At 44.0% G+C, this 72,089-nt stretch overlaps 2 protein-coding genes across 4 annotated transcripts in view; one reads left to right on the top strand and one right to left on the bottom strand.

Moving 5' to 3' along the window:
* The window catches only part of tnnt1 (troponin T type 1 (skeletal, slow)), a 28,393-nt gene extending 12,490 nt beyond the window's left edge, over nt 1-15,903 (top strand). For 2 of the 3 annotated variants that reach the window (XM_083649434.1, XM_083649433.1), the window contains exons 5-11: nt 2,183-2,299; nt 5,450-5,527; nt 9,707-9,820; nt 13,889-13,998; nt 14,495-14,585; nt 15,486-15,526; nt 15,701-15,903. In XM_083649434.1, the coding sequence (XP_083505560.1) occupies nt 2,201-2,299; nt 5,450-5,527; nt 9,707-9,820; nt 13,889-13,998; nt 14,495-14,585; nt 15,486-15,526; nt 15,701-15,746 (579 nt within the window). In that variant the 5' untranslated portion in view covers nt 2,183-2,200 and the 3' untranslated portion in view covers nt 15,747-15,903. Of the gene's footprint in view, nt 1-635; nt 659-2,182; nt 2,300-5,449; nt 5,528-9,706; nt 9,821-13,888; nt 13,999-14,494; nt 14,586-15,485; nt 15,527-15,700 lie in introns of those variants that run through there. The other variant, XM_083649432.1, reaches the window with a different exon arrangement.
* A 30,952-nt stretch (nt 15,904-46,855) lies between these two features.
* On the bottom strand, nt 46,856-70,851 carry LOC310788225 (uncharacterized protein). The gene is made up of 8 exons (XM_083649767.1): nt 70,836-70,851; nt 69,444-69,461; nt 68,503-68,600; nt 63,075-63,140; nt 61,954-62,001; nt 60,530-60,571; nt 57,756-57,799; nt 46,856-48,786 (listed from the first exon to the last, which is right to left on the bottom strand). Exons 3-8 carry the CDS (start codon nt 68,590-68,592, stop codon nt 48,720-48,722), a joined length of 357 nt encoding a protein of 118 aa, XP_083505893.1. The 5' UTR covers nt 68,593-68,600; nt 69,444-69,461; nt 70,836-70,851; the 3' UTR covers nt 46,856-48,719.
* Between the last annotated feature and the right edge of the window lie 1,238 nt (nt 70,852-72,089).

Genomic DNA, 72,089 nt, shown 5'->3' with positions numbered 1-72,089 from the left:
GTGGACTTTGATGTAAGTAGATTCCTGAGGGGGACAGGGTGGACTTTGATGTAAGTAGATTCCTGAGGGGGACAGGGTGGACTTTGATGTAAGTAGATTCCTGAGGGGGACAGGGTGGACTTTGATGTAAGTAGATTCCTGAGGGGGACAGGGTGGACTTTGATGTAAGTAGATTCCCGGGGGGGACAGGGTGGACTTTGATGTAAGTAGATTCCTGAGGGGGACAGGGTGGACTTTGATGTAAGTAGATTCCTGAGGGGGACAGGGTGGACTTTGATGTAAGTAGATTCCCGGGGGGGACAGGGTGGACTTTGATGTAAGTAGATTCCTGAGGGGGACAGGGTGGACTTTGATGTAAGTAGATTCCTGAGGGGGACAGGGTGGACTTTGATGTAAGTAGATTCCTGAGGGGGACAGGGTGGACTTTGATGTAAGTAGATTCCTGAGGGGGACAGGGTGGACTTTGATGTAAGTAGATTCCTGAGGGGGACAGGGTGGACTTTGATGTAAGTAGATTCCTGAGGGGGACAGAGTGGACTTTGATCTAAGTAGATTCCTGAGGGGGACAGGGTGGACTTTGATGTAAGTAGAGTCCTGAGGGGGACAGGGTGGACTTTGATGTAAGTAGATTCCTGAGGGGGACAGGGTGGACTTTGATGTAAGTAGAGTCCTGAGGGGGACAGAGTGGACTTTGATGTAAGTAGTGTGAGTGAAAATTATTGATTGATTGATTGATTGATTGATTGATTGATTGATTGATTGATTGATTGATTGTTGATCATTAGTGTCTGTGTTCAGTGTTGGTCAGTGGACTTCCCCATCTGAGAGATGCTGTAGTTCCAAAACATAATTAAAAAACATCATTAAGATGAATCATCTCTGCTTGCTGAGCTTCAAAGGCCTTCAGGCATGTGAGGGAGAGAACGTCCAGGTCTGCCTGACCAGAGTGACAGTTGAATCCTCCTGGTGAGGTGATGGAACTTTACAGCAGACTCCGGAGGGTGGGGGCCAGCCACTGCTCCTTATAAGATATAGATATGAGTTAGCTTTTGGGGCACTTCTTCTGAAACTTCCAATCGAGTGTGACTCTCTGTATACAGACAGTGTGACTCTCTGTATACAGACAGTGTGACTCTCTGTATACAGACAGTGTGACTCTCTGTATACAGACAGTGTGACTCTCTGTATACAGACAGTGTGACTCTCTGTATACAGACAGTGTGACTCTCTGTATACAGACAGTGTGACTCTCTGTATACAGACAGACCATTACTTGGAAATAAGTCCTCCTTTGTTCATTTCAACGAGTGACTGATTAATTGTTTCAAACAACAAGCATGTTTTGCCATTACGGTAGATTCCTGAGGGGACAGATTTTGATGTAAGTTAAAGAAATAAGATCAAGTCAAGAGAGGCTTTGAGGCTGCATCACAAATGGACAAAAACATTTTTTACGTATCTAATTATATACATATATATTATTTTTTATATATAGTACATAGCCATGTATTATATCTATATATGTATATATTTAAAATCTGCTGCTCCTGAAATGAACTGCTGCCACACTCCTCGCACTTTAATGGCGCCAGCTGTGAGCGAAACAAAATTAACTTTAAGTGGCTCCTTGTTGAGCGAACACATGCACCTTAAACTGTTTTCCTTGCTCTTACATCAGGTATTATGTTGTTTTTATGATGTCTCTAATTTATATGTTCTTATATTGTTCTCCTTTCTTAGTACTCAGTTGTTTTTATGACATTTTATGATTTATGATATCCTAGTTGATCTACCCACCAGGACCTTGAGTTCATATTTGGTTCCCTTCCATGTTTCATGTTTTGGAATGACAATAAATATCGTTGAACCTTGAACTTGAACCAAATCACCCGGAAACCACGGCTGACGCATCATGAGTTCCACTGGAGAATTGACAATCAGATAAAAGAGATACCTGAAAACACTGTTTGATGTATGCGTGTGTGTGTGTGTGTGTGTGTGTGTGTGTGTGTGTGTGTGTGTGTGTGCGCGTGTGTGTGTGTGTGTGTGTGTGTGTGTGCGTGTGTGTGCGTGTGTTTGCGTGTGTGTGTGTGTGTGTGTGTGTGTGTATCCTTCTCTTCCTTCAACTCCATCTCACCCTTTCTCCCATTTCGTATCTTCGTTCCCTCCCTCCCGCTACCAGGACATCCACAGGAAACGTATGGAGAAGGACTTCCTGGAGCTCCAGACTCTGATCGACGTCCACTTCGAGCAGAGGAAGAAGGAGGAGGAGGAGCTTATCGGCCTCAAGGACCGAATCGTAGGTCCACTTCCTGGTTTGATACTAACTTAATTAATGACGAATTTGAATCCCTTGATTGGCTGGAGAAGTCTGGGTGTGGAAAGTGAATGAGAACATTGCATGTATTTTTATGCCTCCGCCGGGCCAGAGGCATTACGTATTGTCGTTATCTCAGGAACGCCTTGATGGAATTGCTTCACATTTGGCTCAAACGTCCACTTGGACTCAAGGATGAAGTGATTCGATTTTTGGTGCTCAAAGGTCAACGTTCAAGGTCACTGGGACCTCTCGACCATCCATTTCATGCTCGTTAATGCGATATCTCAGGAACGCCTTCACGGAATTTCTTCAAATTTAGCTCAAACATCAAGTTGGACTCAAGGGTGAACTGATTACATTTTGGTGGACAAAGGTCAAAGTTCAAGGTCATTGTGGCTGCATGTCTGTTCCATCAAGGAAGGGGCAGGGCTAGGTAAAATGGGCCATACAGTAGCTAGAGATTGGAAGGTCGCAGTGAGTCGGGAGTGGGTGAATCAGTCACTGAAGATGCTGCTGAAGGTCCCCACAGTCTCATGTGAGAGGAGATGCTGCTGAAGGTCCCCACAGTCTCATGTGAGAGGAGATGCTGAAGGTCCCCACAGTCTCATGTGAGAGGATATGCTGCTGAAGGTCCCCACAGTCTCATGTGAGAGGAGATGCTGCTGAAGGTCCCCACAGTCTCATGTGAGAGGAGATGCTGCTGAAGGTCCCCACAGTCTCATGTGAGAGGAGATGATGCTGAAGGTCCCCACAGTCTCATGTGAGAGGAGATGCTGCTGAAGGTCCTCACAGTCTCATGTGAGAGGAGATGATGCTGAAGGTCCCCACAGTCTCATGTGAGAGGAGATGATGCTGAAGGTCCCCACAGTCTCATGTGAGAGGAGATGCTGCTGAAGGTCCCCACAGTCTCATGTGAAGATGCTGCTGAAGGTCCCCACAGTCTCATGTGAGAGGAGATGCGGCTGAAGGTCCCCACAGTCTCATGTGAGGGGAGATGCTGCTGAAGGTCCCCACAGTCTCATGTGAGAGGAGATGCTGCTGAAGGTCCCCACAGTCTCATGTGAAGATGCTGCTGAAGGTCCCCACAGTCTCATGTGAGAGGAGATGCGGCTGAAGGTCCCCACAGTCTCATGTGAGGGGAGATGCTGCTGAAGGTCCCCACAGTCTCATGTGAGAGGAGATGCTGCTGAAGGTCCCCACAGTCTCATGTGAGAGGAGATGGTCCTCACAGTCTCATGTGAGAGGAGATGCGGCTGAAGGTCCTCACAGTCTCATGTGAAGATGCTGCTGAAGGTCCCCACAGTCTCATGTGAGAGGAGTTGCCCATGATTGACGTCAGTCTGTTTCTGTCCCTCTCAGTGCGGCCTCCTCCCCAGCAGACCACTGCATAGAATACTAGGACTGCATGTATACCATAGTTCTACTCCGTCACACCATCGAAACACAATAAATGCCAAAAATGTGTACAGCCAAAGTCAATATTGGTCATATTCTCATTTTCCATTCCTTATTTTGGGTACCTTCCTTCTTTCCTTCTTTCACTCCCTCTTTTCCTCTTCCCTTCATTTTATCGCCCTCTGGCTTCTCTCCATCTCATCCACACTCTCCTCTCTCTCTCCCCCTCTCTCTCCCTCTCCTCTGTCTCTCTCTCTCCCCCTCTCTCTCCCTCTCCTCTGTCTCTCTCTCTCCCCCTCTCCTCTGCCTCTCTCTCTCCCCCTCTCTCTCCCTCTCCTCTGTCTCTCTCTCTCCCCCTCTCTCTCCCTCTCCTCTGTCTCTCTCTCTCCCCCTCTCTCTCCCTCTCCTCTGTCTCTCTCTCTCCCCCTCTCTCTCCCTCTCCTCTGTCTCTCTCTCTCCCCCTCTCTCTTCCTCTCCTCTGTCTCTCTCTCTCTCCCTCTCCTCTGTCTCTCTCCCCCTCTCTCTCCCTCTCCTCTGTCTCTCTCTCTCCCCCTCTCTCTCCCTCTCCTCTGTCTCTCTCTCTCCCCCTCTCTCTCCCTCTCCTCTGTCTCTCTCTCTCCCCCTCTCTCTCCCTCTCCTCTGTCTCTCTCTCTCCCCCTCTCTCTCCCTCTCCTCTGTCTCTCTCTCTCCCCCTCTCTCTCCCTCTCCTCTGCCTCTCTCTCTCCCCCTCTCTCTCCCTCTCCTCTGTCTCTCTCTCTCCCCCTCTCTCTCCCTCTCCTCTGTCTCTCTCTCTCCCCCTCTCTCTCCCTCTCCTCTGTCTCTCTCTCTCCCCCTCTCTCTCCCTCTCCTCTGTCTCTCTCTCTCCCCCTCTCTCTCCCTCTCCTCTGTCTCTCTCTCTCCCCCTCTCTCTTCCTCTCCTCTGTCTCTCTCTCTCTCCCTCTCCTCTGTCTCTCTCCCCCTCTCTCTCCCTCTCCTCTGTCTCTCTCTCTCCCCCTCTCTCTCCCTCTCCTCTGTCTCTCTCTCTCCCCCTCTCTCTCCCTCTCCTCTGTCTCTCTCCCCCTCTCTCTCCCTCTCCTCTGTCTCTCTCTCTCCCCCTCTCTCTCCCTCTCCTCTGTCTCTCTCTCTCCCCCTCTCTCTCCCTCTCCTCTGTCTCTCTCCCCCTCTCTCTCCCTCTCCTCTGTCTCTCTCTCTCCCTCTCCTCTGCCTCTCTCTCTCCCCCTCTCTCTCCCTCTCCTCTGTCTCTCTCTCTCCCCCTCTCTCCCTCTCTCGCTGTCTCTCTTTCTCTGGGGCGACTGTAGCTCATGTCCGTTAGAGCGGGTCATCCACTAATCACTTTGGATAAAAGAGGTCGGTGCCGGTGGTTTGATCCCCGTCCCCTCCTGTCTGCATGTCGAAGTGTCCTTGGGATACTGAACCGCAAATTGCTCCTGATGGTGTGCCAGCACCCTGCGTGGTAGCCTGCCGCCATCGGTGTGTGAATGGGTTTGTGAATGGGTGAATGTACCTACTCATTGTAAAGCGCTTTGGATAAAAGCGCTATATACATGTAGGCCATTTACCTTTCCCATTCTCTCTCTCCCCTGCTCTCCCTCACTCTGTCCCTGTCCCCCCTTCTCCCCCTCCCTCTCTCCCTCCCTCTCCCTCCCTCTCTCTCCCTCCCTCCCTCTCTCTCCCTCCCTCTCTCTCTCTCCCTCTCTCTCCCTCCCTCTCTCTCTCTCTCTCTCCCTCGTTCAGGAGCATCGCCGCTCAGAGAGAGCTGAGATCCAGAGGGTCCGGACTGAGAAGGAGAAGGACAGACAGAACAGGATTGCGGTACGCAGACACACACACACACACACACACACACACACACACACACACACACACACACACACAGACACACACACACACACACACACACACACACACACACATATATACACAGTATATATTTCTTTTTTAGGATTTTGCAGGATAGAGTGCCTTATTATCGTATACAAATTTACCACATTCAAAATGTTCATATTTGATTAAATAAAATTCAGTTTTTCTATTTCTCATATTATCTCAAAACACCACAGGTCTATTTATTCATGGAGAAACAATCCAGGCACAAAACATCAGATCTCGCGCTCCACTGAAACATTCCACATACAAAGCTTCCCACGCCTTTCTCTGTAGAGTGAATATTAATATCATGCAGATACAGATATAAACATGATTATCTGATATCTCCTCCCTCCATGTCTTTCACTGTAGAATGAATATTAATATCATGCAGATACAGATATAAATATGATTAGCTGATATCTCCTCCCTCCATGTCTTTCACTGTAGAGTGAATATTAATATCATGCAGATACAGATATAAACATGATTATCTGATATCTCCTCCCTCCATGTCTTTCACTGTAGAATGAATATTAATATCATGCAGATACAGATATAAACATGATTATCTGATATCTCCTCCCTCCATGTCTTTCACTGTAGAGTGAATATTAATATGATGCAGATACAGATATAAACATGATTATCTGATATCTCCTCCCTCCATGTCTTTCTCTGTAGACAGTGAATATTAATATTATGCAGATACAGATATAAACATGATTATCTGATATCTCCTCCCTCCATGTCTTTCTCTGTACAGAGTGAATATTAATATGATGCAGATACAGATATAAACATGATTATCTGATATCTCCTCCCTCCATGTCTTTCTCTGTAGACAGTGAATATTAATATTATGCAGATACAGATATAAACATGATTATCTGATATCTCCTCCCTCCATGTCTTTCTCTGTAGACAGTGAATATTAATATTATGCAGATACAGATATAAACATGATTAGCTGATATCTCCTCCCTCCATGTCTTTCACTGTAGAGTTAATATTAATATTATGCAGATACAGATATAAACATGATTATCTGATATCTCCTCCCTCCATGTCTTTCTCTGTAGACAGTGAATATTAATATTATGCAGATACAGATATAAACATGATTATCTGATATCTCCTCCCTCCATGTCTTTCTCTGTACAGAGTGAATATTAATATCATGCAGATACAGATATAAACATGATTATCTGATATCTCCTCCCTCCATGTCTTTCTCTGTAGAGTGAATATTAATATTATGCAGATACAGATATAAATATGATTATCTGATATCTCCTCCCTCCATGTCTTTCTCTGTAGAGTGAATATTAATATCATGCAGATACAGATATAAACATGATTATCTGATATCTCCTCCCTCCATGTCTTTCTCTGTAGAGTGAATATTAATATTATGCAGATACAGATATAAATATGATTATCTGATATCTCCTCCCTCCATGTCTTTCACTGTAGACAGTGAATATTAATATTATGCAGATACAGATATAAACATGATTAGCTGATATCTCCTCCCTCCATGTCTTTCACTGTAGAGTGAATATTAATATCATGCAGATACAGATATAAACATGATTAGCTGATATCTCCTCCCTCCATGCCTTTCTCTGTACAGAGTGAATATTAATATCATGCAGATACAGATATAAACATGATTAGCTGATATCTCCTCCCTCCATGTCTTTCTCTGTAGAGTGAATATTAATATTATGCAGATACAGATATAAATATGATTATCTGATATCTCCTCCCTCCATGTCTTTCACTGTAGAGTGAATATTAATATCATGCAGATACAGATATAAACATGATTATCTGATATCTCCTCCCTCCATGTCTTTCTCTGTAGAGTGAATATTAATATTATGCAGATACAGATATAAACATGATTATCTGATATCTCCTCCCTCCATGTCTTTCACTGTAGAGTGAATATTAATATCATGCAGATACAGATATAAACATGATTAGCTGATATCTCCTCCCTCCATGTCTTTCACTGTAGAGTGAATATTAATATGCAGATACAGATATAAACATGATTATCTGATATCTCCTCCCTCCATGTCTTTCTCTGTAGAGTGAATATTAATATCATGCAGATACAGATATAAACATGATTATCTGATATCTCCTCCCTCCATGTCTTTCACTGTAGAGTTAATATTAATATCATGCAGATACAGATATAAACATGATTATCTGATATCTCCTCCCTCCATGTCTTTCTCTGTAGAGTGAATATTAATATTATGCAGATACAGATATAAACATGATTAGCTGATATCTCCTCCCTCCATGCCTTTCTCTGTAGAGTGAATATTAATATTATGCAGATACAGATATAAATATGATTATCTGATATCTCCTCCCTCCATGTCTTTCACTGTAGAGTTAATATTAATATCATGCAGATACAGATATAAACATGATTATCTGATATCTCCTCCCTCCATGTCTTTCTCTGTAGAGTGAATATTAATATCATGCAGATACAGATATAAACATGATTAGCTGATATCTCCTCCCTCCATGTCTTTCACTGTAGAGTGAATATTAATATCATGCAGATACAGATATAAACATGATTATCTGATATCTCCTCCCTCCATGTCTTTCTCTGTAGAGTGAATATTAATATCATGCAGATACAGATATAAACATGATTAGCTGATATCTCCTCCCTCCATGTCTTTCACTGTAGACAGTGAATATTAATATTATGCAGATACAGATATAAACATGATTATCTGATATCTCCTCCCTCCATGTCTTTCACTGTAGAGTGAATATTAATATCATGCAGATACAGATATAAACATGATTAGCTGATATCTCCTCCCTCCATGTCTTTCACTGTAGAGTGAATATTAATATCATGCAGATACAGATATAAACATGATTAGCTGATATCTCCTCCCTCCATGTCTTTCACTGTAGAGTGAATATTAATATCATGCAGATACAGATATAAACATGATTAGCTGATATCTCCTCCCTCCATGTCTTTCACTGTAGAGTGAATATTAATATCATGCAGATACAGATATAAACATGATTATCTGATATCTCCTCCCTCCATGTCTTTCTCTGTACAGAGTGAATATTAATATTATGCAGATACAGATATAAACATGATTAGCTGATATCTCCTCCCTCCATGTCTTTCTCTGTAGAGTGAATATTAATATCATGCAGATACAGATATAAACATGATTAGCTGATATCTCCTCCCTCCATGTCTTTCACTGTAGAGTGAATATTAATATCATGCAGATACAGATATAAACATGATTATCTGATATCTCCTCCCTCCATGTCTTTCACTGTAGAGTGAATATTAATATTATGCAGATACAGATATAAACATGATTAGCTGATATCTCCTCCCTCCATGTCTTTCTCTGTAGAGTGAATATTAATATCATGCAGATACAGATATAAACATGATTATCTGATATCTCCTCCCTCCATGTCTTTCACTGTAGAGTGAATATTAATATTATGCAGATACAGATATAAATATGATTATCTGATATCTCCTCCCTCCATGTCTTTCTCTGTAGAGTGAATATTAATATCATGCAGATACAGATATAAACATGATTATCTGATATCTCCTCCCTCCATGTCTTTCTCTGTAGAGTGAATATTAATATGCAGATACAGATATAAACATGATTATCTGATATCTCCTCCCTCCATGTCTTTCTCTGTAGAGTGAATATTAATATGCAGATACAGATATAAACATGATTATCTGATATCTCCTCCCTCCATGTCTTTCACTGTAGAGTGAATATTAATATTATGCAGATACAGATATAAACATGATTATCTGATATCTCCTCCCTCCATGTCTTTCACTGTAGAGTGAATATTAATATTATGCAGATACAGATATAAACATGATTATCTGATATCTCCTCCCTCCATGTCTTTCACTGTAGAGAATGAATATTAATATCATGCAGATATAGATATAAATATGATTATCTGATATCTCCTCCCTCCATGTCTTTCTCTGTAGAGTGAATATTAATATCATGCAGATACAGATATAAATATGATTAGCTGATACCCCCCCCCCCCTCCTTCCCTCAGGAGGAGCGGCAGAGGAAGGAGGAAGACGAGGCCAAGAGGAAGGCTGATGCTGACGCCAATAAGAGGAAGGTGCTGTCTGGGGTGGGAGCCAACTTTGGAGGCTTCCTGGCCAAGGTCAGTGCGTTGTTGTTGTTGTTGTTGTTGTTGTTGTGGTTGTTGTGGTTGTTGTTGTTGTTGTTGTTGTTCAAGATTCAAGATTATTTTAATTTGTCCCGAGGGAAATTTGTCTTGGACATACAGGCTGCCACATAGGTACACAGTGCCATAACAAAAACAACAACAAAAAAACAATAGTGCATAGCACACCAGTGCCGACATGTGCAAATACACAACCAAAGTGCAAACATCAATAATTTACAGTACAATCAACAATACATTACCTATGACCTGAGTTTAGGAGACTGACTGATATGGGGATGAAAGAGTATTTGTATCTGTTGAGGTGTCTTTTTTTGTTCTTGATTGGGACTCTGTAACGCCTGCCAGATGGAAGCAGTTCGTATTCTGAATACAAGACATGAGAGGGGTCAGCAATGATCTTCCTAGCTTGTCTGATTACAGTTTCCTCAAAGAGTATTTGAAGGGTGGGGTGCTCCCTCACCCCCATCACTTTCATTGCAGTATGAGTCAGTCTATTTATTTGTGATTTCAGCTTAACTGGTAAGTTGCCAAACCAAGCAGACATACCGTAACGAAAAATGCTCTCTATGGTCCCTATTCTCCCACAGGCCTTCGGCGCTAAAACGGGCCTTAAACGCAAAAAAACGTGCCTTGCGCCTGTTTCGGGAAAATAGCAATAGGCTTTAGGCTGCCAAATGCGCTTTAGGCCGAATGGGCGTGGCGGAGTCCCTGAATGCGCCGAAGTGGGCGTGGCGGCGCTAAATACCGGCGTACTACTATCTTCCAGCCATCTTCCGACCTGGCCGACTTTTAGCGCTTTGCGCTTTTGAAAAGCTGGCCTAAAGCAGGATTCTGTGCACCGGGGACAGGAAAGTGAATGGAGAATACAATATATAGAAAAAAATACTTTAGAATACAATAGAATATAAGATTGCAACCCTTCTCAGGCTTTTTGGGTGAAGCTGTAATGCAGTTTCATAAATTTAGTTTAGGCTATCATAATAATCCCCATTTATGTGTAATATAGCTCTACGTTTTATTACCCCCCCCCCCCGAAATTAGCTAGGCTACTAATATTACTAATATTCCTAATTAATATGTATTATTATTTCATTCAGATAATTGACATTATAGGCATGTATATCGTTTAATGTGAGAGAAAGGGAGAGAGAAAGAAAGAGAGAGAGAAACTGGATCAACTGTTGTGTAGCGCTTCTTCAAACCCCACTCTTCATTACAGCTATTCATTACAGAATTGTCTGTTGTATTTATTTTTTCTGTGTGCAAAGCATAGAAAGTTATAATTATTTCCAAATGTTTCCCCCGTCTGTGGCAGCGGAGCTGTCCGAGGTGCTGAACAAGCGCAGCGCATAGACGGCCACCTGGGGCGGCTCACTCAGGCGGTCCAGGACTGGGCGCGGGGCGTCGGCGGGGTAATTCTCCTCCCCAAACAGTGCGCGATGGTACATTTGAACCTGAATGGATAGATGAATAAACAACTTAAGTAAAGAGTTGTTTTGTAGCTATTCAAAATGAATGGTGGACAGATATATCACCTGATTCGCCAGCACCATCTTCTCCTCAGCTGTGAATTTAGTGGATCGGTTTTGGTCTGCCATATTGATCACACTGCGCCAGCTGCTGCCAATCTGGCTTTTAAAGCCCCTCTGATTGATTACTGAAGATTTTATTGAGAATGAACATATTTGTCAGAGCCTGTGGGCAGGGGGTGGGGGGGACGCATATATAGGCCAAATAAAATACTATTACTCAATAATAAAATCCTGTAAATTAAATAGAATTAAGTTATCAGATCCAGTAAAAGTGATAGGTGTCATTCAGAGGATGTTGCATCGTGCAGTGGGGGAGGAGAGATAAAACGATATCATTCTGGCCATCTAATCTCATGACATCCAGCCATAGGCAATATTTTTTTCTATCAGATGCATTTAGAAATTATTTTCACTTTGGTCTTGCTATAGTGTAGCGTATTTACATGCTTGCAGTATTTTAACTGCAGTTATTGGTTTGAGAAGCATAATAATATGGAATAATAGCCTATATATGGAGATAGACAGACCGGATGAAGGGAGGGGGGGGCGGCGGAGCCCTTGGCTTTGTCTGGTTTTACCGGATTTGTCCAGGAATTGGAGCTTAAAAGGCAAGCGTGTGTCTCTTCCCTGCAATTCTCCAATGAGCGGACAATGCATAATTTTACGCTTAAAAGGCGTGGTTATAATTGTTGAGGCTGAGTTTAGCGCCGATACCAAGATATCAAGTGCGCCTTTCCACGCCCACTGCTTTGCGCTGCGGCTGGCGTTCGGCCTAGAAACTGCGCGGCTGCAACGATAGAGCCCTATAACAGCATGATAAAATAATAACGAAATCCTCTGTCCGACCCCAAACACCCTGAGTCGTCGCAGGAAGTACAGTCGCTGCTGGATCCTAGAGCACACAGAGTTTACATGGACATTCCAAGATAGGATGTTGTTGTTGTTGTTGTTGTTGTTGTTGTTGTTGTTGTTGTTGTTGTTGTTGTTGTTGTTGTTGTTGTTGTGGTGGTGGTGGTGAGGACATTGATGGTGCGTGCGTGCGATGTTCCTCAGGCTCCTCAGGCTCTCTAAGTTAGTGGGAAAGTCATTAATATGGCAGTCTGTGATGATACATCATTTGTGTGTTTGTTTTCTCTCCTCTCCTCTCCCACACACACACACACACACACACACACACACACACACACACACACACACACACACACACAGCTGTGAGTACCGGAGTCCCTTATTGCTTCATTCCACCATCTGTAGAGCATAAAATCAAATTCCCACCCACACCCACCCCCACACACACCCACACCCACCCACCCCCACCCACCCCCACACACACATGTGTGTTAAATATTCATGGGGTGGCAAAGGAGTGGCATGAAGATTTCAAGGGGTGGCAGAAATATATATTGCTGATTTAATCGCAAACAATCGCATATATCATTATTTGCTTGGAAAAGCCCCAAACTAAAGAAATGTTAACTCAAACACATTGTATTACTTGTCGTGGTAACTCAGGGACTCCCATTCAAGGACGTTGGAAGTAGTTTTCATGAGGGGGTGCTGATGCCAGAGGAGGCACCGGCGCTCTAGCACAGAGAGGAAGAGAGTGAGACAATACTGTATGGATACAATCACACTATGCACTTGAACTAGACAGACATGATAATTTAATGATCTTTTAACCAAAGGACAAAGCCACAACAATGATATAATTGTGCACTGTGCGTCTAGCTTCCCAGATGCGTAGGTCAAGTTTGTTTTACACAGGATTACACACAGTTATACAGGTCTGAAAGAAGTGTATGGACACACATACACACATCTGCCAACATTAGGCTGTGAAAAAGAGGACTCCTTTGAGAATGGCTGGTACAAATCGATTCCTTAGGTCTTCTAGTTTCATATGATACCAGAAACTTCACTCTGGCTTTAAAACTGAGCCTGCTGCAGCCTCTGAAAGTAAATGTTCCAAATTGTGATATTTCCAAAAGATTGCTATATTTCTGAAAATCGGACCAATCCAGCTACTCTATGTCAAAACTATTTTCAGTAAAAAAAAAAAAAGGGTGGCAGCTGGGGTAGATCCGCCTGTGCGTGTAACACACACACACACACACACACACACACACACACACACACACACTTCCCTCCTGCATATTTGCCTGTCCATTTTTTCTCATAATACCGGTATTCAGAAATCACATGGAGAGAAGAAAATATATTTAGATATTGTGCAAAATTGTGTGTGTATTGAATTTCTGATATGTTCATCAAGTGTGTGTGTGTGTGTGTGTGTGTGTGTGTGTGTGTGTGTGTGTGTGTTTCTGTCTGTCTGTTTGCGTGTGCGCGCGTGTGTGTGTGTGTGTGTGTGTGTGTGTGTGTGTGTGTGTGTGTGTGCGTGTGTGTGTGTGTGTTTCTGTCTGTCTGTTTGTGTGCGTGCGTGCGTGCGTGTGTGTGTGTGTGTGTGTGTGTGTGTGTGTGTGTGTGCGCGTGCGTGCGTGCCCCATTCCAGGTTGAGTCGAGGAAGGGCAAGCGTCTGACAGGCAGAGAGATCAAGAGGAAGACTCTGGGCGAGAGACGACAGCCAATCAACATTGAAAGCATGAGTCAGGACGCTCTCAAGTGAGCCTGGTCCAATCATATTACCCTGATGGCTAACCAATGAGCTTACAGCAATTAACCTGCGCATTGACAGCCTCAATCAACCCCTCAAGGAAATTTGCGATTTTGTGTCATTTCCCCGCGGATAATTAATGCAAATTCAGCCAATGTCTGTGATATTTGTGGGAGCAATTTCTCTAAATTCCCGACATTTCTCTACAAAAACTGCAAACAGGTTCCTCAACTTGAAATTTCTGCCAGTCCGCACAATTTGACTGCAAATAACATTTCAACTTGTATTGCAATTTCTGAGGAAAGTTGCCATTAGGTAGTAAACAAAAATCACATACAACTTCACAAATTACATTGCATTATTTTTAAGCTGCTGCAAAATCAAGCATTTTTGACTGCAACACTCAGAAAAAACTCGAACTGTGAAATCGTGGAGGGACTGCTCAATAGACAGTAACATTCAAATCAATAAAAGCCCTAAATGCGTCCTCATTTTGTTGCCTAGGCAACGGGCCCAGGAGATGTGGAACTGCATCTACCAGCTGGAGTCTGAGAAGTTTGACTACATGGAGTACATGAAGCACCAGAAATATGAGGTATTAACACACATGTCACATGTCACATGTCACATGTTGCCTTACATAGAGACAGTCTGCATGTCTGGGAACGCCCACAAAATGTTAAGCGGCTGGCGCGCGAGTGGGGTAAAAACCACCCATATATCTCATGGGCTGACTCACCAAAAGACGGTGCTGCGGCTCTAAACTACAGGTTTGGGGGTTCTAGAGCAGAACACAAGACGTCTGCTCAGATGTGCGTTTACTGCGGTGGTTAAATCCCCGATCGTGTCTGCCTGGGCTGGGCTATCAAGCTAAATTCTCACTTTGCTGAATGGATAGAACGGGGGTTTTTACCCCAACCTGACCACGCCCCCAGCCAGGCTGAGCCAGCTGAACCAGCGTCTATGACGAGACGTGGCCTCAACCTATGGTCACTGAAGCAGCATAAGAATGGGATGACTTTAACTCACGGGGAACAGCCACATTCAAAGACATTTCTGTTGACAGTATGAATGATAAAACAACCAAAACCAAAGTACAGTCGACATTACTAACGTTTCTAAGTAGACTTGATTGTATTACTGTGAAAATCTGGCGCGTGGGGGAAGGGGGGATCTCGAGCAACCGCCCCTTTGTATGCGTGTGCGAGCTGCAGGGCCAAAATAAAAACGGTTATTTTTGTTTTTGCTCCAAGTGAAATGTGTTGTGGTCACTGACGATTCAGTAGGTCACGGCTTGGCTTGGGTTCAGTAGGTTGATTCAGTAGGTTGCTGGTTGGCTTGGCTTGGTTCCAGCCTTAAAACTCGTTCTATAAGGCTTTTTCCAAATGTCTATGGAGGAAATGAATGGGGAGCTCTCTTCCGGGGCAGGAGACGTCACAGAAAGTCACGTGACTGTTGGGCTCGATGCTAAGCTCTCTCTGTCTGCTTCCTGCAGATCATTGTGTTGCTGAACAGAATCTCACACGCTCAGAAATTGTGAGTAGTTACAGTTTGATGCACAGTTTAATATGCTTCATGTCTACGGTTTATTGTTTTCTGTATAATCACCATTAAAAAAAAATATTTTCCTCTCTCCCTCCCTCCCTCCCTCCCTTCCTTCCTTCCTTCCTAACTCCTTGTTTCCTCCCCTCTCCCCTGAACCTCTCACAGCAAAAAAGGCCATGGCAAAGGGAAGGTGGGCGGTCGCTGGAAGTAAAGGTGTACAAGGAGAGAAAGAAGAAGAGAACAAATAAAAATAAAAATAAAACAGAGTCACATCTGTGGGCATTTCTCTGCATGTCTGAGGGAACAATATCAGATGTTTTGTGATAATATGTATCGATAATAAAAGTCAAGTGACATTTTCAGTTTGATTTCTTGGTACGCTTTGTTTCTTTGGGTTGGGATTTGGCAGTTGAGGATACAGATCGTGCAAAACAAGATGGAGTCTTTTGATCAACATTGCTTTAATCATGTGGACCGTGACCGTGACCGTGAAGGAATTAGACTCTGGTTTGCTTTGCTCTCATAGTACTCGCATACAAAAAAGAAAGTGGTATGCACAAGTTAAAAACAGACCGGGCAAAAGGGCACATTTAGACATTAGCCAAATTTAGACTAACTACTATATAATAATAATATAATGTACAGTAAATGTGTAAGTAAGCCTACTTATTTTTCAGACGGCTTTTTGTCTACTCACTTTTTTCTTTTCTTTTTTTCTTGCCCCTTCCCCCCGATTTTTTATCCCATTTTTATCCCCGTTCGTGCTAATTTATATTTATCCTGGTTGCTGCTCCACCCTCTGCCGATCTGGGGAGAGCCGAAACTGGCTCCATGCTTCCTCCAAGACATGGGCAGTAGCCAGCCGCTTCTTTTCACCTGACAGGGGAAGCTTCACCGGTAGGACATAGCATGTGGGAGGATCACGCTATTCCAATGAGTTCCCTCCAAACAGGCGCCCCTAACGACCAGAGGAGGCACCACATCAGCAACCAGGATATTGCATGTTTTGGTGAGGGGTTCCTACAGTATATGAAGGAAACTCCCATGGGGCATGGGGAGAACATGCAAACTCCACACAGAAAGGCCCTTTTGACGACCCCACCTGGGCCGTGTGGGGTATATACTGTATACAGTATATATATATATATACATATATATACCGGTGTATATATATATATAGCCTATATATATATTTAGAACACGGCTCTCTTGAATACTCGATTCTGATTGGTCAGTCAACAAGATTCACCGGTCATTATTTCTCGACAACCGACCGCTGCTCTGCCACACCTGGATTAATCAGTTGATAAGAGCCTTTTGTCAGCAAGCCACTACTAATTAGGCCAACCAGTTGCAGCTGTGGTGTCTTGTGTGCCAATTATGAATGAAACCGCTTTGTCGTTGAAAACGCTATTAAAAAATCTATTTGAATAATTATTTTTGTCAGATTATTGAATGATTTAGTTGTAGGCCGTGTTCTAAGCGGGATAATGCATAGTGAGCTGGTGATTACTGGAAATAATGACCTTCAGGTGAATGATTAAGCCCTCTGCTGCGCGTCGGGCTCAATATCACCTGTCGGTCATTATTTCGCCAGTAACCACCGGCTCACTATCCATTATCCCTTACATTATTACATTACAATTATTACAGTCTAAAATTACAGTCTACCCACCTCTCCAGCGATCACTACACCACTGCTACCCATAGCGCCGGGTCTGCGTATACCGAACATCATCATTAAAAAAAACAGACATGCCTGTTGATTGCACAATAGTCCTCTTAGAGAAGAAGAACAGAACTTGGGTCTCAACAAGAAACCAATTGTGTCAGGAAATGAAAGCCTAATGTCCATGTGGGAAATATGTGCTTGTTTGTTCTGTAATTGATTTCAGGTTTGTCTGCTGCACCACATGTCTCATGCACCACATGTCTCATGCACCACATGTCTCATGCACCACATGTCTCATGCACCACATGTCTCATGCACCACATGTTTCCTGCACCACAGGATTCATTGGCTCACATCACAAAAAACAAACCGCTTATGCGTTTTGGCAAAAAGCCTTCTTCAGTGTGAAATGTGAGTATTTTGTCCTCCTTGACTTTGTAAACTGAGATGTGCTACCCTTTCACCTTTTTTTGAACATATTTGGGATTTTGGGTTTGGCACTCCACTGAGAAGCCCATTGTTGAAGCGCAACCTTCGTTTTCTAAACAAAAAACTTAGATTTTCTCACAGGAACAGAGAATACTGGAAACAGATGGAAGAATAACATAGATGGAGAGAGAGAGACAGACAGACAGGGAGAGAGAGAGAGATGGGGAATGTGGCCTGATTCAGAGCTTTATCAGATCATGGCACGAGAAACCTTCCTCCAGATAAATGTGAGGAAAACAAAGGAGCTCCTCATAGACTTCAGGAGGAAGGCCGACCACGTCCCACACCTGAAACTCACCGGATAAGTGGTGGAGAGGGTTGACAGTTACAAGTACCTCGGGACCATCATTGACAGCGGGCTGACCTTCAACAACAACACACAAACCATCTTCAAAAAGTGCCAGCAGCGGACCTACCTCCTACGAAGGCTGAGGCATCTGAACGTATAGCCCCTCCCATCCTCCGCAGCTTTGACATCTGCCACATAGAGAGCCTCCTCACCTTCTCTTTTCTGGCCTGGTATGAGGCTCTCTCAGAGGCCAATATAAGGCCAAACTGTGGAGGGTGATCAACCTGGGGACCAGAGGGCGGTGAAGAAAGCAAGTAAGATTGCGAGGGACTCAACTCATAACCTCAGCACCTACTTTCAGATCCTGGCCTCTGGTAGGAGATATGCCGCCCCTATATTCAAAACAAACACGGGGAGGGCCAGCTTTATCCCCTCTGCTATCAGGCTCCCTCATAAACATAGACCCCCCCTGAACCTCCTCCCCACCTCCATGCAGGCATACAGGTGCACACACAGAGAACTTTCACAGAACCTTTACAGATAGGTATTTTATTGTGGTCTTTGAATGTGTTTTTGGTGCGATCCTATCCACTTTTTTATACAGTGTCTTGTCTTGTTTTCCTTGTACTGACTTGAACAAAGTGAATTTCCCTTGGGGACAATAAAGTACAACTATAACTAACTAATTAACTAACGTTCCCACAGTAAAACATGTAGCCATATATCTCTGCTGTTTTGTCATTTATATCCATCTGCTAAACATAAAAACGAATCAATAAATCTAAAGACGAATAAATTAACACGTGAAGTTACTTAAGATTGGAATTATTTTAGATGAAAATAAAAACCTTATAATGCCTAAACATTATCACACAATGATAATGTGTGATAATGTTTGAACATGGCAGTTTGAACATGGCATCTCGTTAACAGCACTGTCTTGTTCACCTTATTCAGAAGAGACCGTCTGGCTTGAGAGACTAACAGGAAGTGTAAGAGAGACTAACAGGAAGTGTAAACACAATCGGAGGTTCCGATTGTAGTCAAACTGCACCACCCGCTGAGAGCACCGGCCCCTCCCTGGGTTAGGCTGACGCATGAGAACATCTTTATTTCATACAGAAGTATGCTGCTATAAACAACTGCACATGTGTCAATGGGAACATTGTCAATGACCATAAAACTACAATGATTTGGTTGGACTGTGAGAGCCTGTTACAGCCCCCTTCTGTCTATGAACTTCCTTTGCTGTTCAGGTAACAGATGCATGAGCAAAGGTCTGGTAAGTAATGGCTGCATGGCTCTCAATGAGCAGCACTCTACTCCACACTCTTTGTTGTTTATAGCAGGGGTGCCCAAATTCTTTCCCATGAAGGGCCAAAACTCAATCTGGGTGGAGGGCCGAGGGCCAAAAATAAACGTTGTGGAATTACATTAAAATGTATTGTGTTTTATAGAAAATTTACATTCTAAATCTAAAATAACATTTCAATATAATAATCTACTTTTTATCTGTTTGGTAATTGTAATAATTTGCAATTGGTTATATATATTTAAAAAAACATCTGCATTTGTGGGGAGCTTAAACATTTAATCAGTAAACACCCAGTTAAAAACAGTTGTATTTTCCACCTTTGTAATCAAGAGAGAAATTTGACTTAATTCACAACTTGAAAAATCCTCAAGGTACTTTGAAAATCAGCTTTATTGTCCATCTTTTGTAAACCATTTGCCATGCCAATTTGCAGGGATGCAATCTCAGGAGTGAACACAGTATCCGCAGCCACATTCAGACACTGTTTCACAAAGTCGCCACATGAAAAAGGTGGGGGGGGTGGGATCCCAAATCCGTGGCGGGCCAAAACAAACAGAGCCCGCGGCCCCCAAATTGGTCAGCACTGCTTTTTCATGCGTGATTGCGCAACAACAGCTGACTGTTAATTGCTAGAATGGATGACCTGCAGGGACGGGGAGGAGTGATGATTGGTTATAGGTTTAGGCATGAGGAGTGATGGTTGGTTCTGGCCAATCAGAGGCAGTCGTCCCTCTGGGCGATCCATTGTAGCACCAATGTTTGAGGGGTGGAGATATGCAGATTACCTCACATCTCAGGTGATGTTGCCGAGTAACGCAAAACTAATGTAACGAGTAGTGTAACAAATTACTTTCTCCAGGGAGTAAGTAAGTAAGCTAAGTAAAGTAAGGCATTACTTTTTTAAGTATGTGTAATGTGTAATATATTCCTTTTTTGAGTAATGACCCCGAACACTGTTTATTACTGTCAGTGGTTACTGACATTTTGGGGGCATGTGCTCAAGTGAAAAAAAGGGCTCCCCTCTCATAATTATTTATAAAACTGCCCTCCTTCCAATTTACATGTAAAAAAAATAAAAATATTACTATGACAATAAAGACCACAGATTTGCATGCACTTTTTTGCTAAAGTACAGGCTCAGAGTCAGCACCCATACTACAGAAACATGTAAGCAAAAACAAATATGTCATTTTATACAGTGAGGTCAAGTTTAGAAAAAAACGGTCTCACTACGATGAAATATGGGGAGTAACATCGTCACACATGAATACAATGGGCTCATTAAATCCACAATAGTCTCAGTTTTCCAGTCGTACCAAAATCATGTAATTCCAAGACTTTTTTGGTCCCCGGTATGCAGAAATATTCAAATGGAAGGTGAAAATAACACATTTATAGTCTACTGCATCGGGGGGGAAATGGCATGGTTTTTGTCAGAAACTGCGTGGGATTAGCATAAAGTGGGCATGTCTGTAAAGGGGGTACTCATGGGTACCCATAGAACCAGTCTCATTCAGATATCTTGAGGTAAGAGATCAAGGGGCCCCTTTCAATATGACCATGCCAGTTTCTCTTGGCAAAATTCAGCCAAAATTTGGGCCATTATTTAGGTCCCTTCCCGAAAGGCTAGCATGATATGGCTGGTATCTATGGATGCATTAGACATTCTCGTTTCTGAAGATATCAGTATCTTCATGCTAGCTTTAAAAATGAGTCCGCTTGTGGACACCTTAGGTGGGGTCCTATGTGTAATATCCCTCACAAGCACATAAGCACCTTTTGCAACTGGTAGCACCAAATGTCAATGATGTATGTATTTTTTTTCTTCTTTTTTCTTTTCCTGTGTCTGAGCCTGTTTGTCTTGTTCGTTTATTGTTTAATTAAAAAATTTGGGGGAAAAAAAAAAAAAAAAAAAGAGTCCGCTACAGCCTCTGAAACCCAGTAATGTTGGCCAAAGGGCAAACGTTCAGGTGCTTATTGGGCACCACCTGGGGTCTATCTGTGCACATCCCTGATTACTGTACACATAATATATATATAACATAATATATATAATATATAATACTGGAAGCTGGTTAGTAAGTAGTCTCCTTAATCCGGCTTTGCACTGCCCACCGAGTAGAGATGAAACTTGAGGCGCATTGTGTGGAATTGTGCCCTCTTAAACGCATCCTTAACCATCAGAGGTGGAGGTGGATGGATTGGCAGTGAAGGGGACGAGGGGCAGAGTGTGTGAAGAGGAGGAGAGAGATGACGGCAGGCTGCGGGTGCCACAGATGCGATGCCTCAGCGTTGGCACCCTTTCATCCCTGACAAAACATGAAGGTAGAGAAAGAGTTAGCTTGTATCCATGTATTGCATCCACCCATGTATCCATCCAATATATTAATTTTTACATTAATCTATATCCACGTATAAAATTATCAGAGTCCAGCTCCTAAAAACAGATTAGAATTTGTGAGATTGTAGGCTTGTGGATTCTTTATTGTGGATTGTTGTATAAATTGTATTTTAATGTGTGTAATGTCAAGTCAAGTCAAGTCAAGTCAAGTTTATTTGTATAGCCCTAATTAACCAGAGGGCTTCACAGAAAACATGTCTAGCTAAATCTAGCAGAAAGGGAAAAATTAGACGCACATCACGTATACAGGTGCAAGGCTATAGCAAAAGAGCTCAGATAAATGAAAAAAGGTAGAGCCTGCACACTTACTCCATGCTGTATAGTTTATTGGGAACAATAATTGTTCACAAACAAAACAAAACCATGATTCCTCTACATTCTCTAATAGTGTTAACTTAAAGGAGAATTAAATTTGTTTTTACAAACTGGACCTTATTTTCACCCAGAACAGAATTTTCTCAGATTGACGCAGTATTGAGCTAGAGTGTGCCGTGCAACAGCCTGGAACCGCGGCCCGATAGGGCATATGTCAACCGTGCTTTTACGTCTTGTAAAAAGCTTATTTTCTACCACACAGCGGCTCATATCCTTATTATATCATAGAGACGATGAGAGAATGAACACTGTATTTACCTTGCTGCAGCCAGCATGTTCACCCTGTCTCTGTCTCTGAAAACTGCAGTTATTAAACCCCTACTAAAAAAGCGTAGCCTTGATGCATCGGTAATCAGTAACTACAGACCAATATCTAATCTCCCCTTTATAGCCAAAATAATTGAAAAGGTTGTTTACCTACAACTCAATAGATTCCTAACCTCAAATGATCTCCTAGATAAACTCCAATCAGGCTTTCACACACAGTCCCATCTCTGTGGAAGATAGCAATTATAACTCCTCTTCCGAAAAAACCTGTTCCCCAAGAACACAATGATTATAGACCAGTAGCCCTGACCTCTATTGTAAGTAAATGTTTAGAAAAATTGATGGTGTGGAAGCTGAAGTCAAACATACATGGACAGTTAGATTCTTATCAGTTTGCCTATAAAGACAACCGTGGCACTGATGATGCAATACTTACCATAACACACTCCATCCTGCAACATATTGAAAACCCCAAGGCTTACGCTAGATTGCTGTTTGTAGACTTCAGCTCTGCTTTTAACACTCTGCAGCTGTGACACACACGCATGTATGGTCACATTTTGTGTTTAATAAGTATGTATTTTTGTTTGTATGTGAATCAGACTTCAGGGGACACTGTGACTTTAAATCATTTCCCGAGTAACGCCACGGGAGGGCACTGTGGGGCGCTAGTTGGTAGTTTTGAGGTACCCTGGCTTCCTTCCTTAGACAGACCAGAGCCTACGTGACGAACACAACTAACGTCTCCCGTCTCTGCTTTTCCCTGTTAAAAACAGGTTGGTAATGCATCTTATCCAGATTCAGTACACGGAGTGTAAATGTAACATACTTAGCTTGATTATGCTGAAGTTTGGTGTCGAATGAGTTGACAGAAATGCGTATTTGATTTAGTAGGAAACTTCCAGAGATATCCTCATTGTTTAAAATGGACGCACACGGACCTGTGAAAGGGAAAGTAGGCCAGGCCGTCAGAAAATGGCGATTGCACCGTCAATGTTTACTTTGTCGTTTTGAGAGCTCCGTGACACTTTTGATTCTAAAAGAAATGGTTGAATTTGAGTTAGAACATCACAGGCACCTGGGAAACAGAATATAAATAAATTGGGACTCATTTATTTGAATGCATATATTTGTTTACTTACCTGTAAATACTATACGTGTAGATTAGTCCATTGTAGCCATGTTCTGAGGAGAGAAGAGTTGTTTTGATGGTATTAAAATGAGAATGGTGAATTTAATGAATGTAATTACAATATTTACTTACCTGTTATATTTACCATAGCAGTTTTCCTTTTATTGTGCTTTACATTGGGGTTTTGGTTTTGAATCAGTAGGCTTCTTCAATTACACTGTGAAAAGAGTAACAATATATTAATGTCAATGCCTATACAGGAGAGGTGAATGAATGTGGTTTTATACCATAAAGAATTTGCACTAATAGTAATAGTGAAACTGTCAGCACTTATATGGTGATTAATTTGGATAGCTATACAAAAGTATTGGTTAATGCACATGTTTGATACATGGAGAAATTCATAGTTATGTGAATATGGATATGTGGAAATGTGAATATGGAATTCAAAAGAAATGGGAATATGTTGGTATTTTGTTGAAGATGATTTTGATGAAAAAAAGGAAGAAAAGAGAAACCAAATGGTTTAATGAGAAAAATAACTGTTTAATAAAGACAGACCAGAGCCTACGTGACGAACACAACTAACGTCTCCCGTCTCTGCTTTTCCCTGTTAAAAACAGGAATAATTATCTGTTACGGTACACCCCATGCCCGGGACCCGTAACAGAATTTGGAGGCACCGCCGCTGGGATCAGTGTCTGACGGCTGTTGGTCCTGATCCTAAACTACGAACCCAAGGCTGACACCACATGACCAGCGTGGTGGCGCAGCAGCAGCAGGCGTGCGACTGAAGCAGCCGAGGTGACCATGGAGAGAGAAGGGGATCCTGGCTGGCTGATCCATTAACCGATGAACGTGAGGCCGACATCACATGACCAACACGTTGAAGCAGCAGGTGTGCGACTAAGGCAGCCGAGGTGACCATTGAGAGAAAGGGAATCCTGGTTGAAAGAGTGCGACCCTACTTGCTTGAAAGTGAGTTGGACTGTGAAAAATGGCCGACAAAGAGAAGCAAGACATGGACAGTGAAAGAAAAAGAACGATTTGGAACATAAAGAAGGATCTCCACATGCTGACCGCAGATGAACTCTTTCGCGTTATCGAGTCCATCTCACCGGGGCCAGGGGACCTGGATCCTTCTAGTGTGATTAAGGGTGATGAGGAGAGTTGCTTTGAATTCATAGCTACCTATTTAAATAGTGGAGCCTTATATGAATTAGAGGACCAGGGACTTTCTCATTTACTGGCGTTGAGGGATTTTATTCATGAGCTCCCCGACAGTCCTGTAGAAAATCTAGAGAGTGAGGTTGAGACCTTTATATCTCCTTTACACACTCAACCGGAAACAGTAGGACACACTAGTGATGACGCATCTCACATTGATTATGCTGGACAACAGACACTTGAATACCAACAGCTACTTGCTAACTTTGAGGCACTTGGTAAGAAACTAGGAGAGTTACAACACACACCAACTCCACCACCTGCACTTAGCACAGTAAATCGACCAGCTAAGGCCACAGGGCCAGACCAAGTACATAGGCTCAAATTAAACGTCCCTACACCAGCCATGGCTGATAGTGTTGTCTCCATAAGAGACCTATCATTTCTGCAACGCCGAGAATTCAAAGTTCATGGGGGGCAGGTAGGAGACAGTACATCAGACATCGGTTTTAACAGCTTGTGTAGGCAGATTGATGAGGGTGTCAAAGCAAAGCATACAGAGAGTGAGATCATCCAAGGCGTGCTCCGTATCACCAAACCAGGACAGTTTAAGGACATGCTCATTAACAAAGATGACCTGACCGTCGCCGAGCTCAAAAGCTTCATGCGCTCACACTTGGGAGAAAAGAGTGGCAGCCAGGGCCGTAGCCAGGGTTCCGAAATAGGGGAGGTCCAGCAAGGGGAGGCGGATTCGGCGGCGCCCGTTAGGGCGCCGCCGAAAAAAAATTGAGGTTTTTTCCCCCCCTTTTTAAGCCATATTTAGAGTAATATATCATTTTAAATCAACATTAGGATTATACTGTTGTGATGTCATTATTCAGCGTTTGAAGCTCAATTTGGGCCGTTTGAAGCCCAATTTGGGCCGTTTGAAGCCTGATTTGGGCCGTTTGAAGCCCAATTTGGGCCAAGTCCAATTTTACAATGAGATGCACCCACTTTAAACCTGAATAAAGTAATAAAACCACTAGTAAACCAGTAGGCGGCGCCTGGCCTGCTGTTCAGTGAGTGGCCTGGCCTGGCCTGCAAAAAAAAAAAAAAAAAAATATATATTTTTTTTTTTGGCAGGCTGAAATATTAGGGGAGGTCCGGACCTCCCCGTCCTCATAGCTAGCTACGGCCCTGGTGGCAGCGAGATGTTTCAGGAGCTCATGAGCACCAAGCAGCATGAACAGGAGAGTCCCCAACAGTTCCTCTACAGGATGATCGGACTAAAACAGAAAGTAATGTTTGCATCGAGGCAAAGCAGCACAGATATTGAGTACGAGCCCCGCACAGTACAGAATGTGTTTTTGCGAACAATTCATCAGGGTTTCCTCCCAAAGTACAATGACATCCGAAATGAACTCAAGCCACTCCTGGCTGACTGTACTGTGTCGGATGAAACACTGCTGATGCAAGTGAACAAGGTATCCAGTGAGGAGAATGAGAGGCAGCGAAGACTGGGCCACAGCTCTCGTCAAAAGATCTCACATGCTCACAGTGCACAACTCGAATCTGATAAGGAGGCTGATAAGCGACCAGACTTAAAAGCAAAGAGCAAAAATAACATGATAGAGGAACTGAGCGCTAAGCTTGATGCCCTGACCAAAGTGGTTGAGGCTCTCACAACAACCAAACCTCCTGAACACGCATGCGGATGCTCGACATATACCAAGCCTACTCCCAAACGAACAGTAAGACAATACGGCTGTCCCAGATGTGTTGAAAGGGGTGTGAGTATGTGTCCCCACTGTTATGTGTGTGGGGAAGAGGGCCACAGGGCAATAGGATGCTCAAAAATGGGGCAAGCAAGAAACAATGGCCGACCATCTGCTGATGCCCATGCACTGAGCAGTCATGAGGAGAAATACCCCACAAAGGCTGAGCCAAAAATAGTGAAACAGGAACATGTGAAAACAAATTGTGCAGCCGCTCCACTCGCAGCTAAAGAAATCCAGACTAGTGAAAAAGTAGCTCAGCTAGTAGGAAAAAAATGCATAATCAAAAGTTACATCCACAGCTATGCAGTTGAGTCCTTATTGGACACAGGCGCGCAAGTTAGTATCTTAGACCGCCAATGGGTAAAAACTTACCTACCAGACCATAAGGTACGGCCATTAGCTGAACTCATAGGACACAAAGCTCTCAGTGTGCTAGCTGTAAACGGGGAACCCTTACCATACGACGGGTGGGTGGGAGTGATGGTTAGCCTTCCAGAGAACAGTGACCCCGACCTGTCAATACAAGTGCCTTTCCTCGTCAGTAGCGTGTCCCTAGAGCGCCCCCTAATTGGATTCAATGTTATTGAACAGTTAATACTGGGGAAGGAGGACATAGACATGATACCTGCAATTGTTAGTCTCCTTCGTAAAGCAATGAATATTCAGGATGACAAAGCTACTGCTTTAGTCAACTTTATCCAAACACAATTCAAAGAGAATAATGTCGTCAATCGTGGTGTGTTAAAACTGGGGCTGCATGATGTAGTCATTTCGCCTGGTCAGGTCAGACATGTTAAGTGCAGAATGCCACCCAAATTTGACACCTCTAATCCACTTGTCCTCTTTGAACCAAATGATGACAACACTCAGCTGCAGCAGCTAGATGTTGGTGACAGTCTCATCCCAATCTGTCAGGCAGGCGTTCCTTTTGTAAGGGTCCCCATTGGTAACCACACAAAACATGACATCACTCTGTTCGGCAAAACCATCTTAGGAAGCATCGAGCCCATCGCTAAAATAGTCGAGACAGATCAGCTGGGCCTGGATGAGCCATCAGTCAGAGTGGGGGTCAACAGTGTGGAACCATCTGAAACTGAAAAGGACAATGGGGTTGGGGGAACATTGCAATGGGATCCGACAGTCGATGTAGGTCACTTAAATGAGGAGCAACAGAAAGTTGTAAAGAAAATGCTGCGGGAAGAGTCCAATGCATTTGCCCGCAACGATGACGATATGGGGTGTGTACCCACCCTACAAATGTCCATCACTCTCAATGACATAACCCCTGTTCAGAAGTCATACACCTCCATCCCAAAACCCCTTTACAAGGAGGTAAAGGAGTACATCGAGGACCTTCTGGCAAAAGGATGGATTGTAAAGTCTAAGTCCCCTTACTCGGCACCAGTCGTCTGTGTGCGCAAAAAGGACGGCACACTAAGACTCTGTATCGATTATAGACTGCTGAACCAGCGTACGGTACCTGATAGGCACCCCCTCCCGAGAATCCAAGACCTCACCGACACACTAGGTGGGAACCATTGGTTCTCAATTCTGGATCAAGGGAAGGCGTACCATCAAGGGTTCATGGCTGAGGGATCACGCCACTTAACCGCATTCGTTACTCCCTGGGGTCTATACGAATGGGTGCGAATCCCTTTTGGATTAACAAACGCACCAGCTGCGTTTCAACGAAGCATGGAGGAAATGCTCGTTTCCCTTCGTGACGAGTGTTGCATACCATATTTGGACGACATCCTGTGCTATGCCCAGACTTTTGAAGAGCATGTGGAAGGGCTGAGAAAAGTCCTGAGAGCACTACAACGTCATGGAGTCAAGCTCAGACCCACCAAATGTGAACTCTTTAAAAAGGAAGTGGGATATGTAGGCCGATTGGTCTCGGCTGATGGCGTACGCATTGACCCCAAAGACTTGGAGGCTGTGTACGCTCTGCGGGACAAGACACCAGCAACTGTGGGTGATGTGCGGAGAATAACTGGGTTCCTGAGCTACTATCGCTCGTATGTTCCGGATTTTTCCAGAATCGCCAAACCCATATATGAGCTCCTGCAGCACAAGACAAAATCAGGCGAGCAGCCACAGAGGAAACTCAAGGGAGAGAAAGGAAAGGGTGCACAGTTACCCTCCAGGACACCAGTAGAATGGACTAGAGAACATCAGGAGTCACTCTGTAAGCTGATTGACGTGCTGGCCAATCCACCTGTTCTCGCGTACCCAGACTTTGACTCACCTTTTGTGCTCCACACCGACGCATCTGACAAGGGCCTGGGAGCTGTCCTTTACCAGAGCCAAAATGGTAAGCTCAGAGTCATTGGCTATGGTTCGAGAACCCTCACTCCAGCAGAAAGGAATTACAGGCTCCACTCCGGGAAACTTGAGTTTCTCGCTCTGAAATGGGCAGTTTGTGAGAAATTCAGGGATTACTTATTCTACGCCCCTTCCTTTACCATCTTCACAGATAATAATCCCTTGACGTATGTCATGTGTACCGCAAAATTGAATGCAGTGGGTTATAGATGGGTTGGGGAGTTATCTGACTTTAGATTTGACATACGTTACCGACCTGGTAAAGCCAATGTAGATGCAGATACCCTGTCGCGATGCCCATTTGATATTAATGATTATGTAGCAGAGTGTACAGAAGGGCTGCCCAGAGAAGCTGTTACTGCTACATGGGGAGGGTGTAGAGCAGAGAAAAATCAGGACATTGCTTGGGTAGCTGCCATGACACTATCACAAGGTGACCAGCTTGAGCCAGGGCTTGTGCCAGCCATTGACCCCGCTGACCTTCAAAAGGCTCAGAGAACAGATCCAGTGATAGGCGAGATTCTGAAAATGAAAGAATTAAGTAAAATTATAACAGATGAGATGAGACAAAATGCAACTGGCATAGTCAGAAAGATGATGAATGAGTGGGGAAAACTCCAGCTAGAAAATGGGCTTCTATACCGTAGGACAACAGGGAGACGTCAACTAGTCGTACCTGCTAGTTACAGGCCAATAGTCCTCAAACACCTGCATGACGATATGGGCCATGTCGGCACTGAAAAAGTACTCAGCTTAGCTAGGGAAAGGTTTTATTGGCCTTACATGAAGCGTGAGATTGAAACGTATGTTACCCGACAGTGCCCATGCATAAAACAAAAGAAGCCAGTGACACACGTGAGGGCCCCCATGTCCAGTATAACCAGTAGTTCACCCTTGGAGCTTGTCTCAATTGATTATATGCATCTAGAGCCCAGCAGAGGAGGCTACCAGTATATCCTAGTTGTAGTAGACCACTTTTCTAGGTATGCCCAAGCCTATCCAACCCGCAATAAGTCTGGAAAAACGGCAGCAGAGAAGATTTTCAATGACTATGTTCCAAGGTTCGGGTACCCCTCCAAACTGCACCACGACCAAGGTCGCGAGTTTGAAAATGAACTCTTCCGGACATTACAGAAAATGAGCAGTGTGGGTCACTCAAGAACGAGCGTGTACCATCCTCAGTCTAATCCGTCGGAGCGCTTTAATCGGACTATTTTGCAAATGCTGAGGACACTTGAAGAGAAAGAGAAAGACAGATGGGCAGAGCATCTTCCCCAGATGGTACATGCTTATAATTGTACGCGTCATGAGGCAACTGGGTACTCACCCTTTTTCCTACTTTTTGGCCGACACCCGCGTTTGCCAATAGATCTGTTATTCCGGCTGGCAACAGAGGGGGAGCACAATACGCCAAGGAGTTACGCTGAAAAGTGGGCTGAAAGGATGACGGAAGCTTACCGTATCGCTTCAGAGAACAGCAAACAGTCAAGTGCACGTGGCAAAAAGTATTACGACCGACATCTGAAAGGAGCAGTCCTCCAACCAGGCGATCGCGTGCTGGTTAGGAACTTGAGTGAAAGAGGTGGTCCAGGAAAATTGAGGTCATATTGGGAAAAGACAATTCATGTTGTCAAAGAACAGATCAACAACAACCCAGTTTACAAGGTGGTCTCAGAAAGAGATGGATCCAAGTCACGTGTTCTACATCGCAATCTGTTGCATCTCGTCAACGACCTACCTGCTGACCTACCTCCATCATCAGAGAAAGCGGTGACACCACAAGGGAGGAGGAAAAGACAAACACAAGCTGAAAGACAGCCAGAACAGAGACAAAACAGCGAAACTGACTCTGATAATGATGATTACTCAACACGCTACTGGCTCAGATATAATGCGAGAGATGGAGAAAGAACAAACAGTTCACCTACCTGTGGACTTACCTGTGATACGAAGAGGAGAGCAGCTCCTGCTGAACCCCGGAGAACAGCCAGAAATCAAGGACCTGTAAGGGAGAGAGAACGTCCTTTAATGGAAGAGAGACCTGCAAAAGCAACACAAGAATCAGAACAGAGACAAAATGGAAAAGAACACTCCACCACTGAAGTGGAAAGTGACTCTGAAAGTGTGACACAGGAGGATGGAGGGCCAGTGATCCCCCTGACACCCCGTGTTGAAAGTGACAATGAAGCTGATCAGCCTGTCCCAGAAGAGAATGAACTTAAGCCGACCTTGACCCCTAACACTGATGGTCAAGCAGAAGGTCAGTCAGATCACTCAGTCAGAAGGTCCACTCGTGACAAACGGCCAGCAACACAGTTCACTTACAATACATTAGGTCAACCTACACTTCAGCCACATACATCAGTTAACACTGTAGAAGGTATTGGAGCTCCGTTTATGCCATTTTGGGGTATGCAACCATACCACCCATCCACTTACTCTGTCCCACCGACATACTACATTCCACCACCATACTTGACACACCCTTACACCTTACCAACACCATACACCATGCCAACGTATACATACTGAGTATGAAGGGTAAAACGTCGGGTGGATATTGAATAGCTTTGAAAAATGGAGTGGGGATGTTTTAAGGTGTATTCTAAATGTCAGGAGCCACTTTATTTTTGTTGGGGAGTGTGTGACACACACGCATGTATGGTCACATTTTGTGTTTAATAAGTATGTATTTTTGTTTGTATGTGAATCAGACTTCAGGGGACACTGTGACTTTAAATCATTTCCCGAGTAACGCCACGGGAGGGCACTGTGGGGCGCTAGTTGGTAGTTTTGAGGTACCCTGGCTTCCTTCCTTAGACAGACCAGAGCCTACGTGACGAACACAACTAACGTCTCCCGTCTCTGCTTTTCCCTGTTAAAAACAGGTTGGTAATGCATCTTATCCAGATTCAGTACACGGAGTGTAAATGTAACATACTTAGCTTGATTATGCTGAAGTTTGGTGTCGAATGAGTTGACAGAAATGCGTATTTGATTTAGTAGGAAACTTCCAGAGATATCCTCATTGTTTAAAATGGACGCACACGGACCTGTGAAAGGGAAAGTAGGCCAGGCCGTCAGAAAATGGCGATTGCACCGTCAATGTTTACTTTGTCGTTTTGAGAGCTCCGTGACACTTTTGATTCTAAAAGAAATGGTTGAATTTGAGTTAGAACATCACAGGCACCTGGGAAACAGAATATAAATAAATTGGGACTCATTTATTTGAATGCATATATTTGTTTACTTACCTGTAAATACTATACGTGTAGATTAGTCCATTGTAGCCATGTTCTGAGGAGAGAAGAGTTGTTTTGATGGTATTAAAATGAGAATGGTGAATTTAATGAATGTAATTACAATATTTACTTACCTGTTATATTTACCATAGCAGTTTTCCTTTTATTGTGCTTTACATTGGGGTTTTGGTTTTGAATCAGTAGGCTTCTTCAATTACACTGTGAAAAGAGTAACAATATATTAATGTCAATGCCTATACAGGAGAGGTGAATGAATGTGGTTTTATACCATAAAGAATTTGCACTAATAGTAATAGTGAAACTGTCAGCACTTATATGGTGATTAATTTGGATAGCTATACAAAAGTATTGGTTAATGCACATGTTTGATACATGGAGAAATTCATAGTTATGTGAATATGGATATGTGGAAATGTGAATATGGAATTCAAAAGAAATGGGAATATGTTGGTATTTTGTTGAAGATGATTTTGATGAAAAAAAGGAAGAAAAGAGAAACCAAATGGTTTAATGAGAAAAATAACTGTTTAATAAAGACAGACCAGAGCCTACGTGACGAACACAACTAACGTCTCCCGTCTCTGCTTTTCCCTGTTAAAAACAGGAATAATTATCTGTTACGGTACACCCCATGCCCGGGACCCGTAACACAGCCACACATCCTTCTCAGTAAACTCAGTCAGATGTCTGTTAACCCATATATCATCAGGTGGTATCACTCATTCTTAACCAACAGGACCCAGCAAGTCCGAGTGAACCAGGCACTGTCTGAGCCCAAGGTGATCAACACAGGTGTCCCCCAGGGATGCGTGAGTTCGCCCCCTCTTTTTACAGTGTACACAAACGATTGTAGAAGTATTCATTCAGGAATTTTCGTTATTAAATTTTCAGACGATACTGCCATCTTGGGTCTTATAGACACAGACACAGACATTTCGAGTTATAGTCTGGAGGTCGAAAGGTTTGTACAGTGGTGTGAGGACCATCACCTCATTGTAAATACAAAAAAAAACAGAGGAAATTATTTTTGATCCAGGGCACCTGGGGGATCATTCCCCAGTGTTAGTCCACAATGCCCAAATTGCCCAGGTCCATTCATACAAATACTTGGGTGTACATATTGACTGTAATCTGTCTTGGAATGTCCATGTAAACTCTGTGTGCTCTAGGATCCAGCAGCGACTGTACTTCCTGCGACGACTCAGGGTGTTTGGGGTCGGACAGAGGATTTTGTTATTATTTTATCATGCTGTTATAGAGAGCATTTTTCGTTACGGTATGTCTGCTTGGTTTGGCAACTTACCAGTTAAGCTGAAATCGCAAATAAATAGACTGGCTCATACTGCAATGAAAGTGATGGGGGTGAGGGAGCACCCCTCCCTTCAAATAATCTTTGAGGAAACTGTAATCAGACAAGCTAGGAAGATCATTGCTGACCCCTCTCATGTCTTGTATTCAGAATACGAACTGCTTCCATCTGGCAGGCGTTACAGAGTCCCAATCAAGAACAAAAAAAGACACCTCAACAGATACAAATACTCTTTCATCCCCATATCAGTCAGTCTCCTAAACTCAGGTCATATTGTTGATTGTACTGTAAATTATTGATGTTTGCACTTTGGTTGTGTATTTGCACATGTCGGCACTGGTGTGCTATGCACTATTGTTTTTTTGTTGTTGTTTTTGTTATGGCACTGTGTATCTATGTGGCAGCCTGTATGTCCAAGACAAATTTCCCTCGGGACAAATTAAAATAATCTTGAATCTTGAATCTTTCGCCCCCATCACAGCACAGAAACCGTGCTTACTAAAGTCATAAATGACATCAGAATGAACACAGACTCAGGCAAAAACTCGATTCTTGTGCTACTGGATCTTAGCACTCCATTTGACACTGTTGACCACTCAATTCTATTGGACAGACTGGAAAACTGGGTTGGGCTATCGGGTACGGTCCTCCAGTGGTTCAAGTCCTATCTTCAAGACAGGAAGTACTTCGTCTCCATTGGCAATTACACATCTGACCTAACTAGAATGACTTGTGGGGTGCCTCAAGGATCCATTATGGGGCCCGTTCTCTTCAACCTTTATACTGTATGCTCCCTCTAGGCCTAATTATGCAAAAAAACAAAGTAGCCTATCATAACTACGCAGACGACACTCAGTTGTATATAACTCTTTCCTCAGCTGACTATGCCCCCATAGAATCATTGTGCCAGTGCATTGATCAAATAAATAACTGGATGTGCCAGAATTTCCTACAGCTAAACAAAGACAAAACAGAGGTGATCGTCTTTGGCCCCAAAGAACAAAGGCTTAAAATCACTGCACGCCTTGAGTCTCGATCCCTGAAGCCTAAGGATCAAGTCAAAAATCTTGGCGTTATTATTGATTCCGATCTCAACTTTAACTCCCACATTAAGTCAATCAGAAAATCAGCTTTTTATCATCTTAAAAATATAGCAAGAATTAGGGGATACATGTCCTGACAGGATCTAGAAAAAATAATTCACGCCTTCATCTATAGTAGGTTAGACTACTGCAATAGCCTTTTCTCTGGTCTCTCCAAAAAAGAACTTAGGCAACTTCAACTCATTCAGAATGCTGCTGCTAGAGTTCTAACGAAGACTAAGAAAGCTGATCATATCACTCCAGTTCTTAAGTCCTTACACTGGTTGCCAGTGTGTCATAGAATAGATTTTAAAATACTGTTATTAGTCTATACATCACTTAATGGCCTAGGCCCAAAATACATAGCTGAATTGCTCCCACGCTACAAACCGTCTAGAACTCTTAGGTCAACAGGGTCCAGCTTATTAACTGTCCCTAGGATCAAACCAAATCATGGGAAGGCTGCATTTACCCACTATGCTTCTGCTAGCTGGAACAAATTGCCTGAAGACCTCAGATCTGCCCCAACCTTACTTACTTTTAACAATAGACTAAAGACTTTTATGTTTACCGTCGCTTTTAACTGCTGACAGCTACTATGCAAACCCAATGAGTCCTCTATAAGTTTTTAGCTCTTTTTGCAACTGCTGCGCCTGTTGCTTAATGCACTTTTTATACTCTTTTTTTTTTAAAGTTTTGTTGTGATGCTTTTAAATGTCCATTTTATGATCTTCTTTTCTTTTCCTGTCAACCATTTTATGTGAAGCACTTTGAATTGCCTCTGTGTATGAAATGTGCTATACAAATAAACTTGACTTGACTTGACTTGACTCTTGGGTGGTCAAAAATGGTTAAATCTAAGTTGCGCCAAAAAACAGGCGCCTAACCAAAACACAATGTTTATTACAGATTTATGATGAGAAAACTTGTCACACAGTGCTGTTTTACTACAGTATATAAAAAAAGATTTCCTCCCCCGCAATTTTTAACTGCCCCCACAAGTCACAAGACTCTTGGTTACTGAGTTACTGTTAAGAAATGGTATTATGCAATAATTTACGATCATTGAGTGAAGAGCTTGGGAGTGAGCTGCAAAGCCATCACAGCACAGAAACCATGCTTACTAAAGTCATAAATGACATCAGAATGAACACAGACTCAGGCAAAAACTCGATTCTAGTGCTACTGGATCTTAGCACTCCATTTGACACTGTTGACCACTCAATTTTATTGGACAGACTGGAAAACTGGGTTGGGCTATCGGGTACGGTCCTCCAGTGGTTCAAGTCCTATCTTCAAGACAGGAAGTACTTCGTATCCATTGGCAATTACACATCTGACCTAACTAGAATGACTTGTGGGGTGCCTCAAGGATCCATTATGGGGCCCCGTTCTCTTCAACCTTTATATGCTCCCTCTAGGCCTAATTATGCAAAAAAACAAAGTAGCCTATCATAACTACGCAGACGACACTCAGTTGTATATAACTCTTTCCTCAGCTGACTATGCCCCCATAGAATCATTGTGCCAGTGCATTGATCAAATAAATAACTGGATGTGCCAGAATTTCCTACAGCTAAACAAAGACAAAACAGAGGTGATCGTCTTTGGCCCCAAAGAACAAAGGCTTAAAATCACTGCACGCCTTGAGTCTCGATCCCTGAAGCCTAAGGATCAAGTCAAAAATCTTGGCGTTATTATTGATTCCGATCTCAACTTTAACTCCCACATTAAGTCAATCAGAAAATCAGCTTTTTATCATCTTAAAAATATAGCAAGAATTAGGGGATACATGTCCTGACAGGATCTAGAAAAACTAATTCACGCCTTCATTTATAGTAGGTTAGACTACTGCAATAGCCTTTTCTCTGGTCTCTCCAAAAAAGAACTTAGGCAACTTCAACTCATTCAGAATGCTGCTGCTAGAGTTCTAACGAAGACTAAGAAAGCTGATCATATCACTCCAGTTCTTAAGTCCTTACACTGGTTGCCAGTGTGTCATAGAATAGATTTTAAAATACTGTTATTAGTCTATACATCACTTAATGGCCTAGGCCCAAAATACATAGCTGAATTGCTCCCACGCTACAAACCGTCTAGAACTCTTAGGTCAACAGGGTCCAGCTTATTAACTGTCCCTAGGATCAAACCAAATCATGGGAAGGCTGCATTTACCCACTATGCTTCTGCTAGCTGGAACAAATTGCCTGAAGACCTCAGATCTGCCCCAACCTTACTTACTTTTAACAATAGACTAAAGACTTTTATGTTTACCGTCGCTTTTAACTGCTGACAGCTACTATGCAAACCCAATGAGTCCTCTATAAGTTTTTAGCTCTTTTTGCAACTGCTGCGCCTGTTGCTTAATGCACTTTTTATACTCTTTTTTTTTTTAAGTTTTGTTGTGATGCTTTTAAATGTCCATTTTATTCTCTTATTTTCTTTTCCTGTCAACCATTTTATGTGAAGCACTTTGAATTGCCTCTGTGTATGAAATGTGCTATACAAATAAACTTGACTTGACTTGACTTGACTCTTGGGTGGTCAAAAATGGTTAAATCTAAGTTGCGCCAAATAACGCGCCTAACCAAAACACAATGTTTATTACAGATTTATGATGAGAAAACTTGTCACACAGTGCTGTTTTACTACAGTATATAAAAAAAGATTTCCTCCCCCGCAATTTTTAACTGCCCCCACAAGTCACAAGACTCTTGGTTACTGAGTTACTGTTAAGAAATGGTATTATGCAATAATTTACGATCATTGAGTGAAGAGCTTGGGAGTGAGCTGCAAAGCCACTTCCTGCCCGCACAGATGGACTGCATCTGGACTGCAGATGGACACCCAGAGCCTTTAGCACAGAACACTGTTCTCTGGTGTCAAGACACCCAGAGCCTTTAGCACAGAACTCTCTGGTGTCAAGACACCCAGAGCCTTTAGCACAGTGGTGTTGTCTGGTATCAAGACACCCAGAGCCTTTAGCACAGTGGTGTTGTCTGGTATCAAGACACCCAGAGCCTTTAGCACAGTGGTGTTGTCTGGTGTCAAGACACCCAGAGCCTTTAGCACAGTGGTGTTGTCTGGTGTCAAGACACCCAGAGCCTTTAGCACAGTGGTGTTGTCTGGTGTCAAGACGTAAAGGAACGTAAAGCGCGTTTGCGCAGCCGTGTGTGTACTTTGTGAAGATTGCACCAAGCAAGTGTGGCTAACATGTGCTGCTACAAGTGTTGTGGGCTTGGGCCAGAGTTATATGATTGTTGGTCGGGGGTTTTCACAAACTAACGTATGAGTGATTAATAATTGGATTGGATTAATAAACGTTTTGATAATTGGAATTATTAAAAAAAAATCAAATCTGCTGTTTTGTGATTTGTATGTTTCTGTTAGATTAGCATAGGGCTATTGTTGCGCCAAGCGGTAGTTGATTGGTGTGACAATAAGCAGTTTAGTTTGGAGGTCTCTGGTTAATTAGGGGGAGGCTTCCGGGTTATATTTAGCCCATTAAAAAGGTTTGTACTTAGGGGAGTGCAGAGCTTGGGGGCAGTTTAGCTGTCTTTTGCTATAAGCCTAGTTAATCAGAGAACTCTTGTAACAGGATAAAATGTTATGGAAACAACAACAACAACAACTGGCATGTATTTGGCTCATAAGGATGTATTTTGCTTTCATTTGTGTGTGTTCTGCATGTAGCTTAAATAATCAAACATCAAAGCTTCATATTGTCATATCACAGCGGTCATATAATCTATATAATTATATTTGATGATTCACTATTTTTATTTATTATTATTATTATTCATAATATTAATATTATTGATATTAATAATTTAGTAACGTAACGTTACTTAGTAACTGCCCAACAATGATGGTCATTGACCATGCATTAAGATGAGAAGGAACACTGATGGACCACGTACGTGACAGACCACACTGACCACATGCCCGACCACACACTAAGTGGTCCGGACCATGGTCAGTGTGCATTAAGACGAGAAGGAACACCGACGGACCACGTGACAGACCACACTGACCACGTGACCGACCACACACTAAGTGGTTCGGACCATGATGAAGACGCACTGACGTCGAAACGTTGTCTTTTTACTTTGCACCTTAAATAAAAGGCATTCTATGGCCCGAGTTGCTCCAGACTTCTTCCTTTGTGGTTCGGACCATGGTCAGTGCGTCTGACAGACACTGACCATGCATTAAGATGAGAAGGAACACTGACGGACCACGTGACAGACCACACTGACCACGTGACCGACCACACACGAAGTGGTCCGGACCATGGTCAGTGCATCTGACAGACACTGATCATGCATTAAGATGAGAAGGAACACTGACGGACCACGTGACAGACCACACTGACCACGTGACTGACCACACACTAAGTGGTCCGGACCATGGTCAGTGCGTCTGTACCTTGTCTGTACACTGACCATGCATTAAGATGAGAAGGAACACTGACGGACTACATGACAGACCACACTGACCACATGACCGACCACACACTTTAGCACCCCCTAGTGGTACAGACCAATGGTCTGTACAGACTAGCCTGGGTAAACCCAGCCCCCACATGACCTGCTCTCAGACCTGTTCGCAGTCACTAAGTAGTGACTGGGAACTCTGAGAGCAGGTCACGTGGGGGCTGGCTTTACCCAGGCTATGTACAGACCACTGAAATGGCTACAACCCCTGCTGAGGGTGAGGCATCTGAACGTAGCCCCTCCCAGCTATCAGGCTCCCTCATAAACATAGACCCCCCCTGAACCTCCTCCCCACCTCCATGCAGGCATACAGGTGCACACACAGAGAACTTTCACAGAACCTTTACAGATAGGTATTTTATTGTGGTCTTTGAATGTGTTTTTGGTGCGATCCTATCCACTTTTTTATACAGTGTCTTGTCTTGTTTTCCTTGTACTGACTTGAACAAAGTGAATTTCCCTTGGGGACAATAAAGTACAACTATAACTAACTAATTAACTAACGTTCCCACAGTAAAACATGTAGCCATATATCTCTGCTGTTTTGTCATTTATATCCATCTGCTAAACATAAAAACGAATCAATAAATCTAAAGACGAATAAATTAACACGTGAAGTTACTTAAGATTGGAATTATTTTAGATGAAAATAAAAACCGTATAATGCCTACAAATTATCACACACTGCACGGCAGTTTGAAAATGGCATCTCGTTAACAGCACTGTCTTGTTCACCTTATTCAGAAGAGACCGTCTGGCTTGAGAGACTAACAGGAAGTGTAAGAGAGACTAACAGGAAGTGTAAACACAATCGGAGGTTCCGATTGTAGTCAAACTGCACCACCCGCTGAGAGCACCGGCCCCTCCGTGGATTAGGCTGACGCATGAGAACATCTTTATTTCATACTGCTATAAACGGCTGCACATGTGTCAATGGGAACATTGTCAACGACCGTAAAACTACAATGATTTGGTTGGACTGTGAGAGCCTGTTACAGCCCCCTTCTGTCTATGAACTTCCTTTGCTGTTCAGGTAACAGATGCATGAGCAAAGGTCTGGTAAGTAATGGCTGTTGAACATCTGAGCAGTGGCTGCATGGCTCTCAATGAGCAGCACTTCACACTCTTTGTTGTTTATAGCAGGGGTGCCCAAATTCTTTCCCATGAAGGTCCAAAACTCAATCTGGGTGGAGGGCCGAGGGCCAAAAATAAACGTTGTGGAATTACATTAAAATGTATTGTGTTTTATAGAAAATTTACATTCTAAATCTAAAATAACATTTCAATATAATAATCTACTTTTTATCTGTTTGGTAATTGTAATAATTTGCAATTGGTTATATATATTTAAAAAAACAAATGCATTTGTGGGGAGCTTAAACATTTAATCAGTAAACACCCAGTTAAAAACAGTTGTTGTCCACCTTTGTAATCAAGAGAGAAATTTGACTTAATTCACAACTTGAAAAATCCTCAAGGTACTTTGAAAATCAGCTTTATTGTCCATCTTTTGTAAACCATTTGCCATGCCAATTTGCAGGGATGCAATCTCAGGAGTGAACACAGTATCCGCAGCCACATTCAGACACTGTTTCACAAAGTCGCCACATGAAAAAGGTGGGGGGGGTGGGATCCCAAATCCGTGGCGGGCCAAAACAAACAGAGCCCGCGGGCCCCAAATTGGTCAGCACTGCTTTTTCATGCGTGATTGCGCAACAACAGCTGACTGTTAATTGCTAGAATGGATGACCTGCAGGGACGGGGAGGAGTGATGATTGGTTATAGGTTTAGGCATGAGGAGTGATGGTTTGTTGGTTCTGGCCAATCAGAGGCAGTCATCCCTCTGGGCGATCCATTGTAGCACCAACCTTTGAGGGGTGGACATATGCAGATTACCTCACATCTCAGGTGATGTTGCCGAGTAACGCAAAACTAATGTAACGAGTAGTGTAACAAATTACTTTCTCCAGGGAGTAAGTAAGTAAGCTAAGTAAAGTAAGGCATTACTTTTTTAAGTATGTGTAATGTGTAATATATTCCTTTTTTGAGTAATGACCCCGAACACTGTTTATTACTGTCAGTGGTTACTGACATTTTGGGGGCAGGTGCTCAAGTGAAAAAAAGGGCTCCCCTCTCATAATTATTTATAAAACTGCCCTCCTTCCAATTTACATGTAAAAAAATATAAATATTACTATGACAATAAAGACCACAGATTTGCATGCACTTTTTTGCTAAAGTACAGGCTCAGAGTCAGCACCCATACTACAGAAACATGTAAGCAAAAACAATATGTCATTTTATACAGTGAGGTCAAGTTTTAAAAAACGGTCTCACTACGATGAAATATGGGGAGTAACATCATCACACATGAATACAATGGGCTCATTGAATCCACAAGAGTCTCAGCTTTCCAGTCGTACCAAAATCATGTAATTCCAATACTTTCTTGGTCCCCAGTATGCAGAAATATTCAAATGGAAGGTGAAAATAACACATTTATAGGCTACTGCATCGGGGGGGAAACGGCATGGTTTTTGTCAGAAACTGCGTGGGATTAGCATAAAGTGGGCATGTCTGTAAAGGGGGTACTCATGGGTACCCATAGAACCAGTCTCATTCAGATATCTTGAGGTAAGAGATCAAGGGGCCCCTTTCAATATAACCATGCCAGTTTCTCTTGGCAAAATTCAGCCAAAATTTGGGTCATTATTTAGGTCCCTTCCCGACAGGCTAGCATGATATGGCTGGTATCTATGGATGCATTAGACATTCTCGTTTCTGAAGATATCAGTATCTTCATGCTAGCTTTAAAAATGAGTCCGCTTGTGGACACCTTAGGTGGGGTCCTATGTGTAATATCCCTCACAAGCACATAAGCACCTTTTGCAACTGGTAGCACCAAATGTCAATGATGTATGTATTTTTTTTCTTCTTTTTTCTTTTCCTGTGTCTGAGCCTGTTTGTCTTGTTCGTTTATTGTTTAATTAAAAAAATTTGGGGGGGGAAAAAAAAAAAAAAAGAGTCCGCTACAGCCTCTGAAACCCAGTAATGTTGGCCAAAGGGCAAACGTTCAGGTGCTTATTGGGCACCACCTGGGGTCTATCTGTGCACATCCCTGATTACTGTACACATAATATATATATAATATAATATATATAATATATAATACTGGAAGCTGGTTAGTAAGTAGTCTCCTTAATCCGGCTTTGCACTGCCCACCGAGTAGAGATTAAACTTGAGGCGCACTGTGTGGAACATTGTGCCCTCTTGAACGCATCCTTAACCATCAGAGGTGGAGGTGGATGGATTGGCAGTGAAGGGGATGAGGGGCAGAGTGTGTGAAGAGGAGGAGAGAGATGACGGCAGGCTGCGGGTGCCACAGATGCGATGCCTCAGCGTTGGCACACTTTCATCCCTGACAAAACATGAAGGTAGAGAAAGAGTTAGCTTGTATCCATGTATTGCATCCACCCATGTATCCATCCAATATATTAATTTTTACATTAATCTATATCCACGTATAAAATTATCAGAGTCCAGCTCCTAAAAACAGATTAGAATTTGTGAGATTGTAGGCTTGTGGATTCTTTATTGTGGATTGTTGTATAAATTGTATTTTAATGTGTGTAATGTCAAGTCAAGTCAAGTCAAGTCAAGTTTATTTGTATAGCCCTAATTAACCAGAGGGCTTCACAGAAAACATGTCTAGCTAAATCTAGCAGAAAGGGAAAAATTAGACGCACATCACGTATACAGGTGCAAGGCTATAGCAAAAGAGCTCAGATAAATGAAAAAAGGTAGAGCCTGCACACTTACTCCATGCTGTATAGTTTATTGGGAACAATAATTGTTCACAAACAAAACAAAACCATGATTCCTCTACATTCTCTAATAGTGTTAACTTAAAGGAGAATTAAATTTGTTTTTACAAACTGGACCTTATTTTCACCCAGAACAGAATTTTCTCAGATTGACGCAGTAATGAGCTAGAGTGTGCCGTGCAACAGCCTGGAACCGCGGCCCGATAGGGCATATGTCAACCGTGCTTTTACGTCTTGTAAAAAGCTTATTTTCTGCCACACAGCGGCTCATATCCTTATTATATCATAGAGACGATGAGAGAATGAACACTGTATTTACCTTGCTGCAGCCAGCATGTTCACCCTGTCTCTGTCTCTGAAAACTGCAGTTATTAAACCCCTACTAAAAAAGCGTAGCCTTGATGCATCGGTAATCAGTAACTACAGACCAATATCTAATCTCCCCTTTATAGCCAAAATAATTGAAAAGGTTGTTTACCTACAACTCAATAGATTCCTAACCTCAAATGATCTCCTAGATAAACTCCAATCAGGCTTTCGCCCCCATCACAGCACAGAAACCGTGCTTACTAAAGTCATAAATGACATCAGAATGAACACAGACTCAGGCAAAAACTCGATTCTAGTGCTACTGGATCTTAGCACTCCATTTGACACTGTTGACCACTCAATTTTATTGGACAGACTGGAAAACTGGGTTGGGCTATCGGGTACGGTCCTCCAGTGGTTCAAGTCCTATCTTCAAGACAGGAAGTACTTCGTCACAGATGGACTGCATCTGGACTGCAGATGGACACCCAGAGCCTTTAGCACAGAACACTGTTCTCTGGTGTCAAGACACCCAGAGCCTTTAGCACAGAACACTGTTCTCTGGTGTCAAGACACCCAGAGCCTTTAGCACAGAACTCTCTGGTGTCAAGACACCCAGAGCCTTTAGCACAGAACTCTCTGGTGTCAAGACACCCAGAGCTTTTAGCACAGAACACTGTTCTCTGGTGTCAAGACACCCAGAGCCTTTAGCACAGAACACTGTTCTCTGGTGTCAAGACACTCAGAGCCTTTAGCACAGAACACTGTTCTCTGGTGTCAAGACACCCAGAGCCTTTAGCACAGAACTCTCTGGTGTCAAGACACCCAGAGCCTTTAGCACAGAACTCTCTGGTATCAAGACACCCAGAGCCTTTAGCACAGTGGTGTTGTCTGGTGTCAAGACACCCAGAGCCTTTAGCACAGTGGTGTTGTCTGGTGTCAAGACACCCAGAGCCTTTAGCACAGAACTCTCTGGTATCAAGACACCCAGAGCCTTTAGCACAGAACTCTCTGGTATCAAGACACCCAGAGCCTTTAGCACAGTGGTGTTGTCTGGTGTCAAGACACCCAGAGCCTTTAGCACAGTGGTGTTGTCTGGTGTCAAGACACCCAGAGCCTTTAGCACAGTGGTGTTGCCTGGTGTCAAGACACCCAGAGCCTTTAGCACAGAACACTGTTCTCTGGTGTCAAGACACCCAGAGCCTTTAGCACAGAACACTGTTCTCTGGTGTCAAGACACCCAGAGCCTTTAGCACAGTGGTGTTGTCTGGTGTCAAGACACCCAGAGCCTTTAGCACAGAACACTGTTCTCTGGTGTCAAGACACCCAGAGCCTTTAGCACAGTGGTGTTGTCTGGTATCAAGACACCCAGAGCCTTTAGCACAGTGGTGTTGTCTGGTGTCAAGACACCCAGAGCCTTTAGCACAGTGGTGTTGTCTGGTGTCAAGACACCCAGAGCCTTTAGCACAGTGGTGTTGTCTGGTGTCAAGATGTAAAGGAACGTAAAGCGCGTTTGCGCAGCCGTGTGTGTACTTTGTGAAGATTGCACCAAGCAAGTGTGGCTAACATGTGCTGCTACAAGTGTTGTGGGCTTGGGCCAGAGTTATATTATTGTTGGTCGGGGGTTTTCACAAACTAACGTATGAGTGATTAATAATTGGATTGGATTAATAAATGTTTTGATCATTGGAATTATTAAAAAAAAATCAAATCTGCTGTTTTGTGATTTGTATGTTTCTGTTAGATTAGCATAGGGCTATTGTTGCCCCAAGCGGTAGTTGATTGGTGTGACAATAAGGAGTTTAGTTTGGAGGTCTCTGGTTAATTAGGGGGAGGCTTCCGGGTTATATTTAGCCCATTAAAAAGGTTTGTACTTAGGGGAGTGCAGAGCTTAGGGGCAGACTAGCTGTCTTTTGCTATAAGCCTAGTTAATCAGAGAACTCTTGTAACAGGATAAAATGTTATGGAAACAACAACAACAACAACTGGCATGTATTTGGCTCATAAGGATGTATTTTGCTTTCATTTGTGTGTGTTCTGCATGTAGCTTAAATAATCAAACATCAAAGCTTCATATTGTCATATCACAGCGGTCATATAATCTATATAATTATATTTGATGATTCACTATTTTTATTTATTATTATTATTATTCATAATAATAATATTATTGATATTAATAATTTAGTAACGTAACGTTACTTAGTAACTGCCCAACAATGATGGTCATTGACCATGCATTAAGACGAGAAGGAACACTGATGGACCACGTACGTGACAGACCACACTGACCACATGCCCGACCACACACTAAGTGGTCCGGACCATGGTCAGTGTGCATTAAGACGAGAAGGAACACTGACGGACCATGTGACCGACCACACTGACCACGTGACCGACCACACACTAAGTGGTCCCGACCATGGTCAGTGCGTCTGACAGACACTGACCATGCATTAAGATGAGAAGGAACACTGACGGACCACGTGACAGACCACACTGACCACGTGACTGACCACACACTAAGTGGTCCGGACCATGGTCAGTGTGTCTGTACCTTGTCTGTACACTGACCATGCATTAAGATGAGAAGGAACACCGACGGACCACGTGACAGACCACACTGACCACGTGACCGACCACACACTAAGTGGTTCGGACCATGATGAAGACGCACTGACGTTGAAACGTTGTCTTTTTACTTTGCACCTTAAATAAAAGGCATTCTATGGCCCGAGTTGCTCCAGACTTCTTCCTTTGTGGTTCGGACCATGGTCAGTGCGTCTGACAGACACTGACCATGCATTAAGATGAGAAGGAACACTGACGGACCACGTGACAGACCACACTGACCACATGACCGACCACACACGAAGTGGTTCGGACCATGGTCAGTGCGTCTGACAGACAGTGACCATGCATTAAGATGAGAAGGAACACTGACGGACCACGTGACAGAACACACTGACCACGTGACTGACCACACACTAAGTGGTCCGGACCATGGTCAGTGCGTCTGCACCTTGTCTGTACACTGACCATGCATTAAGATGAGAAGGAACACTGACGGACCACGTGACAGACCACACTGACCACATGACCGACCACACACTTTAGCACCCCCTAGTGGTACAGACCAATTGTCTGTACAGACTAGCCTGGGTAAACCCAGCCCCCACGTGACCTGCTCTCAGACCTGTTCGCAGTCACTACGTAGTGACTGGGAACTCTGAGAGCAGGTCACGTGGGGGCTGGCTTTACCCAGGCTATGTACAGACCACTGAAATGGCTACAACCCCTGCTGAGGGTGAGGCATCTGAACGTAGCCCCTCCCATCCTCCGCAGCTTTGACATCTGCCACATAGAGAGCCTCCTCGCCTTCTCTTTTCTGGCCTGGTATGAGGCTCTCTCAGAGGCCAATAAGGCCAAACTGTGGAGGGTGATCAACCTGGGGACCAGAGGGCGGTGAAGAAAGCAAGTAAGATTGCGAGGGACTCAACTCATAACCTCAGCACCTGCTTTCAGATCCTGCCCTGGTAGGAGATATGCCGCCCCTATATTCAAAACAAACAGGGGGAGGGCCAGCTTTATCCCCTCTGCTATCAGGCTCCCTCATAAACATAGACCCCCCTGAACCTCCTCCCCACCTCCATGCAGGCATACAGGTGCACTGTGCACACACAGAGAACTTTCACATCCACCATTCATTTTTTCATAGACATTTAGCAAAATGCTTAAAAAAATTGTTTAACTTGGTCAAACCAAGCGATTTAGCTATATTTAGAATCAGGAGAAACTATAACATTTCACTCAGACAAAAACTAAAAAAACGTGTTTTAATCAGACACTATGGCATTACATTATGTTCTTCAATTCAGCAGGATTGAGATTGAATCTGCAGGATTATGGGAAAAACATCAAATGTGCACTGCTTTTTCATGCATGATTGCGCAACAACAGCTGACTGTTAATTGCTAGAATGGATGGCCTGCAGGGACGGGGAGGAGTGATGATTGGTTATAGGTTTAGGCATGAGGAGTGATGGTTTGTTGGTTCTGGCCAATCAGAGGCAGTCGTCCCTCTGGGCGATCCATTGTAGCACCAACCTTTGAGGGGTGGACATATGCAGATTACCTCACATCTCAGGTGATGTTGCCGAGTAACGCAAAACTAATGTAATGAGTAGTGTAACAAATTACTTTCTCCAGGGAGTAAGTAAGTAAGCCAAGTAAAGTAAGGCATTACTTTTTTAAGTATGTGTAATGTGTAATATATTCCTTTTTTGAGTAATGACCCCGAACACTGTTTATTACTGTCAGTGGTTACTGACATTTTGGGGGCAGGTGCTCAAGTGAAAAAAAGGGCTCCCCTCTCATAATTATTTATAAAACTGCCCTCCTTCCAATTTACATGTAAAAAAATAAAAATATTACTATGACAATAAAGACCACAGATTTGCATGCACTTTTTTGCTAAAGTACAGGCTCAGAGTCAGCACCCATACTACAGAAACATGTAAGCAAAAACAAATATGTCATTTTATACAGTGAGGTCAAGTTTAGAAAAAAATTGTCTCACTACAATGAAATATGGGGAGTAACATCATCACACATGAATACAATGGGCTCATTAAATCCACAAGAGTCTCAGTTTTCCAGTCGTACCAAAATCATGTAATTCCAATACTTTCTTGGTCCCCAGTATGCAGAAATATTCAAATGGAAGGTGAAAATAACACATTTATAGGCTACTGCATCGGGGGGGAAACGGCATGGTTTTTGTCAGAAACTGCGTGGGATTAGTTAGCATAAAGTGGGCATGTCTGTAAAGGGGGTACTCATGGGTACCCATAGAACCAGTCTCATTCAGATATCTTGAGGTAAGAGATCAAGGGGCCCCTTTCAATATGACCATGCCAGTTTCTCTTGGCAAAATTCAGCCAAAATTTGGGCCATTATTTACGTCCCTTCCCGACAGGCTAGCATGATATGGCTGGTATCAATGGATGCATTAGACATTCTCGTTTCTGAAGATATGAAGTCCGCTTTGTGAACCCCTGGGTGGGGTCCTATGTGTAATATCCCTCAAAAGCACATAAGCACCTTTTGCGGCTGGTAGCACCACGTTAACAATGCCAAATGTCAATGATGTATGTATTCTTTTTATTCTTTTTTCTAAAAAAAAAAGTCAGCTACAGCTCATGTAGCTGACTGCCAACACAGTCATGTTGGCCGCGGACGTCTTGCAAAAAGGGCACTTATCATTCAAAGGGCACAAGGGCAGGTGCTTATTGGGCACCACCTCGAGTCTATCTGTGCACGTCCCTGATTACTGTAGACATGGCACAGGAAAAAAGTCTCTTCCCTGTTTGCACTGTAAGCCTCAGTTTAGGGTGTCCCCCATGACCATTTTGTTCCTTAGATCCATCAGTGTGTCCTCCTCCACAACAGGCGTGTTTCAGTTCTGCTACATCCGATCGTGTTGCATTCAGTGCATACAGCAGAATAGCATGATGCGTATATAATACTGGAAGCTGGTTAGTAAGTATAGTCTCCTTAATCCGGCTTTGCACTGCCCACCGAGTAGAGATGAAACTTGAGGAACATTGTGCCCTCTTGAACGCATCCTTAACCATCAGAGGTGGAGGTCTGATGGATGGATCTCAGTGAAGGGGATGAGGGACGGAGTGTGTGAAGAGGAGGAGAGAGATCACGGCAGGCTGCTCAGACGTTGGGTGTCTTCATCGCTGGTGAGGCGACGCCTCACCGTTGGCACCCTGACAAAACACGAAGGTAGAGAAAGAGTTAGCTTGTATCCATGTATTGTATCCACCCATGTATCCATCCAATATATAAATGTTTACATTAACTTATATCCACGTATACAATTATCAGAGTCCAGCTCCTAAAAACAGATTCGAATTTGTGGGCTTGTGGATTCTTTATTGTGGATTGTTGTATAAGTTGTATTTTAATGTGTGTAATGTCAAGTCAAGTCAAGCCAAGTTTATTTGTATTGCCCTAATTCACAAGCATGTCTCAGAGGGCTTCACAGAAAACATGTCTAGCTAAATCTAGCAGACACAACAATAACAATTACAGTAATAAATATAGCCGCAAGCGGCAATGGCAGGGGTTCAAGCCTTGCGCAATTTGAACACCTAATAGTCCTTGAGGCAAATTTGTAGAGCATGTTCAGGTGAACATGTGGAAAAAAGTTGCTTGAAAATTGGAGAAACAGCCTGGGAGTTACAAACGGGTGTGAAGTTACGGCATATTTTGTGTTAGGCCATGCCCACTTTTTACATCTGCGGCACCCCCTTTTGGTCAAATTGCGAAATAGCATTTCAGAAATGCCATTCCAGATGAGGCTGAGAAGTTTGCAACCGATTATGCGAATGTACTTGATTTACCGCTATTACATGCTTACACCATAGACCCCGCCCACTTTCCCTAATGATGACAAAACTCCTGATTTTGACTAGGACATCCACCTTGATATATCTGCCTACTTTTGCGATCATTGGACAAACAGGTGCGGAGTTACAGCCTTTTTTGTGTTAAGCTACGCACATTTCTGGCGTTTATGGCGCCCCCTTTTGGTCGAATTGCACAAAATTTGACATACATGGTCTGGGATGGTCTCCGAAGATCTCCAACAAGTTTCGTGAAGATTTGTTAATCGGTCATGAAGTTATGACAATTTAGCTGAGAGACCACGCCCTCTCACAACTTTAACGATCAATATCTCCGAAACTAAAGTAGATTTCAAAAATCCAAAATTCAGGATTGTAGAGCTTGCTCCATAGATGCTTCCTGGCGATTTTGGTGGAAATCTGTCAAACGGTCTAGGAGGAGATGTCAAAAATGTGTTTTCCAAACTTTTCCAAATATCTCAAAATTTTTCCAGACGGACCTTGAGGGTCCTTGAGGCAAATTTGTAGAGCAGGTTCACTTGAACATGTCCAAGAAAAAGTTTGAAAATCGGACAAACGGCGTGGAAGTTATGGCCTTTAAGGTAAAACCTTAAAGCAGCTACGAGCAACTTTTTCGATTGTTATTAAACAGTATAAATTTAATATCAATGCATCACATCTTACCTCTAATAGTCGACGAGACCAACGCAGAGTAGTCTCGCTTGAGCCCCGAGTGAATCGGCCAGTGTAGGCTGTCTGTGGCCAGGGAAGATCAGGAAGTGAAATGAAACGGTTTGCAGCAGCCACTTCGGCCATAACCACAAAATAACTTCCAAAAAACCTGTTAGAATATAACGAGAGATGTTCGCGAGAGTATGCGTGGCGTTCACATTGTTTATGTTATGTTGCTAGGCAGCGCAAACGGCGAGGCAGGCAGCTGCGTTTCACTTCCGGGTTTCACTTCCGCGTTTCACTTCCGGGTAGCCGGGCCGGCGGTAAGGAGAGAGAGAGAGAGAGCCCCCTGTTGACGCGAGTTTAGACAGACACAGACTTAATAATCATCCAAGGGAGCAATCTCCAATTCACACGGCTTTGGTCTCAGATACTATTATAGGTAAGATGTGATGCATCAATATTGTAATTATACTGTTTAATAACAATCGAAAAAGTTGCTCGTAGCTGCTTTAAATAGCGCCACCTTCAGGCCGATTCGAAAAATCTTTCTTGAGCAGCAACCAGCCACCAATATCTGTCATTGTGCCAAATTTCAGGTCTCTGCCATTTACCAACTCACGGGAATTTGCGTTGAGGCAGATGGAAAACGACAAGGACAACAATAATAAACCAGCACAAAAACAATAGGGTTTCAGCCCCTTCGGGGCTTGAACCCCTAATAAACCAGCACAAAAACAATAGGGTTTCAGCCCCTTCAGGGCTTGAACCCCTAATAATAATAATAACATGGTTGAACAATCTTATGATAGAGAGAGACAGAGGGAAGGGGGGGAAGGGGGAGAGAAAGTGGGGGAGGAGAGAGCAGGAAAAGGGGAGGTGGGGGGGGAGAGAGAGCAGAACAGACAGGATATACTGGGGCTTGGCAATAGTCACAAATAGTCACAAGGGACAGTAAGATTTAGCAATCAAGTTATGTATTATAGTTGGCATACAGCAGCTACTCAATCCGCCTGGCGATCCCGCTGCAGTGGCCGAGGTAGCAGCAGCACACTAGAACCAGCCTGGTAGGGCTTGTCAGAAAGCATCACACATACTTTTTTGGAAGTGTAGAATATCCTTTAGTAGTCTAAAGCAGTGATTCGCAACCTGCTTCATATCAATGAGCCCTAAATTATGATTTTTGTCAAGAATTCCAGGAGAGAGAGAGAGAGAGAGAGAGAGAGAGGGAGAGGGAGAGAGAGAGAGAGAGAGAGAGAGAGAGAGAGAGAGGTACAACTGAAACATGAACAAAACCATGATTCCTCTACATTCTCTAATAGTGTTAACTTAAAGGAGAATTCAATTTGTTTTTACAAACTGGACCTTATTTTCACCCAGAACAGAATTTTCTCAGATTGACGCATTAATGAGCTAGAGTGTGCCGTGCAACAGCCTGGAACAGCGGCCGATAGGGCATATGTCAATCGTGCTTTTACGTCTTGTAAAAAGCTTATTTTCTGCCACGCAGCGGCTCATAACCTTATTATATCATAGAGACAATGAGAAAATTACATTACATTACATTACGACATTTCGCAGATGCTTTTATCCAAAGCGACTTACAATAACACATTTTTGTCAGCAATAGAGCAATCAACTATGCAACACAGTCTATGACAACTACAACATCTGAAGGAATAGTGGTAGAGTTTAGTTTTTTAAGAGAGAAAGAAGTTAGTTCAAGAAGGGCCCAGATGGAGCATGAAAAGGTGTGTCTTTAGTCTTTTCCGAAAGATCGGCAGTGATTCAGCCGTCCTGACTGAAGGTGGAAGCTCATTCCACCGTTGAGGTGCCAGGGACGAGAAGAGTCGCGATCGGGATGAGCAACTTTTTAGCCCCCGTAGCGAAGGAGGGGCGAGGTGTCCTGAACTAGTGGAGGAGCGAAGGGAGCGGTGAGAGGTTTGGAACCTGACCATAGATTGCAGGTACAGAGGAGCTGTCTGGTGTACTGCCCTGTAGGCCAGTACCAGTGTCTTGAATTTGATGCGTGCCGAGATGGGAAGCCAGTGAAGGTCCCGGAAGAGGGGAGTGACATGAGAGAATTTGGGTTGGTTGAATACCAGACGGGCTGCAGCGTTCTGAATGAGCTGAAGCGGTCGGATGTCGGCGGCAGGTAGGCTGGCCAGGAGCACGTTGCATTAGTCCAGGCGGGAGATGATAAGTGACTGGACCAGGAGTTGAGTCGCTTCCCTTGTGAGAAAGGGACGGATTTTGCCGATGTTGTAGAGGGAGAACCTACAGGAGCGTGCTGTCGCAGCTATGTTGGCCGAGCAAGACAGCTGGTTGTCAAGGATCACCCCAAGGTTCTTAGCTGTTTGGGAGGGAAGCACAGTGGTATTGTCAATGGAGATGGAGAGATCTGTGAGAAGGCAGTCTTTCCCTGGGAGGAAGAGTAGCTCTGTTTTACCAAGATTGAGCTTGAGGTGGTGGGCAGACATCCAGTCACCAATGTCTTTGAGGCATGCAGAGATGCGAGCCTCGATTTTTTAGGAAAGGAAAAGCTGGGTGTCATCAGCATAGCAGTGATAAGAAAAGCCATGAGATGAGATCACATGGGCAAGAGATCTGATATAGAGAAGGAAAAGTAAGGGGCCCAGGACTGAGCCCTGGGGGACACCGGTGGTAAGAGGGCAGGATTTGGAGACGGACCCTCTCCATAGGACCTGGTATGAGCGGTTAGAGAGATAGGAAGCAAACCAGGAGTGTGCCGAACCTGAGATGCCGAGGTCAGACAGAGTGGAAAGAAGGATTTGGTGGTTGACTGTATCGAAAGCAGCGGACAGGTCAAGGAGGACAAGGACAGAGGAGAGGGATGAGGCCTTAGCAGTGTGAAGGGCCTCTGTGACTGCAAGAAGAGCTGTCTCAGTAGAGTGAGAGGCATTGAAACCGGACTGCAGAGGGTCCAGGAGGTCATTCCGGGAGAGATAGAGAGAAAGTTGGTCGGACGCTGCTCGTTTGAGGGTTTTGGAAAGGAATGAGAGAAGAGAGACAGGTCTGTAGTTCTGAATAGCAGTAGGGTCAAGGGAGGGTTTCTTAAGCAGAGGCTTGACTCTTGCAGTCTTTAGAGCAGACGGAACAAGACCAGAGGACAGAGAGGAGTCTATGAAGGTAGTGAGGAAGGGAGATATGTCAGGTGAGATGGTTTGGAGGAGAGAGGAAGGGATAGGATCGAGGGGGCAGTAAGTGGCTTGGTTAGAGCTGATGAGTTTAAGTACTTCATCAGGAGAGAGGGGAGAGAAGGAAGTAAATCCGGGGATGGGGGGCAGAGAAGCAGGATTGGAGTCAGGAGTGTTAGTGAGGGTATCTGGAGGATGGAAGGAGGAGCTGATGTCATCCACCTTTTTGGTAAAGAAGGTTACAAAATCATCAGCAGAGAGGGAGGAGGGAGGGGGAGGGGAGGGAGGGTTGAGGAGGGTGGAGCAGGTGGAAAACAGTTTACTGGGGTTGGACGCAGAGGACTGGATTTCAGAGATGAAGAAGGAGGTTTTTGCTTTGGAGACAGCAGAGGTGAAGTTGGAGTGAATAAGGTGGTAGGAAGAGAGATCTTCAGGGTGATGTGATTTTCTCCATTTTCTCTCAGCTGCCTGAAGCTCTGTTCGATGAGTTTGCAGAGATTCGGTCAGCCAAGGAGCAGGGGGAGAGGATCGGGCAGGCTTAGTGGTGAGTGGGCAGAGAGAATCAAGAGCGGAGGAGAGAAAGGATAGAAGAGTGATGGACACCTCGTCAGTGGACAGGAGAGCAAACTGCTCGGCTGAGGGAAGCAAGGAGATGACGGTAGAAGAGAGGGAGTTAGGTGAGAGAGTTTTTAGGTTGCATCGGGTGTTGGTAGAGTGAGGGGGTGATGGGTGGGAGGAGGGGAGGGGGATGGGAAGAGAGAAGGTGATAAAGTGGTGGTCGGATACAGGAAGAGGAGTCGCAGTGAGGTTAGAGGTGGAGCAGGATCTGGTGAAGACAAGGTCAAGCACATTCCCTGCTTTGTGAGTTGGAGGAGATTGAGAGAGGTAGAGGTTGAAGGATGAGAAGAAGTTAAGGAAGTGCAGAGATTGTAAGGTTACTGGCTAGATGTTGAAATCACCCAGAAGAATGAGTGGAGTACCATCCTCAGGAAAGACGGAGAGAAGGGTGTCCAGCTCGTCCAGAAAGACACCAAGCAGACCAGGCGGGCGGTAGATTACCACAATGTTGAGCTTGATGGGTAGGGATACGGCAACTGCATGGGACTCAAAAGAGGATATAGACAGATGAGAGAGAGAGGTGACAGTGTACGTCCATTTGGGACAGATGAGGAGACCAGTGCCTCCCCCACGGCCAGAGGGTCTGGGGGTGTGGGAGAAGGAGTAACCAGCGGACAAAGCTGCAGGAGTAGCAGTGTTTTCTGGGATGATCCAGGTCTCTGTGAGAGCTAAAAAGTGGAGGGATTGAGAAAGAGCATGAGCTAAGATGATCTCAGTTTTCTTAACAGCCGACTGGCAGTTCCAGAGTCCTCCGGCAATAGTAAAAGGACTATTTCTGCGCTTAGGGTAGGAAAGATTACCCGGGTTACTACACCTGAAGATGCCGTGTCTACGGGCATGGGCATGGGTCTACTGGGTTGATGTTACAACAGGGATGGGGAGAAAACACATAGTTAGCTAGATGAGTAGTTAGAAAAAGAGAAGTAGCAAAACGCTATTCTCTGGCCTACCCTTGATGGACCCCGAGTCTTCGTGCCCCGAGGCTTCGTGCCGCTGTAGACTGACTATGCTAAGAAATACAGGATCTACAGAGGTTCTAAGCCCCGCCCAGCCAATCAACGGCAGCCTGTGAACACTTAGCTGGGTATCTATAGGCCCAGATAGCAGTCTAAAGTTTAAAGTCTAAGGCTCAAAATAGCAGTATCGACCACAATTTAAAGACACAAAAAACAAGGTAAAAGCACAATCACCAAACTATCACAAAAAGCAAGGTAAAAGCACACTCACCAAACTATCACAAAAAGCAAGGTAAAAGCACACTCACCAAACTATCACAAAAAGCAAGGTAAAAGCACACTCACCAAACTATCACAAAAAGCAAGGTAAAAGCACACTCACCAAACTATCACAAAAAGCAAGGTAAAAGCACACTCACCAAACTATCACAGCAAAAGTAGAGTTGAGATAAACCAAAGCAGCACAGATGATCAGCTCTCGGCAGAGAATGAACGCTGTATTTACCTTGCTGCAGCCAGCATGTTCACCCTGTCTCTGTCTGCTGTCCATCACTTTGGTAGAGATCGGTTGACCCCGATCGTCTTCAGTCTGTAATCCATATAGTGTTAGTCCGGCTCAAATAAATACGGCCGGCCATCAAATTCAAATGCATCGTCCATATTCTCGACATCAGGTAAACATCCAGCCATCATACACTGTTACTCCAAACAAAACATGGCAGCTTGATCCACTACTGCTGAATTATCAACTGCTGAATTATCAGCACTTCTGAGACTCTCATGATACTCAGGTCCCACACACAGTCCTGATCTGGGATCAGCAGGCAGACTCAGGTCCCACACACAGTCCTGATCTGGGATCAGCAGGCAGATGGAGGTCAATAGAGGCGCGTTCCAGTTCTGTCTCTATGATATAATAAGGATATGAGCCTCATTGTCTCTATGATATAATAAGGATATGAGCTGGTGCGTGGCACAAAATAAGCTTTTTACAGGACGTACATGGATGGTTGACACATGCCCTATCAGCCGTTGTGCTCAGGTCAGGTCAGGTCAGGTCAGGTCAGGTCTAGCTCATTACTGCATCAATTTCAGATATCTCTCTTCTGGGTGAATAGTTTAACATAAGAAGAAAATAAGGTCCAGGTTGTAAAATAAGAATTCCGGTAGTTTTAGTTTTGGTCCGAGTGAAATGTTCTATGGTCTCTCCTGATTCTAACTATAGCTGAATCGCACAGAATCGCACCCTAACCCTAACCCTACACACGCAAGATGCATCACTCTGCTCACACCTTTCAGGTCCAAAACGCCAGTGGAATGATTTGCATACGTACTGGAAAAAAGGATATATCTTTATTTTCTTTTAGGGCCAGAGTCAGACCTCTTGTCAGGATCTATACAGCTTTGAATTTGGCTGCATTTTGTATCGCGCTGCAGGTCATGACAAGTATAATACTTTTTTTTTGTGGTGGTGGAAACAATTTGGTAGTGAGCGTTGAAAACCGGGACCTTTTAGTGTCCCAAGAGATATCTATCAGGCCTCGAGACGGCCATCCTGATTAATTCACTAATTCACGATCATTGAGTGAAGAACAGAAAGCTTGCAGTAAGACCTTCTGTGACCTTGAGTGAGCTGCAAAGCCACTTCCTGCCCACACAGAACACTGTTCTCTTGTGTCAAGACACCCAGAGCCTTTAGCACAGAACACTGTTCTCTGGTGTCAAGACACCCAGAGCCTTTAGCACAGTGGGGGTCGCCTGGAATTCCAATGGACTCACACCACACGCAATTTAAAACTATGGAAGATTAGGGCCACATGTTTTGAATTCTGAGTCATTCTGAGAATAAAGTTAGAAATCTGAGAATAAAGTCAGAATTCTAACTTTCTAACCCCCCCCCACCCACACACACACACACACACACACACACACACACACACACACACACACACACACACACACACACACACACACTTTCTCTCCAATTCTACTTGGCCAATTTCCCCCTGCTGCCCCGGTCACTGCTCCACCCTCTGCTGATCTGGGGAGAGCCGTAGACTAGCACCATGCTTCCTCTGACACATGCGCAGTTGCCAGCCGCTTCTTTTTCACATGACAGCGCTGAGCTTCACAGGCAGGACGTACGTAGCACGTAGGAGAATCACACTATTCCCATCAGTTCCCTTCCGCGAGGAGGCGATAGTGCAGCGATCAGGACACATACCCTCAATCCGGTTTCCCACCCGCAGACACAGCCAATCCTGCCTGTACATGTATGGACTCGGGGTTCCCCATTCTAATACCCTATAGAGAACCAAAATGGCGGCGATTTCTGTTTAAGCCTACAAAAATATGTCATTCATGCGGTACTTTATTAGGTAACGTTAGCTTGCTTGCTAACGGATGAGTTGCTAGCCAGCTAGTAGCATAGCTAGCTGATTAACCCAACCAGATCAACCCCGGGAATGTGATCAATGTTGGGGGGAATTGTCTGTCAACATCGGTCATGAATCATACAAACATTCAATCATCCTAAAGACACTAATGCACACAAGCATAATAGAATATCATATACCTACGCTGATTTAAAAAGAAAAACTTAGTCTTTTATTTTTGAAGGAGTGGGTCTAGAAACGTACTCGTCTGAGAATGTACATCCGGGGGTCTGAGACTGTACAGGGTGGGCGGGGCACTGGGCTCTCCGGCTCTGGCTATTGGTGTAGAAAAAGTCTATCTTCTGTCTGGGGCCAGAGCGAAGTCTGTCACATAGTGAGTGTTCCACTCACTTTGTTCATAAAACCAGGGTGATATTCATAACGTTATGATATATCACACTGTTCAATTTATTTTAAACTTCAAATAAAGACATTGTTTGGGCATGATACTTTTTATATATTAGATGTGATTATGGATTGGTTAAAATTACCTGCATGAATTCTGTAGTCTCTCTGGTGAGGTCTCTCCTACACGCTGGAAGAGAGAAGAGTGTTGAGCTTACACATCAATTAATTTTAACTCATTACCTGCCATTGACATGATAGAACGTCAACCTGTCTTTTCACCGCCATGCGATAGATGGCGTTCTTGGCCACCATATGAAGTGCTTTCATACTCGTATGTATTCCTCCGTAAGCCAGAGTTATTGCCCCCACAAAACCAGCAAGCTTCCTCAGCAGCGGCTACTGGAAGCAGGGCTGGAATTTTGATTTCAAAGGTACAGTATGTGTGTGCGATGAATCGCATGATTGTTCATACAGTAGTTAATCATGATTAATCAATTTTTTTTTAATCTGTTCTAATTCTACCATAAACCAATATTTTTCAAGTTTTCAATATCAGAATCAGAATCAGAATAAGAATCACTTTTATTGCCACAGTATGCAAGTTACATATGAGGAATTTGTCTTAGTGTCTGTATGCAGCGTAGCGGTCACATCAATATACAGAGATAATAAGTAGGAGATAACTAAAGACAATCACAAAGTTGCAAGTGCAATCAAATCGAGTAAATATATACAATATGTACATGAGTGGTGAAGTGTTCTGTGGATAATAAATAAGAGTTTACATTGAATGTACATGAAATTTATAGGCTAAGTTAAATAGGCATTAAATGTGCAGGGTATTTACATGAATGTACAGTCCCAGTTAAACAGGCATTAAATTAGATATGAGTTACAGTTTTATGGGGGGGGGAGTTCAGTTGAGTTTAGGAGGAGGTAGTGAGTTTGTGTGTGTGTGTGTGTGTGTGTGTGTGTGTGTGGGGGGGGGGGGGTTGTTGGTGAGGTCCTTGGCGGAAGGGTTTTCCGGGCCTTGTTGGTGAGGCTGATGGCCGTTGGTAAGAAGCTGGTTTTGTGGCGGGTGGTTCTGGTCTTGGCAGACCTCAGGCTCTTGCCGTGGGGGAGTGTCTTAAAGAGTTTGTGGCCAGGGTGGGAGGGGTCAGCCATGATCTTGCGAGACCGCTTCAGTGTCCTGGCTGCATGCAGGTCCTGGAGGGATGGCAGGTTGCATCCGATTATCTTCTCAGCACAGCGGATGATGCGCTGAAGTCTGTTGATGTCTTTGAGAGTGGCAGCAGCATACCAGACGGTGATGGAGGAGGTGAGGATGGACTCAACGATGGAGGTGTTGAAGTGCACCATCGTGGCCTTTGGCACTTTGAATTTCTTCAGCTGCCGCACAAAGTACATCCTCTGCTGTGCCTTCTTGGTGAGAGCTCTGATGTTCAGCTCCCATTTTAGGTCCTGGCTGATGATGGTCCCCAGGAAGCGGAAGGACTCCACAGTGTTGACTGGGGAGTCACCCAGGGTGATGGGGGAAGGTGGGGCTTTGTTCTTCCTGTAATCCACAATCATCTCCATTGTTTTTTGAGCATTTAACACCAGGTTGTTTTGACTGCACCAAGTCACCACAGATGGTCAAATTCCTGTCTGTATTCCGACTCATCTCCACCTGTGATGAGCCCTATGAGGGTGGTATCGTCCGCAAACTTCAGGAGCTTGACGGACTGGTGACTGGAGGTGAAGCTGTTGGTGTACAGACCGAAGAAGTAGGGAGAGAGGACACCGCCCTGGGCACCACCGGTGCTGATGGACCGAAAGTCAGTGATGTGCTTACCCAGCCTCACATGCTGCTTCCTGTCAGTCAGGAAGTCTGTGGTCCATCTGCAGATGGGGTCGGGCATGCCCAGCTGGGAGAGTTTCCCCTGTAGCAGAGCTGGGATGATCGTGTCAAATGCCGAGCTGAAATCTACGAACAGATAGACGAATATGATTGCTTTATGTGTATATGTTTATCATTATTATATTATTAAGGGCAGCTGTGTCTCAGGAGGTAGAGCGGGTCGTCCACCAATCAGGTCGGTAGTTCGATCCCCGGCTCCTCCAGTCTGCATGTCGAAGTGTCCTTGGGCAAGACACTGAACCCCAAATTGCTCCCGATGGCTGTGCCAGCACCCTGTGTGGCAGCTTGCTGCCTTCGGTGTGTGAATGGGTGAATGTAGGCACATTGTAAAGCGCTTTGGATAAAAGCGCTATATAAATGCAGTCCATTTACCATTATTGGAACAATGACAAATACTGTCCAGAATATTCTTCAGAATAACCTCAAAGGTGTGCATGCTCAAAGAATATGCAGACCCTCGTCCTCCACAATGTTAATCAGCCTGCAAGCTGTAGCCACTTGTTTTGAGCTTCAAGTGCTGGCAGGTGTGTGCCAGTCACAGGTGTGTGACTGGCACCTAATTTGCGGTGCCAAGGTGCCAAGCTGTTGTGGCTGCGTATGGATCTTCCACATGCTACTGAGGTCCCTGACAGTGTCAAATGAATAAAGTGTAAAAATGGCCAATATGTGTTGTTTTGTCCTTATCACTGTGGGAGAGTGCAATCATCCAATCCACCAAGCAACTCAGAACAAGAGTGAATACCAACAGAAGAATATTGCAGGAGATTTTGGCACATTTCTTTGGGGCGCTACCCACACGGTTAGCTGTGTTGCTCATTCCACGAATGCACGATCCTTACAAGTTGTACCCCGTTGTAAAGGTGACTAATCAGGCTTTCCAACGATACCAATTGGTATTATTAAAGGGAAGAAATAATCGACCGAAATAACGTTTCCGAACTTTTTTTTAGGAGTTTATACACACACACACACACACACACACACGCACACGCACACAGCACTGTAATTCTCACTTACCTGTCCACTTTCTTGCCGCTCCTGCTCCAGCAGCCGTTTCTGCTGATTTAGACACAATAAATGATTTCCAAAAAATAAAAATAATAATAATAATAATAATGGCTTTAATTTATATAGCACACTTTAAAATGTAAAACAAATCTCAAGGTGCTTTACAGTAGCTAAAAGACAAGATAAAAACAAGCTAAAAACAGCTAAAAGCTCAGAGCTAGTAAAAAGCAGAGCGGAACAGGTGGGTTTTAAGGTTCGTTTTAAAAACAGCGAGGGATTCAGAGGCCCGAACAGTTCCTGGGAGCTGGTTCCACAGGCGTGGCCCCAGGGTGGAGAAGGCTCGGTCACCCATCGTTGCCAGCTTGGTGCTGGGGACAACAAGCAGGTTGAGGGTGTCGGATCTGAGTGACCGGGAGGGGGGCTTGGGGGGGAGGAGTTCCTGAAGGTAGGTGGGACCAGTGTGGTTGACCACCTTGTAGACCAGGAGGAGGAGTTTGAAGGTGATGCGTTGGTTGATGGGGAGCCAGTGGAGTGAGTGGAGGACAGGGGTGATGTGTTCTGACTTCCGGGTTCTGGTAAGAACCCGGGAGGCGCAGTTCTGAACATATTGCAGTCTCTGGATGGATTTGGTGGGGAGGCCTGCAAGCAGGGAGTTGCAGTAGTCAATGCGGGAGGAGACGAATGCGTGGACCAGTTTTTCTGCGGCGGCTTGGGGTAGGAGGGGTCTGAGCTTTGAGATGTTCCGGAGATGGTAGAATGAGGTTTGGGATTTGATGTGGGCGTCAAATGACAGTGTTTGGTCAAGTTTGACACCCAGGCTGGTGACCAGTGAGGAGAGGGGGATGGAGTGTCCGTCGATGGTGATGTGGGTGATGCCGGCCTGTTTTGTTTGGTGAGGTGTACCGATGAGGATGGCTTCTGTTTTACTCCCGTTGAGCTGGAGGGAGCTGTTGCTCATCCAGTGGCGGATGTCATTGAGGCATTTGGTGGCCCGGGCTTGAGTCAGATGGATGTCAGGGGAGGTTTGAAAGTAGATTTGGGTGTCATCGGCGTAGCAGTAATAGTTGATGTTGTGGCTCTTCAGTATCTTCCCCAGGGGGAGCATGTACACCAGGAAGAGCAGGGGACCCAGGACTGATCCCTGTGGGACACCAGAGGTGACACTCCTGATGCTGGAGATGAAACTGCCGAGAGCGACATACTCCAGTCTTCCTGAGAGAAAGGAGAGGAAGACGTCGAGGGCAGTGCCTGTGACTCCCACCTCCCTGAGACGCTGAGACAGGATGTCATGGTCCACCGTATCAAACGCGGCGCTCAAAAAGACTTCCATGAATGTGTTTCATGAGTGAAGAAGCACAGGGGTGGACTGACTGTGCTCATTTGAAATAACAACCTACGTTATTGCTTCATTTTTTATCATTTATAATTCTCACCTCTACTTCCTCGTCACTTGTCACGCCTTGAAGCTCGACAGGCTGGTTCTGCTGAGTTACAAACACAATGAATTATAAAAAAAAAGATACTTTCAGGTTTATATTTCACATAATTGATGAATGGTTACATTTTAAAGAGCAGTGCATGTCCATGATAAAACATAATATGATCATTTTCTTTGATCTCATACAGTATATCCAATGCTTGTATTTAGAGTAGAGCAAGTCATAATGCTGCAGTAGCTTCATACATGTAAGTCTACAGAGGGCGACATGGAAGACATGGCTTAAAGCCCCAATCAGTCACTTTTTCACCTTAATATAACAGCTTTTTAGTGATTGAAGATGGAACATTGACTTGTAACAGGGAGAATGTCACCTCTATTGGTGATATTGGTGACTGCTTAGGCCTCTGCTGGGACTAAGCAGTTTGGTGCCTGCGTCCCGGATAGTTAGAGAATTTTAGCAAAATGCTTGGACCATCTGTGAAAAAATTTACTACCAATAGCTTTCTTCACCAATGTGTTCTTATAGGTGTCTAGAATCACCTCTCAATTAGTGCAAACCCAAATCCTCGTGGAAAATCCTGGCGAGCCAATCAAAGTTAAGGTGCCCCGAGGGCTTGGGTGAAAAATATGATAAAAATTAAAAGTCTAAAATGGACTTGTGGGGTGTCTAACTAGGGGTTTTCAGGGGTGCTGAATCCATTCCAAACATTATTTTTGAGTAAAAATGTCTCCCTGACCATATGATATTGGTATATTGGTTATTGTTATGTAAAGCACAGTGTATAATCAACCGGGATTTTCCACAAGGATTTGGGTTTGCACTAATTGAGAGGTGATTCTAGACACCTATAAGAACACATTGGTGAAGAAAGCTATTGGTAGTAAATTCTTTCACAGATGGTCCAAGCATTTTGCTAAAATTCTCTAACTAGGAGCAGGGGCGTTGGAAGTACCTTTGGGTAGGGGGTGCTGCCACCGATTCAACATTGGGGGGGACGGCTGACGGCGCCCATAGGGCGGCAAAAAATTTGGCCACTTTGTCGCCAGATTAGAGGAATATTAATATTAAGATTAGACTGTTGTGTCATTATTCAGTCACCTTTTCTCACTCACCTCCATGTCACCACTTGCTCCCACTGCTGTGTTGGAATCCTCATTCTCTCTCCCACCCTTTTTGGACTTTTAGCCATATTTAGAGGAATATAAAATTTTAAATTAACATTAGGATTATACTGTTGTGATGTCATTATTCAGTGTCTTCTCCTCTTCTCTGCAGCATTACTAAATTTACCCTCAGGACTCAGGGACAGTGATAGCCTACCTGCTATTCCTCCGATATATCCAGGGCCGGATTAATAGTACCATGGGCCCCCGGTGCTATTCATTTTCTAAGCTATTCATTTAGCCTTTTAACACGTTAAGTGCCATAGCCGAGCTATCTCGTCTTACATAATCCAACGCTTGAGTGCCAGAGCCGAGATATCTCGTCTTACATAAACATTTTTTTTTTTTGACGGTGGGACATCAATCAACAACTTTTACATCTTCGAGATCACTATTGGAGCAAGAGAATGTGTATAATCTATTTTACCGACCCACTAAGTGTTGACAGTGCTCCCCCAGACGAGCGAAATCAAAGAAAAAACTGCCGCGGGAGCAAGCCATTCAAGGAAATGGCGAGGCGATTTTACAGTAATCCATCCCAGACTTGTCTTGCCCGAGAGCGGCCGCGCGCAGGCAGCAGCACACAGAGAGCGGAGAGCGATTTGCAAAATAGATTATAGGTGAAACACACTTTGAAACACCTCAGAAAGGCCAGAATCAACATCTGCCCATCGCCCACGCATTCCCCGGCCCATCTTGACTCGCACAAGGAGCGTCCGCACGCAGGCAAGCAGGCAGGCAGGCACGCAGGCAGGCAGCAGCAACGCGCTTCTGACACGCCCGCTGTAGAGCCAGGAGGAAGGAGGAGAAGACACACGGAGGGAGGAGTTTGAATGAGAGGGGTGTTTCCTGTTGTTATGGAGGAAATTACTGTTCAAAACTATTGTTTAGAATGTCTGACGGTCTTACTGATGCCAAAAATGAATGGTTAAAGTGACTTTTCTATCGAATTTCACAAAAAGCCATTTATCTCTGAATAAATTTCCAGACGCTGAAACCATGCTGTACTCAACGGCTAATATCTACATAACTACTAACTCTGCAAACTAACTCTTTTAGACAGAGAAAGCACACATTCTATTAGTTATTTTTAGATGATTGGTGTTCATGAATTCTTAACAGAAAATAATCCTCGGCTCTTGTAAAATGAGCCAGAATCCTCAAAAAAAACCCTGGCACAACTTACCTACAGGATGAAAAAATGGCTGGCACTCAATGTGTTAAGGTAGTCATAAAGATTATATCTTCCAGACTGAAATGTTATAACAGAAGTGGAGTATTGGCCAGAATTACATGAACATTTGGACACTTATTCAGCGGGTATTTTGCATGTTGCGTTCAGGTGCACTGTAAAAAAAAAAAAAAAAAAAAAAAATTACATCTCTTGCCACCAGGGGGTGCTGCAGCGCCCACCGCACCGTGCTTCCAACGCCTTTGGGAGGCAAGATGCACGCATGCGCTGTACAGCGGAAGCATTGTGTTCGTGAAAGCAAGGAAGTAAGCAAGAGTTTTTCTCATTTTGTACTCTTGTGCATTGGGAAATAAAACTTGTCTTTGTGGACTTTGACGCTTTTGCCTCTGTTTTTGATTCAGAATTTTTGGATCAAAAGGTTTTCTACAGCAAGTGGTGGACTTGAACGCCGGCGCTATCTCCTTCAACGACTCCCAGAAGACGGGAGTCTACCCAACTGTCACCCAGCGGACACATTTACTGGGATGTTGGGAACGCTATTTAAACATTCTAGAGAATATTGCAGGCATAGTTTTAGACTGCTTTTGGCCCTATTTTTTCCAGCTACAACAGTTCGTTTCCCGGTCAAACGACACATTTTTAACAAGCATTTTTCTCATTTTCAAGCGGTTTAGGCCAGTACAACGATGTAGTTAGGGTTAGGGTTTGGGTCTGGTCGTGATTAAATAAGAAAACCCTAATCCTAATCTTAACCACATCTTTTTTTACTTGCCACACGTTTTCAGGAAGAAGCAGTTGCGGCGACCAATCAAATGAGTTCGGGGCGTGGTTTCATCGAAAGTTGGTTGCCAAAAGTATACACGTGTCCCGGTCGTTGCTCCACCCCCTCTGCCGATCTGGGGAGAGTTGTAGACTAGCACATGCTCCTCCGATACATGTGCAGTCGCAAGCCGCTTCTTTTCAGGTGATAGCGAGGAGTATCACCAACAGGAAGCTATTCCCCCCCATTTTGTTAATTCACACCAAGTCAGTCAACACAAGCCCCTTTTACACCTATAGGGCCCTATTCTCCCACAAGCCTTCGGCGCTAAAACAGGCCTTAAACGCAAAAAAACGTGCCTTGCGCCTGTTTTGGGACGATATCAATATGGCTTTAGGCTGCCAAATGCGCTTTAGGCCGAATGGGCGTGGCGCAGTCCCAGAATGGGCCAAAGTGGGCGTGTCGGCGCTAAATACCGGCGTACTGCTATCTTCTGACCTGCCGTTAATTTAGCGCCTTGCGCCTTTGAAAAGCAGGCCTATTCAGTGGGCCAGTTGTTTGGAGCGCTCCCCTCTGGCTCTCTCCCTCCCCTCTGGCTCTCTCCTCTTTCACCCTTCTCTGTGTCACCTCTCTCCCTCTCTCCTCAGTCTGACAGGCACAATACCGACTGTCTCTGACTCCCTCGCTCAGAGTCCCATAGAAAAAATAAGCTGTAACTTCACTGTAATGTGAATGTCCCAAGATGCATTGTGTTTCTCCATTTCGCTACTAAATAGCAACCAAATGAGGCGAAAACCTATATTAACTCATTCACCGCCAATGACGTCTTTCACGTGTTATCAGCAATGGCCTTCCCCGCCAAGGACGTGTTTGACGTGTTTTTGTTTTTATTGGTGCAGCGCCTGCAGCAAACACTTGCCCAGCCTGTCACACAGACACAGGTCCCTGCCTTCAAAGGGTAGCCGACAGCACGCGATCAAACACATACCGCAGCTGTTGTTTTGAAATTGAGCATGAGGAAAAGCAGAGAACGGGTAACGCTTCCTTGTGCAGACAGGAGAAACCCATTGAAACGCCGAGCTGGAGTCGCCTTCCTCTGTGCCAGCCAGGAGAAAACGGGAGAAAGTAATCAAGAGATGTGTTTGATCATCGGAGGAATGAGGAAATGATCGATCAGTTTGCGAGGGCGGTGAGGACGTGTTGAATAGCCGAGGGGAAAACGGGAACGATCATAGATATGACAGGGAGACATGGACGAGGACGGTGTACCAGAACAAATCAAAATAAACACAGGAACAGCTAGGCAGCAGCGGGCAGAAGGCACTCACAGCAGCCCGCTGTCCTTCTCAAGAGCTCTTCAGTTGGTTCATGAAATCGCTGGGCTGCTCGCCCTCCAGTGTTGCTCCTGGCCAATCCCAGCGCCACAGGGCGTGGTTATTGCTTATCCTATGTTGGGTTAGAAATCTAAAAGGGGGATCGTGTGTGTGTGTGTGTGTGTGTGTGTGTGTGTGTGTGTGTGTGTGTGTGTGTGTGTGTGTGTGTGTCTGTCTGTCTGTCTGTCTGTCTGTCTGTCTGTCTGTCTGTCTGTCTGTCGGTGTGTCTGTCTGTCTGTCTGTCTGTCTGTCTGTCTGCACACTCACGAGTAAACTGTATTGTTGAATGTAAAAAAAAAAGCACTTCATGTGTGTATATATATATATATATATATATTTTTTTTTTGTCATTTGTGTCCTAACGAATAATATTTACATGTCTGATGTCAATACAGTTCAAAATAAAAGAATTGAGAGTGAGTTATGCCTGAGATTGTGCCCTTTTACAAAAATGCTTTTTTCTCCCTTTTCTCTTCCCAGACAGGCTTTTTTGGTGAACATGGGGTGTATAAAAAGGGTTATAAGTAGAGTACAGAACATGCTAAAAGCTAACTTTCTTTTTGGGGGTGAAAGTAGAGACTTAGATCTTCATTTCGAGGTATTGGACATCACTGTAGTCCTAGTACAGAATTTACTGTGGGTCTTGAAAGATGACCAAACATTATGGAAATACTTGGCCTGTGCCAAAAATGCCAGTCAGATATTGGCAGTGAATGAGTTAAGGGAGGATCTAAATAATGTGTAATGGTAAGACAACCTCCAATTGTAGAACATTTCAATATTGGACCAAATAAAACATCGAAATGAAAACACCACCCTATTTGAAACATATATGTCCTACTGGGGCTATAAATATCCCTTGTCGATTTAACGTGATTTAGATAAGTGACAGCGGAACGCGCTTCGGAAGCTTCTACTGTCATCTGCTATACTGTGATGTCCGCTCCAATAACTTGGCCCTACTCCACATTTAGTTTTACAATAAAAACACATTTATGCAATGACTTTACATAATGTAGGCTATATTTATGTGCATCATCCGTCCTGCAGCAGGCGAGAGAAAATGATATCTTTCTGGACAAACTTTCACCAATCTAATAGGCTATATTTTTCTAGCTGATGCGTTTAGAACATTATTTTCACTTTGATCTTGCTATAGTGTAGCGTATTTACATGCTTGCAGTATTGAAACTGCAGTTAGATTGGTTTGAGAAGCATAATAATATGGAATAATAGCCTATAATGCAGACAGACAGACTGGATGAAGGGAGGGGGGGGGGGGGGCAGAGCGTTTGGCTTTCGTCTGGTTTTGCGGGATCACTGGAATTGGAGCTAAAAAGGCAAGCGTGCGATTCGTTTATTGCAGTTATCTAATGAGCATGACGGTGCATAATTTTACGCTTAAAAGGCGTGGTTGTAATGGTTGAGGCTGCGTCTAGCGCCAGCACGACGATATCAAGTGCGCTGGTCCACGCCCACTGATTTGAGCTGCGCCAGGCGTTCGGCCTAGAAACAGCGCCGATGCAACGATAGGGACCATAGCCTGTGAAAGCTGCGATTGGTGAGGTTCGTTCCACCAGTGGAGGTAGTAACAGCCCCGAATCAATGTCTGTGTAAAAGGCTAACCTGGCGAGGTGGAAAGCTCATTCATAAAAATGACAGCTGTCATTTTATGAATGAGCTTCACGTCTTGGGGGGTTGGGGGGGTATTCTCTATATTTCAGAATCGAAAATCGATCTCATCACTCTATAATGCGTCTGTCTATATGTGCACATATCTCTGTCATTTAGCGATGCAGTAGCTCTGTACTCACTCTGACAGGCAGTCCGTCTCCCGTTGAGAAAACTTTCGTAAAAAGTATAAAATTCCACAATTTCTCCCAACTGGTATGTGTTGTAACGGTAAAGGCTAACTTGATAGTCTGTGTAAAAGCGACTACAGGTTAATCCCTGGTCATGGCAATTCGGATGACAAATGCATAGCAATTAGCCTAGGCTGTTAGCAACCCAGGTGCTGCCGTTAACACTGAAATGTACCCTGGTCCGACCCACCTCTCCACGGTTGCCTTTCTTGCACGAATATGCCAGGAAAAAGAGGAGGATCAGGTTCAGTAACAGTGAGATGGGCAGTAGTGTTTTCATGGCCACCTCTAGAAAAGAGCAGAGACAACCCCCATTAGCCAACATCATCCCACTACGTAAAGAACATGTGTTCAATCAGATTCATGTATATCTCAATCAATGAGTGTGGAAACCCGTTGCTGTTACAGGCTAGATTAGATCAGGTACAGCAGAAACACTACATCCAAAAGTATAGTAAAGCACCAAAAGTTTATTTTTCTATCTCTATGAAATAGCCTCCTAAGTTCTGACTGTTATCATTACAGATACAGTATATAAACTTACATAATGCAAAGACGCATTAACTCTGAGCTATATCTCAGCATTTCACCCGCATCTGACTGACGACAAGTCATTTTAGACTTTAACCTAGAGATTTTGAACTGAAAATGTACCATTTCAAAAGGAAAGGAAATGACAATAAAGCAGTTTGGAATTTTAATCTTTTAATCTTCAGAGGCAGCTAGAGCTCCTCTGGAGGCCGAATTCATGGTTGACAATGTTTTTTGTTTTCTTTCTGGATAAGCGCTGTTATGATGCTGACTCAGAACTCGGAGAGAAACAAGGAAAATGCAACAGGATAGAGAGTCGATGTCGCTTCCTGCTTCAGCATGCGTACCAAGAGATTTTCATTCGCCATTTATTTCCCCGTAGACATTTCGTAAAATGCTTATAAAATAGTTTTACTTCATCAAACCAAACGATTCAGCTATATTTAAAAACAGGAGACCACAGAACATTTCACTCAGACCAAAACGTAAAAACAAAAGTGGATTTAAAAAGAATATATTTCTTTTACATTTGTATTAGTTTTGGTCCGAGTGAAATGTTCTATGGTCTCTCCTGTTTCTAATTAAAATTGTAATGCTTACCTTTAGTTGAGTTGAGGCCTACGGGGGGAAAGATTGGCAGTGTAAGTGCAGACTTCCAAAGTAAGACAACATAGGATACATGATGCCAACGTTTTACAATCTCATTCAATGCTGCCAATTGTTGTAAAAGATGAGAAACACACAACCAACATGTTTTCTGAGCTACAGAACCAGCCTCCACAGGAAGACCTGAGCTACAGAACCAGCCTCCACAGGAAGACCTGAGCTACATAACCAGCCTCCACAGGAAGACCTGAGCTACATAACCAGCCTCCACAGGAAGACCTGAGCTACATAACCAGCCTCCACAGGAAGACCTGAGCTAGATAACCAGCCTCCACAGGAAGACCTGAGCTACAGAACCAGCCTCCACAGGAAGACCTGAGCTACATAACCAGCCTCCACAGGAAGACCTGAGCTACAGAACCAGCCTCCACAGGAAGACCTGAGCTACAGAACCAGCCTCCACAGGAAGACCTGAGCTACATAACCAGCCTCCACAGGAAGACCTGAGCTACATAACCAGCCTCCACAGGAAGACCTGAGCTACATAACCAGCCTCCACAGGAAGACCTGAGCTACATAACCAGCCTCCACAGGAAGACCTGAGCTACAGAACCAGCCTCCACAGGAAGACCTGAGCTACATAACCAGCCTCCACAGGAAGACCTGAGCTACAGAACCAGCCTCCACAGGAAGACCTGAGCTACATAACCAACCTCCACAGGAAGACCTGAGCTACATAACCAGGAGGCTGCTTTCTGTCTATTTGAGAAGTTCAACTTCACAAATATAAAGTAGAAAACCTGTAGAGTACCTACCTTACCTACCTACCTTCTTTCCAACTACATACTTTTTTTTTTTACTTCTTACTACTGTAACATTTTAGTACATTTGTAACATTATTACTTGTCACTGCCTTCCTATTCTTCATACTACTACTGTTAGTACCTTCCAGCTTTTCGCTCACTCACATTGTTGGATACACAGTGTACACACACACACACACACACACACACACACACACACACACACACACACACACACACACACACACACACACACTTTTACACATTTGATTACCCTTTTCTTTTCGCTATTGTTACATTTTAGTACATTTCTAACATTCTTACTCATCACCTGGACACTCATTACAGCTGCTTCAAACACGTGTTTTAAACTGCCACATTCCCCACTTTTAACATTTACATACACTTTGTTTCAGCCACACACACACACACACACACACACACACACACACACACACACACACACACACACGTGCCTACAAACCCTGCAGGTATTGGTTACTATGGGCTGTCACGAGCAACAGTTAGCACTCTCATCAAAATCAATTCTGCAAATGTTATGAAGGTATTTTGAAAAGCTTACCTTGAGATGATGGTTCTAGGGAAAGAGAACAAAAACTGATGTCAGTGTAACTGCACAGTTCCTATGAGTGCGTTTACATGCACAGTGCACACTAATAAACCGTTTATTATGGGATTTCTACCTGTTACCTGATCAAGTGGTCAAGTAAGCGGCAACCTTTACCGGATAGCTGCCGTTATCGGTTTATGAGAAAACAGATAAACACATATAGGTTTCTGCTGAATCGTCAGGTTTATTCACTGACGTCAATGTCTATTCACACACTTTGAGGTGAGTTCCCGCTATTTACTAAGTGCACGTAAACACCGAAATCAGATTATTGCCAGTTAGCTGATTATTCTCAGTTCTCCGTTTCTTGTGTGCATGTAAACGCAACACGTACAGTACAGGCTAATGTTTGACAATCCCATTCAATACTGCCAATGTCGTAACACACATAGTACATGCACACGCGCACACACACACACACACACACACACACACACGCACACACACACACGCACACGCACACACACACGCACACGCACACGCACACGCAGGAAAAGTCCAATGGAACTGGTAGCACCCACAGGTCAAGTTTGAAATAAAAAAAATATTTTAATCCGCACAGCAGCAGTGAACAAAACAGACATGTTTCAGCCTGTGGCTTTCCTCACTGTTACATGAAAGAATGCGTGTGACCCCAGCTGGCCCAGATCAATCAATAAGCAGTCAGAGGATACATTTAGATACAAAAATGCAAATATGTGAAACAGTAAAAACCCGAACAGGCCAGGAGTCGTCTCAACACCAGACCCATGAAAGTTCTTGCGCTGTGATACACTACGTTACTGCATGCTGCAGATCTCTCTCTGGGTCTGGGATGCTTCCCCGCAGCCGGCTGGTTATGGGAGGGAACCGTTCCCTTGGCCAGTGATTGGCCAGTGTTGGATTCAGTCTTCCGCAATCAGTAACGACTTTGCAATCAGACGACACATTTTTCGAACCGCTCTCTCATCGGTGCTACGACCTGTCACTCATTCAATTTCAACCCGCCTTCAAAAACCAGCAGTGGCTGTGAAGTGGCACAGACTCACTTATGTAGTATGCAGAGCGCAGTGATTCAACGTAATATTTGAGTGTGGGGAGAGACTAGGCCAGGAGAAACAGCATAACAACATACAACAATTCTACATCTGAAATAAGATTTGATAGATATTTAAAGCAGGCATGGTCCTGGGATCACATAATGCCCAATCTCCACACGAGGGCACT

The sequence above is a fragment of the Poromitra crassiceps genome (assembly GCF_964638095.1).
Source record: "Poromitra crassiceps genome assembly, chromosome: 13".
NCBI classification, from domain to species: Eukaryota; Metazoa; Chordata; class Actinopteri; order Beryciformes; family Melamphaidae; genus Poromitra; species Poromitra crassiceps.
The sequence above is the reverse complement of the archived record's forward strand: the minus strand, read 5'-3'. Positions and strand labels throughout refer to the sequence as shown.

Bases quoted from the DNA above. Each gene is read 5' to 3' on its own strand.
- LOC310788225 (XM_083649767.1), bottom strand. From the start codon at position 68,592: ATGAAAACACTACTGCCCATCTCACTGTTACTGAACCTGATCCTCCTC. The intron at 62,002-63,074 runs GTGAGTGAGAAA...GTAACTCAGCAG, and splicing joins GAGCAAGTGGTGACATGGAG to AACCAGCCTGTCGAGCTTCA. The intron at 48,787-57,755 runs GTAATTTTAACC...GTGTTTTGTCAG, and splicing joins AGACTACAGAATTCATGCAG to GGTGCCAACGGTGAGGCGTC.